The following is a 72,089-nucleotide window of genomic DNA, read 5'->3' as shown; positions in this document are numbered from 1 at the left end:
ATTTGGAAATAGATTTAGAATAGTAGGCCACTGGCCTCTCTCCATCCTCATATTGTTGACTCAATATGCCGCCAATACAATACAAGCTTGCATCGCTTGTAACCAGAAATGGCTTATCAAATTGTGGAAACGCTAAAACTGGTGGTGTGGTGAGTGCCTGCTTTAAGGACTGGAAAGCCTCTTGCTGCTGATCACCCCACTCAAACTTTTTATCTTTACGCGTTAAATCAGTTAGTGGTTTAGCTAATTTGGAAAATCCCCCAACAAAGCGTCTGTAAAATGAACAAAGTCCTATAAATGAGCGTACGTCCTTGACGTTGCGCGGAACGGGATAGTTCACTACGGCGCTAATCTTATCTGCTTCCGGTCTCACTCCATCGGAACCGATAACATGACCCAAGTAATGTACCTCCTTATGAGCAAATACGCATTTCTCTGGTTGGCAAACCAAGTTCGCCTCCCTCAACCGATTAAATACTTCCCTCAATCTACTGGCATGCTCCTCAATGGTTCGCCCATAAATTAGCACATCATCGAGGTACACGAGAGCACCTACACCTTTTAGGCCTGTTAATACCGAGTCCATAACTCGTTGAAAAGTTAGAGGGGCTGTACTTAATCCAAACGGTAACCGCTTAAACTGGTAAAGTCCCTCCTCTGTCACGAATGCGGTCTTGGGTCTATCCTCTTTTGCCACCTTTATCTGCCAATACCCGCTCATTAAGTCACACACGGAAAAGTATTTACAGCTGCCAAGGGAATCCAGTGTGGTTTGAATGTTAGGTAATGGATATCTATCCATGCGAGAAATGGAATTAAGACCACGATAATCTACACATAGCCTAAATTTAGGTTTATAATCAGGCCCAGCATCGACTGGACGCTTCTTGAGGCACAAAACAATTGTAAAACTCCAAGCACTATCGCTTGGTTCAATTATGTCCTTATCTAACATGTCTTGGATTTGTTCCCTAACAATTTCTTTCTGTACATGGGGTAGTCGATACGGTCGCCTCCTTATTGGTGGAGCGTCACCTGTATAGATATTGTGTTCGATTTTGCTAGTACATCCTAGAGCCCTCTTACCGTCATAGAATATATCTTTAAATTCGCACAAAACAGACTTAATTACCTCTTTTTCCTTACAGACTTAATTACCTCTTTTTCCTTCCCTTCCAAATGCGCCACTTTTCTTTCAATAAGTTCGTCTACATCAATTACAGCCTTACCTAAAACTGCAACTAGAGCATTTGACCTTTCGATCTCGGAGTTATCCACGGACTCCTGAATACTTCCGGTTACAGCCCATTGCGAGGTCGGACCGAGCTCCCGTGCTGAAGCGTCGACGCCTACCTCGTGGTAATTCGTATTTCGGCTGGGAAGGATGAGCTCTCTGCTCCATCCCTGCTCCCTAACTGTACAAATATTTGAAAAACCCTCCAAGTTTTCCACCGGGGTTGCTATGGCCACTTGCGTCCCCTTCTCTAGCGCTAATACTTCCTTACTGGAATTCAACATATGTATAGCCACACAATACGTCATGACATTGCCTTTAACACCTTGTTTCTCTATAACTTCACTAACCACATGCGCGCCCTGTATTCCTGAAACATCACTTTCAATCGGCTGAACATATACCATGTCCGGAATTACAGCTCCACGGCTGCTCGCAAAAGGCTTTAATACGGCCCTAATCTGAAACTCACTTTCCGGGTCCAAACTCAACCTCTCTGGTACTACCACTTGCCACACGACTCCATCTGGCAGGGGAGGGTTCGCGACGTCCTCCCGCACCATCACGTCATCCTCTTCACACCGTTCGTCCCCGAAAGTGATACAGTCTTTCTTAAGGTCTATAACTGCGCCAATTTGTCTTAAAATGTCTAATCCTAAAATACCTCCATAAGGAATCTCCATATTACAAACTCTAAACACAATTGGAAAGAACCTATCCCCCATGTTAATAACCATCTTTTGAATTCCTATTATATTTAGACTACTCCCTGTGACCCCTTTAGCTATGTCGTTACACGGCAGGATTGGTAATGTACTGACGCCCTCTTTTAACAACGACATCACAGCCCCAGTATCGATTAATAATGTTACCTTTTTACCATCAATTTCCCCTACTACAGTCAGGTCCCCACTGGTGGTGGAGAGGATACTAGGTACTATTATATCGTTGTTCGCTGGTCCGACAGTTGGACGCCATTTTAGGCTATCGGACCGCGCCTGTTTTCCGAATTAGTTCTCGGCTTAGTGCAGCGATTGGCAAAATGCCCTTTTTCTTTGCAATTAAAGCATTCAACCTCCGATAACGGACGTCTAGAAACCAAACCCTCATTGACCCCTTCACGCCCTCTACCTACATTGTGAGACACAGAACCATAAGTTCGTCCTCTGTTACCGCCCTGTCCTTGTGATGGACCCGTATGAGAATACTGGCCACGCCCCCGAAAACTCTGACCTGGCCCATAGTTCGTACTCCTGTCATATCTACCTCCATCAGCAGTATTACCCTGTCTGGGAGCCCTACAGTCACGAGCCATATGACCTGGTCGCTTGCAATTGAAACATGTTGCCAGGGTTGAAAACACTGGTCTCGGGTCGCGCGAAGGGTGGCTTCTTTCATCCGCGGCCACCATGACTGCGTATTGGACCGCTTCTTCCCATCGCTCAGGGAATTTGTGACGAGTTACCTGTCCCGTAACCCCAGTCAACCCATGCAGAAAAGCATGCAACATTCGTTTCTCAGCCTCCTCCCTCACAATACGCTGTTCCGCCATGTCCTCCCTCGGTGTTATAGTTAGTGTGCCCAACCGCCTAATCCTATCAGCGAAAGCCTCGACACTTTCATTTTTCATCTGAACTGCGTTAGTAAGGTTGGAGTAATGATAGTGTTGGGTATGCTTCCCTGTAAACCGTTCAACAATTTCCCTTTTAAGGACTTCATACTCAACCTCGGCCCCATACCGGTCTAACAATGTGGACAAAAATGTGGAGGCAGAACCCTTAACTTTAAGCTGTAAAATCCTCACCATATCCTCCTTCGCCCATCGCCCTGTGGCGGACGCGCTCTCAAACAAACGGAAAAATTCTTTCACGGTAGGGCCTGTTCCATCACCCCTAAATACTTCGATAAGGTTCGCTACCGACAGATCGTATAGTCTTGCCGGCACCAGTGGTGCTACTGCCGGTGCAGCGGCTTGATGTGCTGCCTGAGCTAACGGTTGCCCTAATTGGTTTGCATTGTCCTCCTCATTCGCTTGCTGATTGTTGCCCCTTCCTGGTGGAAGTGGTAACGGCGGGGGTGTTCGTACCATCTTTCTCTTACGGAAAATACTAATCTGTACAAGTATTTAGTAACGCGGTGCACTGGTAGTCGTCTCGTCACTGATAAAAATACGGTCTCCGAGATAACAGGACAACGCACAGCGATAACAACCCAAGCCCACTATAGACCAGATAACTAATATAATGGCTATGACTAGACCACCGACAAAACAAACAAGATTACAACACAGTCCCATCTGACACGACTAGTCTAAGAAATCTATCACGATCTGTGTGACTTTTACACGTGATACATTAGTTTCATTCGTATAATTGGTTCGCCCACCGTTTATGTATTTTTCGATGATACGTTGTACTAAGGATCGAAGTAAGGACTCACAACCTTCTAGAATCAGGTCCGGATTTTGAATAGGCAAATAATAGATTGGATCAGACATTGAAATAAGCTCTTATTTTGATCTTGTACAAAAGAAAATTAACAAAAATATGCAAATATGAATAATGGCAAGAGCTACCCAAAACTCAGAAACCCATGAACCCATTAAATCCTTATCACCGTCATGCAGATTATAATCCTAGAAAACGTTCAAATATTAAAATCGTCTTTACGTATTCCCGTATTATTTCCCAGAATCCCGGAATGCCAGTAACTAACATTAGAACATCTTCATACAAATAAACCCTAAGACAATCCAAGTCTATGTCCCCCAAAAGGGATGCTATTTGGAGTAAATCCTCCTCAGATACTAGTTCCGCAACTACCCAGAAATAACGTCACTTACATTAGGCAAATTCTCAAAAGGTGTCGACTCTACCTCTTGTACTATGCCGAGAAATTCGTCCAGGAAGTTGTCCGACATTGACTACAATTTTGTTATTTGCTTCGGCACGTCATATATCACTTCGTCTTTAGATTCAAAATCAAGCCCTGAAAAAGTAACGGACTTTACATTCCCACCTGAGGCATTACTCCCTGTCGGCTGGATATGCTCGTAGTGTGCCGTAATAACAGCCGATCTAGTTCCGATCTTTGTAAAAAGTTCTGATTTAATCTCGGTTACGCTCGTTGTTCCTAACCCCGAATTCGGCGGCCGACCAAACGACCTCTTTTCCATAAAAGTTTTTGATTCACTTTTTGAGCTTTTGTTCCCCAGCTTAGCAACTTACTACCTGTCGCCTGTAAACCTGGGCAACCCACGCGGCATTACCCTTACAATATGACCAAACCGAATCAGCCTTGGATCTTATCAACACCTTTCCAGAAATGTTCCTTACATCTACCTTTTTACGGGTACAACCAAAGCTTGATCTTACCCAACGGCTATTAGCAATTATACCATCCAAAGTTAACACCCAATAATAAAATCCCGAAGGTAATTTTACTCCCACCCAAAGGTCAATTTTTACGTCCTGTCCAATGTACTTATAAAAATACTCCCTTTGAACTGACTCTAAATGCACCAAGAGTGTAGGGGGAACCCCTGTTCTTAACAAATTTCTCGATACAGACTGACTAACACTCATTGACAATCATAATACTTAATTTAATATAAAAGACCAAAGAACATTGCTTAATAATACTGCTTTGATATCTGGAAATCAAATACTAATCCACCACTTCTGACACCAATTGTTATGCCTGACCAGCATGGTTAACTAAGTTAATAGGATAAAACCAAAGAAGAAATAAAACGTTAAAGTTTCACACAAGTTTAATTTTACATTTTAAATTGAATCAAGAAATTTACACTCAAGTAAGTTCATATGCTTAAATTAGATACGCAAGTTCATCTCTAAAAGGATTAATTATTATTTAATTTCCAGAATCTTAAATACTAACATAGAAATACTACATGATAGAGAATACCTAAGTGAACCAGAAAGTGAGAGAGAGACTAGAGGGGGGAGGAATTACTTACTAGTTCGAAAGTTGATGATGGAATGATTGTCTAAAAATTATAAAAAATAGTTCTGTGACAGTTATCCCCTCTACTGTTACTTATTAATTGTATTTACCATATAATTGTATTTACCATATATGGAGTATCCTTGAAAAGGAAAGCTCTCATTGGTTGTGGGTTTGCAGGACAGTGGGGGACATCGTCACAGGAAGTACACTTCCTCGAGACGAGCGCGTGTCAGCTGATAAAATGTTTATACAACTTTCAATAAATTTTGAAAATTAATAAAAGATTTATTTTGACTTATTATTGTTCCCTTAGACTGAATTTAATAAATATACATTGCTTAATAAATATACATTGCTCATCATCACAGATGAATAAAATTCAGAAAGAGAGTATTACGTTTTCACCTGAATTTAAACACGAAACGGTCCGTGATACTCGGTTAATTGCATTGCAGTGATCCCTCTGACGAGCTTATCAAACACTCACTCATTGCATAACACGTGGGCTTGTGTTTTTCTATCTTGCTTTCATTTTACCTTCATTTGTATTCCATTAAATAGTACTGTACCGATTTTAGGTACTGAATGTTCAAAAAGACAGCGACAGGATGCTAACGGTGATTGTAGTCACAAAAAGCTAGCATAAAATCTATGTTAATTGGATTACCAATTGCTATATTAACTCTTAACATACAAGGTTAAAATTAAAAAGGTTTTACTTCATCCCCTGAATAAATAAATAAATAATATCCGAGAAACAATCAATTTTTTTTATTTTTTATTGAGTAATACAGTATCTTGAGCTTAACTGATTCAAATGATCAATAGCTCAAAATAAAGCCTAAAATGTACTGATTATTTTGAGTCTAAAACATATAAAAAATATAAACAATACTGGAGCTATTGATTTTTTAATATATAAAAACCTTGTAAAAATAATTTCTATGTTGGTTTTTCACCTTGAGTTTGCTTGAAACTCGCCCGATTTGAATAACTAATAGCTTATAATACAGTTTGTATTTCACTGAAAGTTCTTAGACCAAAATATATAGGATTTTTATATTATAACTGGTGAAATACGTCTTTAATAAAAGTAAAAGAAAGATAAAATGTATGTTTTTGGTCGATTAACACAGTAGATAAATATATCCGATGCTTGATGTGAAATCTGTGCGTGCATACCTTCAATTTGAGACCCCAATCATGAATATCGGTCGGGTAGAAAAGCCAAACGAACTCGGTAAAGAAATTTTCTTTTTCATATAAGATTGGCACTTAAAATTACTGTCCATTGTTTTGAAAACCCGTGACAATCTGTCTAAGAGGGAAATGAATATTACTAGTATATTACTTGAATAACAATCCACTTTGGCTTTCTAAACTTCCCAGCCAAGCAGCTTTGAGAACTAAGCAACAAGAATAATTAATCTTAGAGAAACCAAAGTTACCCATGTTAAACTCTCGTAACATAGTTAGCTTACAAAGACATAATATGTTAAATTTTAATCGAGTTTTTGTTATTTTACGTAAGAATATAAGTGTAGCACATGTCATGATACTATATGATTTAAAGCTATATTGTAAACACACCCATATAGAAAATTTAAATTGAAAATATATTAAAAAGTTTATTTTAAATATAAAGCTATATATTTGCTAATATATATTTGAAATATATTTATAATATGCAAATTATGGGCCCAAGGAATATATTTAATTACATTTCATTTGTAGTATTTATATATTGTGGTAACTTATATATTTCAAATGTGTCCTTATGATATATTTTAAATAGTTGTAGGGAATGGCATATTAAAAATATAATTGCAAAATATTATTGTATATAAATAAAATATATAATTATAATAATAATATCACCTTTTTAAAATGTAGTAACCATATATTTGAGATGTAAATAATTTAAATTTGAGATATATTTATAGGCAATAATTAAATTTGCAATTTAAAAGTCAAATAGTATGTTTTAAAGTATATAATACAAATAATATATATTTATGTATTTTAAATATGTTTGTAATGTATTGTTATATATATTTTATATACTTAAGTACACATTTGAAATGTTTCCTGTAAACATTTCAAATGAGTGTTAGGAATCTATTTCATATAAATAAATAAATACTATAGACTAACTATAGACATTTAATTTTATAATATTTAAACTATATTCTGAATTGCAGCCTGTAAAATAAAAACTAAACTTACCACTCATTTTAAATGCATCAAACTGTATAACTTAATAAGTTACAATTTCGGTACGAATTATCTATAGGAAGGAAGAAACAAACATAATGTTGAGTATGTAGATATAGCACTGGATTAATTTCCCCCTGAAATAAGTTTTAGACTCATTAAGCTGTGCAATTTGCACACAAGGACCTTCATAACTATTTTTATGTTCTCATTGCTTAATCAATGCACGGTAAGCAACACCACAATCTGTATCATGATCAAGGCTCATGGGTTAAAAAATATATAGCTTTCCTTAGAATACCTACTTCTTATAATTTTCAGACGCTATAAAAACTATACATACATATATAAGGGTTTAAATTATATTTTTATATTTATTGATATATTAATTATATTACATATTATTATTATTTATGTATATTTTATTATATTTATTATACAGCAGCCTACTATTGTAAGCCAAACTAAAAGCCCCTGTATAAGTAAGGAATAAACCAATTCTAGAACGTACGTACAATATCATAAACCTTTATATAATGATACTCTAAAATAGACTAAGAACAAATTTACAATATGAGCATTTTTACTTGCAGCCACCGTGTTTGGTATTTAGATTTACATAAAGTCTTCCATATTCTAAAGTTCATTAGCTAACCAATTAAAATTTTCAAAATCGTAGCTTCAAAGTTAATAACAACGATAAAAATGCGATAGTATTGTAATATTTTACTAAATAGTAACAACAATTGCAATTGTCTAAAAGTTTTGGGAGATAATCGAAATAGAACTTGTGGAAGTTCACGGAGGTTAATCCCACAATGCGGAAGTGAACGGAAAAGTGATCCGTAAGAGTTTAATCAGTGACTGCGAAAGTTTCCGATGGTAGTTTCCCAAGTTTCCACAGCGCCGTAAAACCACACCAAGGGAAAGACTTGCAGTTTGTGCCAAAGAAATCAATACACTTTAATCCTAGAACCCAGAATTAATCTTGTTAGGCTCATTGAATTAGCCACATCAATAACTTATTACTTTACCTGCTTAGTTTTCTTGTTATAAAAAATTGACTAGAATATATATAAAAAAAAAGTTGTACACTGTTATAGTAGTTAAAGGAAAAGTTCAAAAACACAAGTCAAAACCAAGTTCAATAGTAAGTGATCAAGTACATTTCCTGCGGTTGCAGTTATGGCAGTTAACGACCAAACTACTTAGTAGTTATAACCTTGTTCCAGTTAGAAGCATGTAATCCATTATATGATGACGTTATTGTCAAAAACGTGTTGGTGAAACCTATATAATTACAATTTATTGTTACCTAACTCGTTATCTAGTAAACATGAAACTTAGAATTATTTATCCATTATGGCTGAAAGTAAATAAAGATATTTTAAAAATCACTTGCATTTGTAAAGAGGTTTTATTCCTAAAGTAGTATTCCTCTATCGTCAAATATATACAAACCTGATCATATACATAAAATAATAATGTTAGTTAACTACAAAACTTTTATTGGCACATCTGACGTTCCAATTGAAAATGAGTAAACTCATTTTAATTCGTCAATACTTAAATAATTTCAATTAAATGGTGGCCATACAAAGTCGGTACGTTAAAAAGAAAGATAATTTTAAAGTTTAAATGTACAATTTCTTATTGTAAAGTATAATTATACTTTTTTTATTTCCCCACAACAGTACTACCTCAATTTAATGTGGACCGGGGGACAGGAAAAGGTAGAGTTGAGCGACCACAAACACACAAACAACAGATCAATAACAAAGGTTGGCCGCAGCGAGCCCGTGTGGGATATCAAATGATAAATTGACAAAGTGTGTTATCAATACACAGAGCACGGTATTGTATCATAGAGCATTTTATGTAGGTAATGTAAAATAAATTGTTTTTCTATAAGTTTTGTTGAAAACCATATAGCCTACTGTATTTTAACGTATAAGAACAAAGCTTGTGAAAACGGGTTCATGATTATTATAAGCTAAATAGGAATACAGTTCAACAAATATAAATTAAAACGCATTAGTATAGATACTGGCCATAAGGAATAAAATTAAAATGTAAATTTATTTGATGGGCATATGAGAAGTAACAATGAATATTTTCAGCTCCCTTTTGTTGAATAATAAATTACTATAATTAAGGGTCATTACATTTCAATAATACTATAGTCGACGTTTAAATATATCTGACGTCTATTAATCTGTTAAAATATATGTTGTTTTGTTCCTAGGTAGCAAATCATAAGTTAATTCGTATTTCCTATCTCCATCCAATACACCATAAAACTTGACGTTTTAAGTTTAATATGCTGATTTTATTTTAAAAGTTTAATTATATCGATTTAACCTTTCAAAGTAATAATACGTAATATGAAGGAAAGTTTGCATAATTTTTGTCAGATCAAGGACGTTACTTGGGCCCAGTATCAGCACTAGACTGTAGGATGTTATAAAACGACAATAATCTTATAAACAAAAGTCCATAAATGTATTAAAATAAAAGTAAAGTTTGAATAACTATGAACATTAAAAAATAACCCTTTTTCATAGTAGAAACTATTATTAAGTTCGGAGATCATAAATATTAATTTAGGTACATATTACGGTAAAAAATATACGAAAAAAATTAATTTATAATAGGTCTATACTTATAGAGTGAATTTAAATCTATAAAATAAAATAAATGTTAATATCTATATCTATAAAAGAGAAACTATGTATGTATATATATGTGCATATACGTTATGGACTCCGAAACCGCTCGACAGATTGTAATGAAACTTTCGGGCATTATTAAGCATCTTTCAAGGATGGTTTGAGTGAAGTTTGGTGCAGATCCGTCAAAAGGGCTCTGCCCCAGAGGGTTTTAAGTGGGCCAATGTCAGACTTTTTGATCTCGAATGTTTACAAATAAATATAATTTAAAAGGAGATGTTTATTTCGCCAACTGTTTTGTACGTTTGAATAACTACAACATTCTGTATTAGCATTAGTCATGATTTGAAATAGTGCCACAGTGTTTCTACAGATTGCACCACAGAAAACTATTTTACTTTTGAATAGGTCCAAATGTATTAAATCCCAATCGCAGCACACCTGTGTACTTAAGAACGTTTAAATTCTCAAATGTTAAATACTAATACATAAAAACCTTTATAAAAGTACTGTATTATAAACAATAAAAGGGATGACTTTTTTAAATGTATGACAACAGCTAATTTGCAACCAAAAGGTGAGTGAGCGTAGCGAACGAACATCAACCTGGAGGCGAGTAAGCGTAGCGAACGAGCTAACCTGAAAACAAATGAGCGCAGAGAAACGATTTCCAACCTGAAGGTGAGTGAGCGTAGCGAACGAACTTCAACCAGGACGTGATTGAGGCATGCGAAGCGAATACTTATAAAGTTAAGCGGGGCAAAGCCCGCGGGTACAGCTAGTAATAAAATAAAGTACGAAATGTGTTGTGATTGATGTCAAAGTTCACAGAAGCTTTGCACTAAAAGCTCATAAGTTACTGTAGACGTTAGTTCGAAAGTAATAGTGTTTAAACAACTCGTTAAAATCCAATTAGGATGAGGACAGGAAGTTTTAAGCTTTAAACTACCTCTACGTCCTGAACTGTTAAGACGATGCTTGCAGTTTTTTAATTTTCTTAAATGTATCAACGTAAATTCCAAAACTTGTTGCGTGAAACTTTGAAATATTTTTCTACATTTATGAAATATCGTACAGTACCACTAAATATATCACTAATTAAACTTTATTATTTATTCTGTTTCTAATAAATTATGGCTTTTCCACATGACATAAAAACTCGCCTGTGCCATATGCATTATCAAATAACGGAAAAATGTTTTCACTTTATATTTACAAAACAGTTAAATGTGGTTGTAAATAAAATAGTATTGCCTGGTCTGAGAGACGGAATTAAAATTTGGACTTCCGAAACTAGACTTATTCGGTGTATTCTTGACCAACAATAATTCTAAAATTTTTTCATATACATTTTAATTGAATAGTTAATATGTTAGACATTTATATAGTTATAGGCAAGATTTTTCTTTAAACCCTTTTTTCTCAGCTCATGTGCATCGCAGGGAAAATCTACTTATACGGTTAGAAAAATATTATCCTGTAGATGTGCAGAATTCCTTGACAAATTAAAATTGGCTCAAAAATAAGCACAAAAATGAATCTGAAATTTCAAAAGAATAACATGGGCTTTATGGGTTGCCATAATGGTGACGTAATAACAAAGAAATATAAAGAGAAAATCTTAACAAATTTAAAAAAAAATCAATCACATGTTTTATTTACATCGTGGGGTAAAAATAGAGAAGATAAGTCTGTATATTACATATTATTTTTGGTCGAGTTTTCGAGCAATGGACGTCCTCTAGTTTTAATTAAATAGTAAAACAGCTGATCACAGAAAAGGTAACTAAGAGTAGGAACCGTGGATACATTTAAGGGGACTTACAGCCTATAGAACTACTTTATGTACACAATTCTTTTTAACTATTTGTTAACTACTATTTACACTAATTTGAACACAAATACATAAATTTAACTAACAAACTTTCGTTATGTATCATAACTGATATATATTTGTATGTTATGTTGAAAAATATGTTGGTTGTATACACCCACTCTTTGAAGATTAAAATTTGAATAATGGTAAATAAGTCCGATACTACAAAACTAGTTGATAGTAGAGCAGTTTGTTATACTAATGACCAACCATACATCGGTGACATTCTAGTACAACCCAAAACCGCAATGAGGTGCAATATATCTCCCCACTCAATGTGAATTGCACTTAACAACAGCCTAACTGTCTAATCGTTTTAGTGCTCATTAGAACTCAGTAGTTCATAGAAAGTTTGCTGGGTTTTTTTTTTTACAAATATAGTATGTTTTGGCCGTTCTAGGTGTCATAATATTATACAAGTTTTATGATGAAGTAGTTAAAATCCATACACTTTTGTATCTTATTATTCTAAGAATTTTAAACACAAATTACATAAACATAGCACATAGGAAATCCAAAATTATATTTAATGTAGATAACATTGGCTCAAATATCTTACTGTAAGTACATAAAACCCGAAACATCTTAAGACTTTAATTTTTTGGCTTAATCATCCATACTTGAGTAAAAACATAATAGAGATCCAAATTTGACCTGAAAGTACCGTCACATACAAATCACAAGGGCAAGTCGGTGTAAGTGATGGTAATATGAAGGTAGCAGGATTTTAATCAGCGATGGGCTTAGCCCGAGCACTGCTAGTGAGATGCTGTGTTTCTAATGTTTTTTTCACCACACTATGATGTTTTTGGCTGTATTACATACGTTAATTTGTGGCTGAAGGTTACGTTTTGCTGGCCATGCCAGCTGTCATCGTAATTTGGGGACCGAGCAGGTTTTTACAGTCCGGGGCCGCAAAATCAGCTGTCCGCTTACTTACTTAAAACATGAATGCATTTTAAATACACAATCAAAATTCATAGCATTGCAATAGAATTGTGTTATTGTCACCGTTGCCTAGCAACTATTTATTTTTATTTTTGCTGATTCTTTAAATCATTTCTTCACATAACCTTAAAGTTGTAGTTGTGTTGACTATCAGTGTGTATTATTATAGTGGTGAATAGTGGTAATAGGGTATAGTGTGGTGAAAAATAGCGTTCGTACCACGGACCGAAATGGTTTTGCAGCTCTCGATCGATTTAAGTTCTCGACTTCGTCTCGAAACTTAAAAACTATCTCGAGCCGGCAAAACCTCATTTTCGGCCCTAGGTACGAAATATAATATTCTGCACTCTCTGTTATACTGTAAACAGGTGAATATCCATAAGATTAATATTTAAGTTAGTATTAAACAAAACTCATAAATACATATAATACAATGCCAAACAAATTATCTCAAGCAGAATTTTAATATGACTTATAATAAATAAACAAAGACGTAAATTACTGAAAACATTGCGTCATATTTAATTAAAATGTAGGCTAATTGTTATTTAGATTGAAATTAAACTCAAATCCATATTTGCGTATTCGTTTAAGCAAGCTACCAGTTACACTGCCACTCCAATACTTGAGTTGTCTGTTAGTGGATTATTGTTATGCTAATTTTAGTTATGTTTTTTTTAATTTAATTTAGTAGATTAGATTTCATCATACATAAAGAGGGCCTAGGAGCATTATTTAAAGATTCTTAATGTTTTTGTTCATAGTCTTGTGAACATCGCATCCTTACATGGAATCTGAGGGTACAAGCTCTGTAGTTTGAGTAATTACAGTTTTGTTCACACTACAGTAATCGTGATTCGATTAAACAAAGCTGCTGATTTTATTTCCAAAACATTATAGAACCTAACTACATCTGACAGATAGGTTATAGTGTGATACTAAACGTGGATAAAATTTAAAACCAGGGTCAAAATAAACACCTGCATCTTTGTCAACCACGCAGAACGATTACCATAGCTACAAATACGCAGTGTGATTTAATAAATTTAGTTAAAAACTCTGACTTATCTAACGTCAATGATTAAATGGTTTAAAATGAATAGTATTGGAAAAATATGGATTAATAAATCTTTTGATATGAACAATGAAGAAAAACACTTTAAACCTTTCGCGATGGTACACAATGTTTAGCAATAGGCACAACAAAACTAGTTTAAACGTGGTTTAGAGTCTAAATTGTATAATAATATTAGTTTTGTTTGTAACAGTAAATAGGGACTATACTCATTGAATTTAAATTTAATAAAAAAGCTTTTACTTTAAGTTTGGATAAAACAAAAAACAAGTTTTCGTAGGTCATAGTACGTGACGTTAATAAGTTAAACCTGTAACTATAAATTTATACAGCCTACGCATGTAATATCCTCAATTGTAATAGCCTAAGGTCAAAAGTTCACATTGGTCGTGTTTTTATTATTCTATCCACATGTTGAACACTCCAGTGGCCAACTCGGAAATTGAATGTGGAAACTTCTGACGGTAAATCGAACAAACTATTATGTAAAACCAATTACGGAGTTTGAAATATAATGCAATATGTCTGCATCATTTACCTAATTGATATTGTAGGTCTTAAATATTGCTTTACAAAGTAGCTATGCAAATAAATGTAATTACGTCTATAAGTATAAACCGCCACGTCATATAACATTTTGCAATCTGTTCAATGGTCGGATTGAAATAAGAATAATGATTATATTTATTTATACTAGAGGTCGTCCAATGGTCGAAAACTCGACCTACAATACGTAATGTACAGACTTCTTTTTTTCACCCTTCACTGTAAATAAAACATGTGATTGGAATTTCTTCCTATTGTTTTGATATTATTATGTTTTTATTGCATGATTAGGTTACCTAAATAAAATCTCAAAAAATATATATATAATAGGAATACCTGAGTTTGTCATACGTTTTTGCAAAGTTCTGCACATAACTCTTACTAGGTATCTTTAGCATTACAAAATATACGGAAACAAACTGAAAATTTGTTTATCCTCGCAAATTATGTTTGCTGAGTGTTCGATCGTTGTACTAAATTGAACTAGATCTAATTTTTTCTGTCGTCACTTTTCCCCATTTATAAACTCCTGACACATCGTACTGGCGACGCAAAGTCTCTGCAAAATGGATTTATAAGCCCGACGCAATCCATTTCCGTTTACATATTAAATCCGTCCAACATCTGAAATATTGAGAGCATCAGTAATACTATGCTTACAGGTTTTGAATGAAACAAAATAATAATCTGGATGTACAAGCTTTTTCCAAAAATGAATTTAGTTTTTATACAACGATAGTTGATGTGAAGCTTCCTACTTTGTTATTCTATTTGTAGATCCTGTTAAATGTTTTTATTACTTGTAAATTAATATGTATGTTTACTAATTTGACTAATTCAATAATGTAGACTTTCATACAACCACATACAACTGATTTCACTTATTTAGAAACAAGCTCTACGTCGTAACATAAATTCATAAGACGTAAAAATGACGCCTACGTAGTCATTTTACCTTTCTTATTTTATCTTAGTTTCTGCCAAACTCCTGGACTAGCAGGGCTTTTTATAAACGAGTAGCCTAGGTTTCCTTTGTTTGTGAAAAAGTAAGATGCCCGGTTGTACAAATTGATTTACTGGCCAGGGGGGGGGGGACATTCCGAGTCGGAAAACAGGTTTTCTGACCAGGGGCAAGATTTCAGAGGGGTATATTTTAGGGACGTACATTTTTAACTGAACTTATTAGGAGGATAAGATTCCGTGAGGTGGAATTTCTGACTGTGCACATGTTTTGTTCAAATTGAATATTTCAACAAAGTCCATAACCGTATTAAGATAAGTTTTATTTAACCATTATTTTTTTCTTATATTGTGCCTTATCTGTGGCACCAATTCAGGGGGTAAGATACCAGGGGGGTAAATTTCCGACTTCCCTAAAGCAAGTAAATAGTTTTACTGATACAAGACACGTGTAAAAGAAATCTCCATACAAAGCTGTTTGTTTTTTTATTGTGAAATAATCAACCGTAAACAATTATATTCCAGTGATTAGATTACCAAATAATAGAAAGCAGTATTTACATTGATAGTTTTACAGTGCAAAACCTCTAATCCGTTAATCTCGACATCTCCAGGTGGCGGAGGCGCTCTCACTAATCAAGTTGCCGATTTTATTGGCAATAAATTTCCATCCCCGATCCCCGCATCTGAGAACTCAATTATGGAGTGACGATGAAGGTGGGCCTCTAAACTGATAAGCGGCTAAAATGTTAAATTATACCCTAATACTGAGTAAAAACATCAAAAATACATTAATACGCAACATAGGTATAGTTGTTGCACGAATAAATATATACAGTACATGCAGATTATTGTGGAAATAAATCGTTATAATATGGTTGGATTTCACATTAATGAAAAATGTATATGCTAAAATTTATGTAAAATGTAAAATCTGTGGAAAATGTATTGAAAATGTATTTATATTTACTTTAAGTAGAAAATAAACCATACAGTACTAAAAATATTACAACCGATGTATACTTAAGAAACTAGTTAGTGTTGTCATGCCAAATTTAAGGAAATTAAACCTCCATAATAGTTAGTTTTAAGTAAATAAGCCTTACTCCACGACACTTGGGGTTTATCTATGGGTCGTATTGAACCTTAGTTGGTCTTCTTTCAAACGCATTTTATTATTATTTATAGTTAGACAAATGTATTTATAATAATGGTACGTTACTCAAATTTAATAAATTTTGGTGTTAATTTAAATAGTTTTTTGTTAAGAGGTGTTATTGCTTAAGATTCAGTCAAGAGCATTTGCATTTGCATTTGTTCAATTTACAGCACCTTGTTTACATTTAAATTGAGTAATCAATTCCGCTACATAATCTATAGATTTTACCAAAGAGAATCTATTGGATTAAATTTTGTATTATTAAATCACTGGAGTTTGCTCCATTATTTTATTTAGTACAGAGACGACAATAAATGTCAAAAAATCTATTAATGTCACCCTTCCACATAGTTGATAAAAGCGAATTAGGAGAAGAATGACAAACTAAAATCAGGTTTGAACAAGCAGAAAATTGTAGATTTTTTGTGTAAAGTCTCTCACGATTGTAAATGTACTCGATTAAGAATACTATTTGGTTACTTAAAATTGTATGAACAACTAAAATACTTTATAATTACAAGAAAAGATTTGTATAAACAAAAATTATTACAAAACCAAAATCTAAAAAACCAATTCAGTATTATTTTCTTACTCCAAACCATTTCAAGCCACACCTAAACAGTTTAGGACGTTGGAGGTTTAGTAGGCTAAAAGCATTCTTGTTTAAAGCCTATAACTTCCTGCCCTCGTCCTAATTGCAATTTAACGAGTTACTTTAACACTTCTTGCTTTCTAACAGTGGACTGAGGCAAGAAGCTTTCTTTTGTATGTCTCCTGGCATCTGGACAAGTATCAGTATTTATTAAACATATAATATTTATAATATATTAGAATAACCTTTATATTTTAACATGTCTTTATCAATATTTCAGATTTCCCTATGCCACATAATTCCAACTTCTTACCACCAAAATTTCCAGGATAATTGTATCGAAAGTTATGTAATAACTTTTTTTTTATTTGTCTCATCATCGTTGAACCGTACTATATGAAAGTTTAATCCAACGCCAAACCTCTATTTTACACTTTTACAACAATATTTTATTTTATTTTGATTTCAACGGTGTGACTAAGTGACAAATCGGAAAAGAACGTAAGTTAGCCTAAATTTGCCTTGAAATAACCATGTGACATAAGTCTCTAGATCCACACCATGTTGTTTGTATAAACAATGTGTCAGTTAATGTTAAATATTTATACAAGTCCTTTTTACTGTGGTTGCAAGCAAACTTAAATTTAAAGAATATGCCTAGTTATGTGTCTATTTTTGCAACGTGAAAGTACAATTTCAATGAAATGATTAAAAACATATTTTTGCATTATAGATCATGTTTGATCAGATTATAACATTATTTAATGGTATCACTTAGCGTATACGAATCGCAGAATGTCAAGGTTTGATAATAAAAAAGTAAATGGGTTACCCCAAGTTTAAAAATCCGTTTAGCAGAGAGTTTATCATCTCTGCAAGTAGTGGCATGTGTCATGAGTTGGAAGTAGTAAAATTTAGACGATAGTTTACCTAAATAATGAGTCTTGTCTTATTATTTCTAGTTAAATTAAACAATAAATAAATACAACTTATAGTATAGCCAACAATGGTTAACATACCATTTTCATACACAATTTCAGTAATAGGTACGCTATGTCTAGTAGTATTATTTATGCGCCAAACACCATACACAATCACATTGAGATTTTCTTTGACTAAAATATTTTCAACGAAATATTGATTTTGTAAATCTTGATTGCTTTTGTTCTGTATTTATTTATCTCTGAAATACAGTAGGAGTAAGTAATATTATACACTGTTGGCAAAAGGTAACTGATTGTCTAAAATAAGAAAACTCTATAAGTTTAAATGTATCCATGGATTTTTAATAAACACTTGATATTTTCTTAAAAATTTAAATATTTTACGAAAAAACGTAATGTGAATCTTTTACCTTCATTATTATCTTAAAACTACGCCAATATTAACAATAAAAAAACACGACAGAAGAAGGGAGAAAATTACATTTTTGTTAGTAGAGGATTTAGTTTTTTCCGTTCTTAACCCATCAATCAATGTCTCCCTGTGTAAAATTTGGAATTTAAACACGTCAGCTTTGTTCGTAAATAAATGTCGTTAGGTAACCTTATGGTAAACTATATATTTTTGGGGGATGAATATAGAATACATATTCTGCTTCCACAAAAATGGACCATGATAGTATAAAAGTACTAATAGTAGAGGTTTCAGTATTTTAAAGTTATTTAACAGCTAACTAAATACCAATACCGATAATTGCAGCTAACAAGCAATTACCCATAATGTTTACATACATTTTTATTATTAGAAAATTAGTTTCCTTTTTATTAAAAATAAACTTATTAGACATTTGTGCAAATTAACAGATTATATTCCAGAGATTCTAGAGACACCAACCATCTGATTGTATTTGGCAATGAGTGGTTATAAACAAAACATAACCTCTCTTAAAGGTACAATCTTAAAGTAGTGATTGTAAGTCCTTTAGTCGGTGGGTATATATAAGGATTTGTTATTGGTTGGCTTAGAGTAGTATGGCGTAAAATATCGTACGTCACTCGTCCAAAATGTGTTAACCGGACTCGTATGGCAATACCGTACTCGACTTCGTCTCGCTCCGGAACGGCCACACTCGTCCAGTAAACACCTATTTTTAGGAATAGTAACGTAATATACTATTACGGTTACATTTACAATAAATTTCAACCCCTTAATCCTTTTATACATTAATATACATCTAAATAATGTAAATAAAGGTACCTTTAAGTCATTCTATTAGAAGAAGGAACCTTGTTTCATCCTAAATTCTGAATTATTAATTGGATTTTCTGTCACGGAATCAGAAAAAATACACACGAAAAGGCATTGGTAGTTGGTGTGACTTACCGACTTCTAATAAGTTGACCAGCCACTTCATCCTCTAAAAACCATACCATTCCGACACAGGGATAAGTCTGTTAGTTGACTGGCAGTAATTAAATTAGTTAATACATCTACCTAATAATATTTCGTTATTCACATTAAAAATATGTTCTAATAATGCTTTTTCCAAACCTCAACCTTAAAATAGTTAGTTTTTTCATTTAGTTGAGCTATTTATGATACCTTATTACAGTTTTGCTTGGAAGCTCTGTGTGATCGATTTAACAGAATCCAAAAATAACATTTGGTTACATTGGTAAAATAATTTATTGAATCTATCATTACTACTGGTAACTATAGGGGAGATCTGAAGGGAGTTGGGGATTTAAACAGATTATTAGTCCAAGTGGTATGATACAACTCAAATACAGAGTATCCAATATTAACATCCCATTTACGTACTTGCCATGAAGAATGTTTGGATTTTTACTATTGACCATTTGTGTTATGGTATTTATTCAGTCACTCCAGATTATCACAAATGTACACATATCAGAGTATAATTCTGGATGAGTTATAAAAATAACAACATTATATTGTAAGGTGAAATCAAGCTTGAGTTTATATCAAACATATTATAAAACGTCACTTTGCATCAGCCATGAATGTTCTGGATGTATTAGACTATAAAGCTATACGTTATTACACACTAAGGCAGTGTTGTAAGCGATGGGACGTTATTACTTTGGCCGTTTAAGCTAAGTTATTCCATAATGTAACCTGCCACTAGCACTGATGACCAACCACTTAATACTCCAAACTCTGAGTAGCTACCACTACGGTGATTAATTTTATACTCGTGTACCTGTTGCTCGAAACACTAATAACAGTTATAGTTTTCTATGAGTTTAAAAGACTCAACGATAGCCACAAACCAGCTAGTAAACTATGGAAATACTCACGCTGTTAATAACAGTTTGATATAATAAACACTTCCTGTACATATTTCATAATTTTTCAATAGCTGGCTTTGTTTGTTAGTGTTTTCTACAAATGTTTCCGACTTACCTACAGCTGTTACCAGTTTACATTTCTTGGATGTATTCATTTGATCTGACATTAGGCAAATTTAATTTACCACTTTGACAACACGATGTGCATATTCTTCGTGTATTTCCTCACTTCCAAAATAAGTTACATAGCAGACCTTGCAAACAATATTTATCACACTAAGTGATTGTGTATTTGGATTCCTTACTGTTAGACAAGGCCTCTCTTCTTTACTCTTCTTATAAGCATAAGATCTGTTATTAATTGTCTCCTCCTCCTGTTTTCAATATTTCTTCTTTGAACATGAGACATTCTCAGTTCTTCCAACAAAACCTATTAACTGTTTACATTGGTCTATAACCTCTTGAATATTACAAATAATATTTTAATTTCCAAAAAAGCTGCTTATATTTTTTTTAATAAACATCTATTATTTTTATTTGTTCTATGTAATTCTTATGGGGGGAAATCGACATTTGAGAGAGCCTCCGTCCTTAAGGGTAACATTTTTAGATTATAAAACCAATTGGAAAACTGAGACGAATTTTATAACACCTCAAAAAAGGGGGAGTAGTGTTCACAAAAACTGGCTTTACGTATTGTAGATATAGATAGTGTTGACAATTAATTAACGTTGTTTAAGTATCAACTAGTCAAAATAAGCTTAGTAAACTGACATATAGCCTGAACTGACCGAATTAAACATTTTAGCGGCAAAACATAAAACGCGTGTTACGTAGAATATTAGCTACTCTAAACAGTTGCATCACTGGCTATTGGAATGTGTCGATTGCACTGGTTATGACTTGCATTTGTGAATAGGAGAAGATATATTGTCGATCTTTTTTGTAGAGCCACAGACCATGGATACAAATATCAAAGTTTTTGGGGAAAGCATTTTGGTTTAATGGGTTGCCTAAATAATTCCATTGAGGTTAATTGAAATTAAATTTAAAGAAATTTAAGCAATTGGTGTGTAAAAAATTAATCAGGATAACATTATACTTTCCTTATTGGTAATAAGAGGAATAAAAATATATATGTTACTATACAAATATAGTGCTAGTGACATTGTTGTAGACTATTTAATTTAAAATCTTCACTGATCTTTTAAACAAAATCTAATCTAAATGTTTAAAATGCCGTGGAAAAATCTGGCTCAGTTAGTAAACCTATGGTCAGATCCACAACCTAAACTTGAATTACGAAAATGGTTTACCACTGTAAACATAAAGTTATAACTATTACGTATCCCAATACCCCTTTTGACCTTAATAAAAAAAAACTAATGAAAACATATTAATATAATATAAGAAACCAAACTCGGTTTCGAACAAATACAACCTATCAAATAAATAACGTATTTGTTATTTACTTCTTTATCTAAGGAATCGCTAATTTACTTTTGAAGTGCACATCAAAGCCAAAGGTATTTAAGTTAATGATGTTGACTCTGAGTTAACAAGTTACTAATTGGATCTTACAAAGTGCAACTCAGATAATTAGTTAGGACAATATTCAATAAATCTATCTGTTTCCTCATATATCTTATTCCATTATTTCAGTTAACACTCTTGTGTTAACACTGTCTCAAATACTGCACTGCAGTCTCGTTCCAGACTATTTTCACATAATGTTTACAAGCATTGGTGATAAAATATCCAAATATTCGTGTACTGTATATATGTGGTTTAAACTGCAACATCTCAAAGTATCAGAATCAATTATAGAGTTCAAGAATTTTAACATTTATAGTGCTTGCTGGCCACACTAAATTTTTTAATAATGTTTGCCGAATGTATAACAAAATGTTATGTAAGTAACAAAATATTCCAACTAGCAAAAATGCTAAACTAATTTACTATTTTTGTGGGAGCGAGCTGGTGTAGTGGTTAGAGCACGGGACTTCGGTCCAGGGTTAAAATCCCGCCAAATCCCCAAAGTGATAATGCTGCAACTCCTTGGTCTAGCATGAGCTAATTTTGAAAACAATCTCGGGATCGTGTCTAGCATTTAAGAACCAAAAAATATATATATACTAACTATTCTGCAAGCAAAATTTTAGTGGCGTTCTTTAGGGAAATATACATATAGTCACTAAAAATCGCGCCACTCATCCTACACTCATCTCCGTTCCTACTTGGCTTAAAATACCTACTTGGTTGCCATTTTTTTGAAAAGTATTAAAGTATAATGGATGCTAGGGTAATATAAACAAACACTTATAGAAAACGTTTATTCGTTTTTGTACATTTGAAACAAAATTGACAAAGGTTAACAAAGGGTTTACCTAAAGTCCTCAACATTAAACATGAACAGAAGCTTATCAGCAGTCCTGTGGAATTTAGCACCTAGTCTAGCCTACCCTATTTAGCACCATCATGACTACAGTATGTCCACCACTTACAGGAAACATCACATGTAACATTTAATGTAAAAATAAATGTGCGCTTATGGACGAAGATTATGAGGAAACGAAGGTGAAAAATGTTTGAGCATGGTTAAAGGTGATGAAGAAATTACTGTATTTAATTAATTCTGCTCAGGCAATACTCAAAAGGATTAAAGTATTTTCGAATTTTCTCTGTCGACTTTTTAGTTTATAACTAGTGTAAAAAATCTTAAAAGGAAGTGTAAATTATTCATTTCTCCTTTTTTTGCTATTACAAAATTTTAACCTTATTATTATTAATAAACTTCATTTAGTTACCCAAATGTTTCTAAGCACATTTCATTATTATTAGTAGGCCGATTAATTACGTTCAATTAAATAACTTTAAAATTGTGTTTTGAACTGAAGTTTTAAGCAGTCTCAGTAATTTCATCATATTGGCCGTTAGGTTAGGAAAGGCCCATACTAGTTTACAATGAACCTATAAATATTACGAAGCGCTTGGTTGCTTTCAATGTCTATCTTCTCAACGCACACCTTCCACAGCCATTACGCTCAGGCAGAACACTGTCTTCCCCGATAACAATGTTTGACTATTCCACACCCCTTATCAAATCTTATAACACTATCTTATAACACTTTTCATTCAGCGCCTAAGCTCCAACAGTCTCTTGGAAAACACCACGATATGTTTTAAATCGTAGACCAATGCTTAGAAAATACATTATGTACAGTCTGGTAGAGGGAGGGTTCATCTTAGAGTCACACTGAGCACAAAGAGCGTTACGGTAGCCATGGTGACGCTTGGTGTCACGTAGAGGTGACGTGTCGCGCGTGACGCTGTCACGGGGACTGACACGACCGTGCGAGTGCTGGCTCGAGCCACCTGCGATCGCCATTTGATTTGGAACTCGGGCGGGATGGACGACATGGCAGTGAGTCTGAAATAACACAAATCTATAAATGTATTGTCTAAATGCAAATATATACTTCACGGTTAAAATCTGTTCAAACAGCTAGGCCTAAATTAGTATCGATCATAGTATTTTAAACATCTTCGTATGAGTGGTTTCGTGGTTGGTACAACAAATTCATAAACACACAACGGAAAAAAGTCTACTAGGATACAAAAGTATACATCTTTTGTGACATAACTAACACACATCTAATCGTCTGTAAAATTTCGTTAGTTTATTAGTATTTGATAGGTGTTTTGCAAATCATGGTTTTATGAACGGAAATTACATAGCTAAGGTTACTACGGTTCACTAATTTTGAGTACCCGGTAGTATAGAAAGTGTACAGTTACAATTAATGAATTATTATCTAGTGGACAAGAGCAAAACAACCTTTGAAAACGTTTTAAAGTGGATAATTGTCTGCTAATCACCTCCTCCTTGATCAATACCAGCAGAGCTGTCTTAGTGTTTATAAAATAAGTGTTTAAAACACTAAAACTTACATTGATAGAACAGTTCAACTGCTTTTCAGATTCTACAAAAAAGTTCCCACTGATGCTTGGTGTACTTACTTAATGACCACGATATTGAGTCCGTACTCGGTGGAAAAGTTGGCCACCTTGTGACGTGGACAGAAGTGCGTCAACATTTCTCCAGTTCGTTCTGAGTTCTCTTCGGCGTACTTGTGTACAGTCAGGTTCCAGGCCGAGCACGGGCCTGGGGAAATTGGAGGGTATCAAATACCTTATGAATAGTAGTAAACATTAATTGAGAATGTGAGGTATTTATATGTTATATTGGGAATTCACCATCCAAACAAGAGAACCCCCACATCGGATCAAGCACATTATAATAGTAAAATTGGTAAAAGGGTCATTCATAAAACTCGTTATCCCGTGGACAAATATTTTAACTTTTTGACAATTTTACGTAACCTATAACCTCTACCACAAAAAAAACAGCCTCATCCATTATTGATGTACAACGGGTCAATAACGTTGTAACGTTCTTTAATAGATAACATATACTTACGATTTTGATTGCTTGCAAACTGTATGGTCAGCTGTCTTTCTACGTAGGCGTCTAGCAGCCAAGTGCAGGTTTGGTGGAAGAAATGGTTTAATTGACCGGTCTCAGTTAAGTTTCCTGACTCTATGAAACCTGTTGATCATAAACATTGATAAGCTGGGAAAATAATCACCTTTAAACGTTGGAGACATGGTTTAGTAAATACTTTCAACCTAAACTAAACCAATAATCAAAATAAATCATTAAAACAACACGTAAGTTATTATATATATTAATTATACGAGCAGTTCGACTAAAGAGCGACACTCATCGAGAAAATACCTGATGCACTTGGAACAACCTACTAGTAGGTACCTTGAAGCCTCTAGGATACACGGCCAGATCCAAATTCACCAACATTTTTGGGGTCGTTTCTAATGTCCAAATTCACCAACTTTCTACCTTTAGCAGGTACGATATTTCTCCCGGCGGGCGGGGAAGGAATTCCCTCCGAATAGTTTGCCATCGCCTGCTCCGTCTCGTCTCGGCGAGAGTGTACTGTAACCTAACCTAACCTAACTTAACCTAACCTAACCTAACCTAACCTAACCTAACCTAAAGCTGCCTGAAACAATCACAGCTTAAACAGTACTATTAGGGCTAAGCAGTACACTCTCGCCGAGACGAGACGGAGCAGGCGAGGGCAAACTATTCGGAATTCCTTCCCCGCCCGCCGGGAGAAATATCGTACCTGCTCCAGATAGAAAGTTGGTGAATTTGGACATTAGAAACGACCCCAAAAATGTTGGTGAATTTGGACGTAGCCAGGATACACTTGTGAAATAGCTGTTTGTCTTTTTTGTCTTTAATCCATCATCTATAGCTGGTAAAAGCATAGATTTCAAGCAAACAATATAATGCATAATAGAAGCATAAGACAACTGCATAAGAACATTCGGAACTGCATAAGAGGCTGATGTGGATAGGCACTGGACACCCAAAAGTGTTTAGGGCATCGGCTCCGTTAATAATATCGCACTTGATGACATAATGAATATCCTACATATGAATATAATACCTGAATGTTGGGTAGTGGTGTGGTGGCCACAATAGGAGTCAGTTATGAACTTGTAGTCAGCAGAGTACTGGAACCCTTTCGTCTCCCAGCTGTAGTGGGCTACGTTGTACACAAGCTTAATGGGAGACCAGCTGCGTAGTCCTACAGGCAGCCATAACTGCTGTAAATACATACAGTTCCAGTTAGTTATAAACTTGTAGTCAGCAGAGTACTGGAACCCCTTCGTCTCCCAGCTGTAGTGGGCTACGTTGTACACAAGCTTAATGGGAGACCAGCTGCGTAGTCCTACAGGCAGCCATAACTGCTGTAAATACATACAGTTCCAGTTAGTTATAAACTTGTAGTCAGCAGAGTACTGGAACCCCTTCGTCTCCCAGCTGTAGTGGGCTACGTTGTACACAAGCTTAATGGGAGACCAGCTGCGTAGTCCTACAGGCAGCCATAACTGCTGTAAATACATACAGTTCCAGTTAGTTATAAACTTGTAGTCAGCAGAGTACTGGAACCCCTTCGTCTCCCAGCTGTAGTGGGCTACGTTGTACACAAGCTTAATGGGAGACCAGCTGCGTAGTCCTACAGGCAGCCATAACTGCTGTAAATACATACAGTTCCAGTTAGTTATAAACTTGTAGTCAGCAGAGTACTGGAACCCCTTCGTCTCCCAGCTGTAGTGGGCTACGTTGTACACAAGCTTAATGGGAGACCAGCTGCGTAGTCCTACAGGCAGCCATAACTGCTGTAAATACATACAGTTCCAGTTAGTTATAAACTTGTAGTCAGCAGAGTACTGGAACCCCTTCGTCTCCCAGCTGTAGTGGGCTACGTTGTACACAAGCTTAATGGGAGACCAGCTGCGTAGTCCTACAGGCAGCCATAACTGCTGTAAATACATACAGTTCCAGTTAGTTATAAACTTGTAGTCAGCAGAGTACTGGAACCCCTTCGTCTCCCAGCTGTAGTGGGCTACGTTGTACACAAGCTTAATGGGAGACCAGCTGCGTAGTCCTACAGGCAGCCATAACTGCTGTAAATACATACAGTTCCAGTTAGTTATAAACTTGTAGTCAGCAGAGTACTGGAACCCCTTCGTCTCCCAGCTGTAGTGGGCTACGTTGTATACAAGCTTAATGGGAGACCAGCTGCGTAGTCCTACAGGCAGCCATAACTGCTGTAAATACATACAGTTCCAGTTAGTTATAAACTTGTAGTCAGCAGAGTACTGGAACCCCTTCGTCTCCCAGCTGTAGTGGGCTACGTTGTATACAAGCTTAATGGGAGACCAGCTGCGTAGTCCTACAGGCAGCCATAACTGCTGTAAATACATACAGTTCCAGTTAGTTATAAACTTGTAGTCAGCAGAGTACTGGAACCCTTTCGTCTCCCAGCTGTAGTGGGCTACGTTGTATACAAGCTTAATGGGAGACCAGCTGCGTAGTCCTACAGGCAGCCATAACTGCTGTAAATACATACAGTTCCAGTTAGTTATAAACTTGTAGTCAGCAGAGTACTGGAACCCCTTCGTCTCCCAGCTGTAGTGGGCTACGTTGTACACAAGCTTAATGGGAGACCAGCTGCGTAGTCCTACAGGCAGCCATAACTGCTGTAAATACATACAGTTCCAGTTAGTTATAAACTTGTAGTCAGCAGAGTACTGGAACCCCTTCGTCTCCCAGCTGTAGTGGGCTACGTTGTACACAAGCTTAATGGGAGACCAGCTGCGTAGTCCTACAGGCAGCCATAACTGCTGTAAATACATACAGTTCTAGTCAGTTATAAACTTGTAGTCAGCAGAGTACTGGAACCCCTTCGTCTCCCAGCTGTAGTGGGCTACGTTGTACACAAGCTTAATGGGAGACCAGCTGCGTAGTCCTACAGGCAGCCATAACTGCTGTAAATACATACAGTTCCAGTTAGTTATAAACTTGTAGTCAGCAGAGTACTGGAACCCCTTCGTCTCCCAGCTGTAGTGGGCTACGTTGTACACAAGCTTAATGGGAGACCAGCTGCGTAGTCCTACAGGCAGCCATAACTGCTGTAAATACATACAGTTCCAGTTAGTTATAAACTTGTAGTCAGCAGAGTACTGGAACCCCTTCGTCTCCCAGCTGTAGTGGGCTACGTTGTACACAAGCTTAATGGGAGACCAGCTGCGTAGTCCTACAGGCAGCCATAACTGCTGTAAATACATACAGTTCCAGTTAGTTATAAACTTGTAGTCAGCAGAGTACTGGAACCCCTTCGTCTCCCAGCTGTAGTGGGCTACGTTGTATACAAGCTTAATGGGAGACCAGCTGCGTAGTCCTACAGGCAGCCATAACTGCTGTAAATACATACAGTTCCAGTTAGTTATAAACTTGTAGTCAGCAGAGTACTGGAACCCCTTCGTCTCCCAGCTGTAGTGGGCTACGTTGTATACAAGCTTAATGGGAGACCAGCTGCGTAGTCCTACAGGCAGCCATAACTGCTGTAAATACATACAGTTCCAGTTAGTTATAAACTTGTAGTCAGCAGAGTACTGGAACCCTTTCGTCTCCCAGCTGTAGTGGGCTACGTTGTATACAAGCTTAATGGGAGACCAGCTGCGTAGTCCTACAGGCAGCCATAACTGCTGTAAATACATACAGTTCCAGTTAGTTATAAACTTGTAGTCAGCAGAGTACTGGAACCCCTTCGTCTCCCAGCTGTAGTGGGCTACGTTGTACACAAGCTTAATGGGAGACCAGCTGCGTAGTCCTACAGGCAGCTATAACTGCTGTAAATACATACAGTTCCAGTTAGTTATAAACTTGTAGTCAGCAGAGTACTGGAACCCCTTCGTCTCCCAGCTGTAGTGGGCTACGTTGTACACAAGCTTAATGGGAGACCAGCTGCGTAGTCCTACAGGCAGCCATAACTGCTGTAAATACATACAGTTCCAGTTAGTTATAAACTTGTAGTCAGCAGAGTACTGGAACCCCTTCGTCTCCCAGCTGTAGTGGGCTACGTTGTACACAAGCTTAATGGGAGACCAGCTGCGTAGTCCTACAGGCAGCCATAACTGCTGTAAATACATACAGTTCCAGTTAGTTATAAACTTGTAGTCAGCAGAGTACTGGAACCCCTTCGTCTCCCAGCTGTAGTGGGCTACGTTGTACACAAGCTTAATGGGAGACCAGCTGCGTAGTCCTACAGGCAGCCATAACTGCTGTAAATACATACAGTTCCAGTTAGTTATAAACTTGTAGTCAGCAGAGTACTGGAACCCCTTCGTCTCCCAGCTGTAGTGGGCTACGTTGTATACAAGCTTAATGGGAGACCAGCTGCGTAGTCCTACAGGCAGCCATAACTGCTGTAAATACATACAGTTCCAGTTAGTTATAAACTTGTAGTCAGCAGAGTACTGGAACCCCTTCGTCTCCCAGCTGTAGTGGGCTACGTTGTATACAAGCTTAATGGGAGACCAGCTGCGTAGTCCTACAGGCAGCCATAACTGCTGTAAATACATACAGTTCCAGTTAGTTATAAACTTGTAGTCAGCAGAGTACTGGAACCCCTTCGTCTCCCAGCTGTAGTGGGCTACGTTGTACACAAGCTTAATGGGAGACCAGCTGCGTAGTCCTACAGGCAGCCATAACTGCTGTAAATACATACAGTTCCAGTTAGTTATAAACTTGTAGTCAGCAGAGTACTGGAACCCCTTCGTCTCCCAGCTGTAGTGGGCTACGTTGTACACAAGCTTAATGGGAGACCAGCTGCGTAGTCCTACAGGCAGCCATAACTGCTGTAAATACATACAGTTCTAGTCAGTTATAAACTTGTAGTCAGCAGAGTACTGGAACCCCTTCGTCTCCCAGCTGTAGTGGGCTACGTTGTACACAAGCTTAATGGGAGACCAGCTGCGTAGTCCTACAGGCAGCCATAACTGCTGTAAATGCATACAGTTCTAGTTAGTGTCGATACTGGAGTAAATATACATTGAAGGCACTCTGTTGTACGTGCAACAATCGTAAATGTAGGAATTGATTGGAAAACCCAAATCAAGGTTCTAGTATTTATAAACACTTATTGCCCAAGGAATAAACACGTCAGTAGCTATCAAAAACGGTTGAAATACGTAAGCTACTGAGGAACACGGATGAGTGACGTCATATTGTCAGCTGACTGGTGATTCTGCTGCCACTTTTGTTATTTAGTTTAACAAACATCTGATAACTGATTTTGTCCGAATATCCCCCCCTTTTTTTACATGATGCTACTTTTCATTTATGTTTGTATGTAAACAATTAATCCATGACTAAGCTTACATGTTTTGTGCAACTTTCCCAAATACCTAATGATTTTTTTAAATCTATTTCGTAGCCTATACTACTTTGAAGATAATGTGACAATTTAATATAAAAAAATGAAAATAGAACATACAAAAGTGAAGCTTACCTGGAAATCCCCACAAAGGCAGGCTACAACCAAGCCACCCTCGGCTTCCAATTTTAGATGATTTATCTCAGAAAGCTGCTTATTGGTAAAGACGCATCGACAGCTACTGTCACCGCATTCTGTATGACAGTTGGTGTCAGCTGACAAGCCGATCATTGTCACCTGACAAACCAAACATGACAATTAGACTGGTAGGCAAACACGGCACATATAATATATCAATTACGGGAATATTTATTTTTACTGAAGGCTAATCCATTATTTGTGATAATTTTACTAAGTGTTTTATATTTTTTTTACCTACACACACTTAATTAAGATAATAAATCATATCCCTAGGTGGGATTTAAATTAATTTGCATGTTGTATAGCAAAACTGTGATTGAGAATGTTATGAAGTATTCGATAAAGTCAGGCTAATTTCATATCCTTTGTTTTTTTTCTTGATTATCCTTTTAAAAACGTTACACTATGGTAAAATGTTTATTTTGTTACTTTAATATACGTATAGTTCTTACTTACAGAAAAAATATAAACGTTTTATTGATTTTCTAAAACTTACTAAAAATGTCACCATTTGTTCCTATGTGCATCCTTTTTTTTGTGAAACAAAAATATTTATATTTGGAGTCATTGTTAGGTGCTTGCACCGTTTATGTGAGAAAGTACGAATGTAGTTATAAAACGCCACACGTTGATATTGGTGCGACCTAACGTTTGAGTTACAGAACTTTAGTAGGTAATTATATTTTAATTTGTGTTGTGTGTGATATACAGACTGTCCCAAAAGTCCCGGACCGGTTTAATATTTTCCAAACGACAACAGATAAATCAATAAGATTTTGCATATCAACACCACACTTAAAAATCTACTTTTTTAAGGAACTATTAATTTTCTGTCATATCATGGGGACGTCCAGCAAGGAGTCAGAAGGAAATCTTAAATAGAAGCATAGGTTGACATGCACATCAAATTAAAGACCTTTACTAGTAGATTACAATGCCGTAAATTCAAGCTCAAAAGAACGCCTGAGTAAAAAATGGCAGCCGTTCAAAGATTTCTTGAACCTGCCATTTTGAATCTTTGAACGACTGTCATTTTTTACTCAGGCGTTCTTTTGAGCTTGAATTTACGGCATTGTATCTACTAGTGAAGACCTTTAATTTGATGTGCATAAAATCGACCTATGCTTACGTCAACAATTTTTTTCCGATTCCTAGGGCTGACGCATCTTGGGGCTGTGCCCCCAAATGCAAATTAAATTAATCTTTGAACCACTGCCATTCTTGACTTGGTTGTCCGTTTGAGTTCAAATTTGCAGCATTATATTCTGCTAGGAAAGACCTTTAATTTGATGTACATGTCAACCTATGCTTCTATTTAAGATTTCCTTCTGACTCCTTGCGGGACGTCCCCATGATGTGACAAAAAATTTATATTTCCTCAAAAAAGTAGATTTTTAGGTGTGGTGTTGATGTACCAAATCTTATTGTTTTATCTGTTGTCGTTTAGAAAATATTAAACCGGTCCGGGACTTTTGGGACAGTCTGTATACTGTAATGACATTAACTGGGTTCTCCTTATTTCAAAAAGGTGAGTTACACCCAAAAATATTCATCTATTAAGAACAATATATTTTGCAAAGAAAAAGTCACAAAAGACTCATTACGAAGGCATTTTAAGAAATATTGTTTGTACTTAACCGAAGTTTGATACAAATATAAAATATATTGAATGATAGACCAACCAATGCACATCACGCAGGCATTGCTGACATGTGATCTGTCATCAAACGTCATGCAACGCTATCATCAAACCGAGGTCCCCCTAATTAATAACCCTTGGAGCATTGATGACACAGAATTGACGGATGCTATGTCAGTGTTGACAGAGCCTGTTTAATTACACGGTTGGAATGTGGGATTGCTAGTTTTGCCCATCAAATACATATATAGAGTAGAGCGTTGGCGGTTCAGAGTGGATGGCAGATGCGTCACCCTTCAAAGGATTAGTATTTAACTCGATTTGGATATTTGCATTGGTCTTAGTCAAGTATATCGTTTAGGGTAAATTTTCGCATGGCTATATGTTCGTACAATACCTTTTACAGTATGGATTTTAACAATATACTCGTAATAATGGTTTTCTGTTAGCCAATAAAATGGCAACTATATGAGGAACATATGCATTTCAAATTTGTTCTACCTAATTCATTGTTTAGTATTCAATTCATTGATTAAAATTGTTACGTGGTTTTTTTATATTTCTATTAAGTTGCGTTAATTAACCAGGAGGATTGGCATAATGCAATGCTTGTATGACAGTAATATGTTTAGGGGTGTATTGAAAGTTTTAAAATATTGACCAGTCCTAATCAAGAAAAAGTGATTCGTAAATTGAATTAAATAATTATTTCTTTTGTAGGCTATGTTTACGAAATCATTTTAAATTTACGGAAAACATAATATTGGCATTTATGTATTTTAGAATACATTTAAGAAATCGTAATTTTAAGATAAATTTAAGCTGCAATATTGTAAACAAACCGTGTGTGACTAGGGATGATTTTAAGCCCCATGATGGACTATTCCTTTTTTACCTCAAAATCAACATGCTCTAAAATTGTTCATCTTGGACTGTAAAATATATGGTAAATTCAGGTCTCAACATCAGTTATAAATTAAAATAAAATTACATAATGAGCTGCAATATCCCTTATTTTATATGTCTGGTGAATACCAATAACTATAATGTTCATTAGCATCTAGTAAAAAAAATTCAAAAACTATGTGGTTTTCCTCAAAATGCTCTTGCACAAACTCCTATTCAGCTATCCTATAGATTTGGTCGAGAAGAGATTCAGAAACACGTCCTGGACCACTTGACCATTGATCGGATTTTATGGTCTGGAACTAAGAACATCGTTCAACCAAAAGCCTTCATCACTAGACTCATAGGTTACCAAGTGTCAAGTATAGCTATCAGCAGTTCGGTTGAGTTATAGGTGCATAGAGCTCTGAAAGAAGTTTAAAAGGATATACAGTAGTTTAACTGTTGCGACAGATGTAGGCATGAGCTTAAAAGGTTGAACGCAAAATTTTACTTTAAATAAAAAGGAACTTACATTGCCACTAGTGTTTTTTTTTTCTGGAAACAAGTTAATTAACTAAAAATTCGCTATTTCAACTATTAATGTACCATCAAAAGCTGGTACTCATCAATTAATTCACATTACCTACCTAAGAACTCCCACACAAATAATATATACTCTACAGTCCACATTAAATTTAACTATAGACTACAGAATCCACTTTTCAACCGGCGTTGCTTGTCAATATAGCAATAATTAATTGAATCGTCAGCTGCGGCTTGTCAGTACGACATGGCCACATTTCACCGACCAGCTGTGCCTCCCTCTGACTGACAGACCATTACCACCTTCACCAGGTGTCGTGTAGGCAACGTCAATGGTAATTAGTGTGTGTATTGTCGACTAGAATGAATTAACAAGAGGGAATAGTTCAATTGTTTAATGTGTTCATTTATGTACCAGGCTTCAATGTTTTGTGGGAATGTTAAAGTATATTTAAGTGGATTTCTTTTACTTTAAAAAATGCATATTAAAATTATAGTTACATTGAATTAACAAATATTTATATATAATTAATTTTTACAGTGAATAGTTTCGGCCGTCAATCCAAAACTAGCTATATCATAACAAATAAATGAATTATTAACACACTGTGAAAATATAAATTCTTAATTTCGGCTTAAGCCTTCTTCAGAAACAAAAATAAATTGTGCCTGGAGATGATGTCTTAAGCCGAACTATATAATTTTTTTGTTAAATAGTGTGTTTACATTTCATTTATTTGTTATACTGAAAAAACCGTTTAGTAAAATGAAGAACCAATAAATTATATCATAATTTTGTAAAAATATTTTTAACATATACCCAGCTATTTCTTAGTGATCTAAGCCTTCTATGACCTTCTATGACAGCAAGTCATCGTTGGTAGTTATTCAAATGTTATGTTACAATCAACCTTTAGAACATTTGGAAGTATGCTAATATGCACACGCGGTCTTTATTTATTTTCGTAAATTAAAATTTCATTAATATAGAAACGTTGAAATAGAGCTAAAAATATATAAATTTCAATCCAAATTATTTGGTGCATATAATATGACTGTTAACATTTTGTCGTTGAATACCATCCGAATATACAATAGAATTCCCAATAACAAAAAGTCCTTGGCAACACGTTTTTCGAGATGGTAATCAACTCTTATATTCAAAATGCTAATGACGTAAACACTAAAACCTCTGGCCTTAGAGGCAGAATATGTGTAATAAAATCGTACATCTCCAACACTCAATATGAAAATAATACGAATGTAATCCTAGGTGAACCGAGTAATCGATGTACCGGTGAGGAACCTCACAGCCGAGTGGTTATTAGAAGACCGGAAGACTTAAACAAACAAAGCATCAATTTTAATTATTACGATCCAGTATGGTAAACGTTCCTCAGGAAATCATTTTTTGTTTTTATTAACATTATTTTATAACTAATATGGTTCTAGCTATACAAATAAGCTTCTTAGGCCCTCAAGAAGGTTTTATTCAGAAAGGGAGACAAATCTCTGAATAGAGACTAAACTACCAAGTTGTTGACTCTGTAATATCTAACCACTGGGGAGTGAACTGGCCTCGTAGAGTGAGGTTTTGGGTTCAAATCCGGCCATTCAAGGACATTCAGCTATGTGCAAATGTACGTGTTCCTCTAGAGCTAGTTTGAATGGTAAAACGGTTCCAGGCTAGAGTTAAGAATTCTATTATGTAAATGTAAGGCATTTAAAACCCAAGCATTTCTGAATCTGATTCTGACCTGTAGAGACACACTTTGGTTGACTGCAGGGATGAACCTCTGGGAACACTGTAGGCGGCCGTCCACGTTCCAGAAGATGTGTTCCTGACCAGGACCTGTCACGTGACCACGTGGACTGCTGCTGAGCCCGTAGTAGTCAGTTGTGCAGAGGGTGTCCGGCTGGAGGGTGCCTTGGACATGTTCTGTAGGAAACAGTTTCCAAATTTGTAAAAACTTGAAACTTTAAAACTAATGGGTTCTACATGAAGATGGTCATTTGTGTTTAAAAAATTATGTTGAGGCTTTCATACACACTAGAATGGTATTTGGGTGTTAACGAACACGTAATCAGGTACATTTTTGAGTTTTTATGTTAATGATAAGTAAATTGGATCATCGTATCACTGGGTTAAAATAGGATACGTTTAAAATGTTTAAAACCAAAATTACTTGCTCTAATTCATAAACAAATTTAATAAAGGGTGTGCTAAAATTTTATAATGAATATGTTCCCACTATTTACTCAAACACTTTATATATGAATATTGTTATACATAAATATAAATACACCGCCAGGCCATAACCGTAAAATAATTTGATTTAAGTTAATTGACCCAACAATAAGTCCCAATTAGATTGACCAAAACTATCTATTACTAACTACTACTGAACACTGGCATCATACAGTATGATGAACACAGGATGATAGTTTTTGTAAGAAACTACATATGGGAAGTTGAGGTTTCCCGGGTTACAGTACTTTTGACGGTAGATATGAAACAAATCTTCTCAGTGCTAAGCTGTTAATTTATTTGGTAAAATAGTTCACAAAACCTGACGCGTATGATAACCATATTAAATAGGTCCCACCCAGAGATTAGTTGCTTAGCAACCGAAGCCTCAAAGCACAAACCGACTTTTATGTTGTGTTCACATGGTTTGTTGATCATTAGCAAAAAATCAGCTTTGGCTAATCTTTATTTTTAGTTTTGAGGTATTTCTGATTTATCGTTCCGTTTCCTCCTAAACTGGTATAAAATAGCGTGTATCCTATAAAATAAAATATTTTTTTAAATATTTTTATGTTAGTTAGGTATTCTTAAAACAGATTAAAAAAAAAACTAAAGCCATATTACGTATGGTATCGTAAATAATTCTCATCATCACTATTTATTATATGAACCATTACTATGTTTCTATTAGAATGGCTACTAAGGTAGTGTAAAATATTCCTAACCATTGTGAAAGTGGAAGGCCCCATCCAGGAACTCTTCAGAAGCGCCAGATTGCGGCGGCATTCTCCTCAGCAACAGCAATAAAGAGTTGCCAGTGGAAACGAACATCTGTTGGGACTGGAACCTGTTGACCAAAATTTAGTTTGATCAAGGATTTATTCCTATTTAAAACTCAAAACCTGGATTACAAGCAACCACTACCACTTAAATAAAATTTTGATACAGGTATACTATTGTTTGTGGCATAACTTACTTTCCTGTAGGGTCCCTAGCATGTCTCGTAAGGGGACTGCAGATTCTCGACGTTGGTTTTAGATCCGTCGACACTCCATCGTAGCTTTCAATCCACGACTGGCAGGATAGTGATCTGCACAACAGAAATCGTACTTATCGTAAGGGATTTTTTACTTCGGAAAGGATAAGTATATCATCAACTTTGATTAAAACTCTCGTAAGGGGACTGCAGATTCTCGACGTTGGTTTTAGATCCGTCGACACTCCGTCGTAGCTTTCAATCCACGACTGGCAGGATAGTGATCTGCATAACAGAGATCGTACTTATCGTAAGGGATTTTTTACTTCGGAAAGGATAAGTATATCATCAACTTTGATTAAAACTATTTTTGTCGTGGTTTAGAAACAAGTTAGAACATAATCCCTGCATTGACAATATTATCTGCATTTGGTGTACTAATTTTGTAACCTGTTACTGTATAATAAAAATACCAACCGATGACATAATGAATTGCTCAAATTATCTTCCGATGACATAATGAATTGCTCAAATTATCTTAAGGACTCATTCTAAGTTATAGGTTTATCTAGTGGTTCTGTGAAAGCCAATGTTACATGAAGATCAAAAGCAACGGGTCAAGCTATACAAGATTAAAATGAATGAATGATAAAACTTTCCAACTTATGATACTTATCACAGCAATTGCTCACTTGAGTTTGTAGTTGAACAGTGACACGTGAACTACCTCATCCCGATCGCCCAGGAACAGGAATGAGCAGTTGGGATGAAAGTCCTTGGACAAGGTCCTGGAGTCGAAATGTCCTGACTTGGAGGAGTTGCTGTAAAACACCGTCTGGCAGACAGGCTTCTCCCCGGCTTGTTGAGAACCATCACCTGGAATTCATAATAGAGAAACGTGTTTGAGTATAACTACACTGTCTTTCAGCAATTCCTTTATATACTCATCATCATTCTCCTCCTCTACCTGTTCCTCATACTCCCCATGCTGTGTAAAACTCCATTTTCAATACATAAGAGGGTGAAAATGGTATACTCGAAACACGGTACTGAATTAAGAAGCCAACAGAAAATAATTCTGGCCGAAACGTTCTAAAGGAGAATTTTCCTGAATTGGAGGAGATGCTATTAAATACAGATAGACAAAAGTAAATTCTCAACTTCTATATTACTCTACGACTACTATACTTACTCATTATCGTTTGTTCAGTGGTTTTGACAGACACACCTATGGCTGGAGCCTCTGTAGAAGTAGTAGTTGGAACTTTGTCCCAAAACTCTAGAGAGGCCAGGAAGCCGTTATAATCATATGGAGGTGAAGAAGGTCCTGACCTAAAAAATCATGTTGATAATGGACAAATACTTTATTTAAAACTAATCGAACTAGAAAGATAAGTTGTAAAATACTAAAATGTATTATTGATCTTTATCGTAAAATTATACCTTATGGGCTATATCAAATAAAAACGATTTTTCACTGCTTCTGCTTATCGTATAATATCTTTCACTCACAGCTTTGTTCACTATGATAGCAAGTTCACTACGACGACTTCAAACTGATTTTAAATTAAATCTAACTATTTTAAAGCTTATTTTACTACTTGACCTGGATCATGAGCATCTTAAAATTTACAATAAAATAAATGTTGTTTGAACCATTGAGAAAACATTTTTACAGAATATACCAGTATAACAATGTGTAATTTTAATTTATTTGATATTTATTGGTACCTATCTATATCAGTGTTTCATTATGGAATCAGCAATTGGATAAAGTGGCATAATGCAGTGCGTATTTAATGCTAGTTAAAAAAAATAATGATGCTAGCAAAAAATAATTGTCAAAAAAGAGAAAGTACCATCTCACTCATACTTTTACTTATAATGGCAATGTTTTTCCATAAATATATAGTAAATAAATTGTCACATTGTTTCTTCAAAGGGTATTATAGTGTGACTACGTTTGGATCAAAAGTACACTAAACAACATATTTTTTTAAGGATAGGATTTATTGTCCACACAAAAACTTACTTCAAACAAAGTTTGATAAGTAAAATAACCAAACCTAAACCCTCTAAGTCAATTCCAAAAATTACAATTACTTACTTAAAAGCTATTAGAAGGCTAGGTCCGGAGAAAACAAGCTCCTGTTTCTTGTTGCCACAGATGGTGTTGAGTAAAGTGCTGGTTGTCGTCGACCCCTGATAGATGCTGACGTTGTCAGTGTTACATTGACTGTAAACATAAATAAAACATTCCTTAGCTTTTCAGAACAGAAGAGACAGGAAACTGTATTGGTTCACTTTGGTACAGATGTCGATACGTAATATTTATGGATGGAGAAAGTGTACAAGAGAAAAGAAGAAAAATTTTTAAAGTTTTTTTGTGTTTTAATTGTTGCGGTTGCTGAAATACCGGTACCTTAATGGCTGTTCCAGAGTTCTTAGAGAAGACCTTCTTTCGAGAACACTGTTATTTTACGCATTGTATAACCTGTTAAAGTTCATGTGACTCTGAATGTATTTGGAACCACGATCATAAATTGTGTAAATTAACTGATTTTAAAATAGGGCACCAAAATAGACTAGTATCGTAATTTTTTGTGTTGGGATATTTAGTTGTTTTTATATTATAAGTTTGAATTATAAATAAACCTTTATATTTATTTTTTCATAAAATATAGGGCATTCACATATTTATCATGAAAACCATTAGTGGTGATAAGATATTTGTTTATTATTTTTTTTTTTTGTTTAAGAGTGCTAAACGCAGCACACTTCTTATTTTATAGCATAAAAGATCTACGTTTTCTTTTACATCAAGTGTTTTGTTTCTAAATTTTATTTTAAAAGCACCATGTAGGCCTATTTGGTTGTACAAACAGAGAGAACAGCTCGAACAAGGACTGGCGAAGGAGAAACGACAACTCCCTGGCGACTAAAGTTTCAGTTCTAGTAAAAGAGTTTATTCCAGCAACATGTACTGTAGTGTGGGATTTAATATTAGTTATCGTGTCTCCTCAAGAGCAAAGTTATAAAACGGTACATTTTTTATTAAAACAGTTATTAAGTTTGGTTTATTTACTTTATTATTTTATTTATTTTCGAGCTTTTATGAACGTTTTCACACATCAAAAATTTTTACCTACAAAAATATCTTCATAAACACATCGCAAGGTATTTCCAATTTTGTATCTTCGATTTTCCGTCTTTTGCACAATTTGATCAATATTCCTGCTCCCTCCAGTCTCGCCTGCGGAAACCACGTCGTGAGTTATAAAACTCACTTATGTCCCTGTTACTAAAATCTAAGATCATTAATTTTTTATATGTATTCTAGTAATTTTAACGTAATCCAATAAATCATAAATCATAAATAAATCATAAATCTTTATTGGTCATTAAATAACATATGTTACAATAGACCTCGTTAACAAAAAAAGGGCCATAGATTCTAGATAGTATAACATGGTCTATAACATGGAATCTTCACTAAACTTAAATATAACAATGACAACAAGAAAATAAAAGCTAAAATAAGAAAAACACAGAACTATATATATGAAACAAAAGTGAGGTACTCAAACAAAGTGTTTGAAAGACTAGGTAACAGTTGACTAGGGTCTAAGTAAGAACTAGATAACAATTTTACCATTGCAATTGTGTTCTGCAAAAAATTCATCCAAATTGTAAAAAAGGTGGCCAGCAAGCTAAACCATTAACTTTTGTTTTAGCCGAGTACAAGGAATGTCAAGTATTTCACTTGCAAAACAATTTACTATTTTTACTGATATACTAGCAAAACTTTGCTGTGCTGTTGTTAGTCTGGTGTAGGGCCTATCCAAAGCAGATCTTCCCCTTGCGTAATATGAGTGAAAATTATTTCTTGAGCTAAAGAAATGTGAATTTTGTTTTACAAAAATAACACACTCTAATATATACAAATGTACAGTTGTCAGGATACCTTTTGCTTTAAAAAGAGGTTTACAATGGTCCCTCAACCCTGAATTGGTCAACAGTCTTACAGCCTTTTTTTGAAGCTTTAAAATTATTAGAATGTGGGTGGAGTTACCCCACAGTAACAGACCATACTTTAACAGACTGAAAAAAAAGCAAAATACGCAGATCTAACATACAAAGGAGGAACAAAATCTCTTAGACGTCTAATTAAAAATAAAACTCTTGACAATTTCTTACTTAAGTTATATAAATGGGTTGACCAGCTTAAATCACTATCCAAATCTATGCCTAATAAATTTACACTTGACGAAAAATTCTTTTCTTCCTCAGGTGTGCGACCTAACCTAAAAACAATAGTTTGAGTCTTTTCAGTATTCATAAAAAACCCATTGACACTTAACCAGTTCCTAGCTTCATTGAGGGAAAGTTTGGACAGCACCATGAGTTCACTAAAGGTACCTTGACTATTTAAGAAAGTGGAGTCATCCACATAAATCACAGAAGTACAGGACATACATTTATCGAAATCATTAATCATTATAAGGAAAAGAACAGGGCCTAACACCGAGCCCTGGGGCACTCCGCAAAAAACCTCACTCTCATCTGACAATATACCCGCAACATCAACCTGCTGCCTGCGGTCTGATAAGTAAGACTTAAAAAGATTGAGTTCTGTGCCACGGATACCGTAGTACTCAAGTTTATTCAAAAGTAAACCATGGGGAACACAATCAAACGCTTTACTCAGGTCAACTAGAGTTGCCTGGGTAAGAGAGGCGTTTTTATAAGAATTTAGCACATGCTGCACCAAGCGCCTTACCGCATCCGTGGCACATCTACCCGTTCGAAACCCAAATTGCCAATCAGATATTAGGCCATGGTATTCAAAAAATTTCATTAATTGTGATTTTATTATGGTTTCGAACACTTTGCCAATCACAGGAACTAACGAAAGATAATAACTAAATAATAAATAAATAATAATTACTAAATATAACTAATAATATTAATATTATAATATTAATAATATTAATATTAATAATTAAATAATAATAACTAAATAATAACTAAACTAGTTCAACTATTTGGGTATATAATCAATGGTTCCTATGATCTGAATTGTGCTACTGATATAAGTTCGGTACGGTATTAAGGATTTTGCCAAAATATTTAACTAATTCAAGCAAAATAATTCTGTTCCACCATTATTTTCTCACATATCATTCTATTATATTGTCTTAAGCTATTACCATGAGGTTTCTGATAGGCGAAACATTACTGAAGAATAATATTTTTATTGTATGTGCATTGTGCAATACCGTTCAAAAGTCAATTGTAATTTAAAGCCATCATGGTCCAGAATTAACAACCCAAATAATCGAGCTCCCGACATTTAAACTTGAAGGTGACTCCATAACCACTCGGCTACGTAAACAGTTTTTGTTTAATTTTGTTGTTAATTTAGCCTCGACATACCTATGAGGCAGGTTCATCACGGTGAACTTGATCTTGACGTTCGTATGTATAGAGCTGGTAGTGATGAGGAATTTGCAGACTCTATTGGGACTGTAGACTCCAGGATATCCTGGACTAGCGAGACGGCAAGAGTCAGGCTCCTTACAGGAGAAATCCTGGTACAACCAATCACATTCTGAAACAACAAAAACATCGAAAAACATAAAAATGCGCTGATGCTGTTGGGCTGGATAACAATATAAAGTGGTTTATGATCAAGTGATTGTTATTAGTCGATATTGTGTTCAAGTAAGCATAAAGAATGGTGGTTAAGAGTCCTTGGAGACTAGCGGCCATCTTGGATAATTTCAACAGCCAATGATGGGTTAGTTACCATTTACAGAACTGCGGCTGTCTTGGTTTGGAACAAATCTACTTCTTAAACTGCTATGCTATACTCCAATATAGTATATTAATTATAGTTTGTTCAAATATCAATGGCAGTCAGGGATGAGACCTACCTGCGGCAAATGAAACAAGTGTTATTCATTGGCCGCATGTAGAACCCATACCCAACCGTCTTCATTATTTGATCAAACTAAAGGTTTACCGACCTGTGTTTTCAACTCTGCGACCTCCGCGAGGGTGGAAGCCGACTCCCTGGGTGTTGTTGGCTGCGGTGAAGCTGTAGTAGGCCAAAAACTGCGACCTTACTGTAGGCTCACTGATGCTGAAACAGATGATTACCTTGAACAATGTCTCATTGTCTTATATCATTACTGTACTTGATTATAGAATACTTCTGACTTTTTAACATTAAAAGTGCAATTGGTATCTTTAGATTCTATTTAAAGTGTTATAACTATAATTTTGTAAAATATGTTTGTTTTGAACATAGAATAAACTGTAACATTTGTCACTTTCTTTATTTAACATTTTATTTAAATAATAGAAAATAGGCTTTGTATTAAAAATTTTATATCAGAATTAAAATATGCAATAACGTTTTATTTCACCCCATCAAACGTGTTCAAAATCAGCAATAAGTTTATTAGCACTCACTTTCTTAATATGAAATCTTTAAATATATTTTATATTATAATTGCCAGTGCATTTTTGTTTATTATTTAATCCAATTTTCATTATTACTTTTTGCTGTATATTATTTTCTTTATCTATGCCAGTGGCAAAAGTGTTTATAAGGAATGGTCCAAGCCCTGGTCTCGTTCCCGTTTTAGGTCAACCTTGGATATCATAATTAATTAGTAGTCCAATATTAAATCACTATTTATAACATTTTCTATTTCATATTACAATTTTCTGATCCACTATTTCATTATATGACCGATGTTTTTATACTCAAGGTACAACGATGTTGAAAACTCCAAGGCTTGAGCAAGAAATATTACCAGCTTTAGTGGGATATTGAATTAATGAAGATTAGATCTTGATCCTTTTCAACGAGGAAAGCAGGCTTGTCCGTAGTTTATACGAGAGGTCCGTCGGTCCCATCGAGATTATAGGATAAAGTGGACGACCGTTAGACTGATGCGTTGCATTATGGAGCAGCTTAGCGTCCAACGTCATTGTCATCAGCCTTTAACTGTCAAACCGTACTTAAGGTCCAATTATTATTGGATTACCCTTTACTTACCGTTCTAGAAGGTGTCTGGTGACGATCTTTGTTTGTTTTAGGGACGGGCATGCGGCGATGAACATATTGCATGGGTGAGTATTCTTTTTTTTTGCATATTTTCATTGGTTATATTTTTCATATGCGTTAAGGAATCTTATACTTGATATTTACATGATTTTTGCTTAAACAATTTTAACTAAGCAATTAAAGTCACATGACCTCTAAGCTAAACTAAGTGCACACGACCGGTTTGTATATATTGTAAATTTCTGTTATACTATTAGACTACTATTTAAATCGTGAATTTAGCCTCAAAGGCTAAAGAGTGATGATCAGCAAAACTATTTGAACCTCAATGGGCTTAAAAGTTATTTGAAAACCGTGTTTTGAGCTTGGACACTAACGTCAACATCACACTTTTCAAGTAATACATCTCTAGAAACTTGGGGATTGGTAATATTTGGTTAATGTTCTTTTTTACCAACGGGCCACCAAAAACCATTTCCTTACTACAAAATAGATGTCATTATGGTTAATTGGGCTATTTTCGTTTTGGGATTATTTATAATCTGTTAATTCTTTTACGCTAAAGCAGGACAGCATAAAATCCATAAAAAACAAGAATAAGTCCATCTACAGTGAATTACATTTTATTATCATCACATCAATTCAGTTGCGAGATTTTGATAATAACTACAACCAAATCAATAGATAATCTAACTTCTTAGAAAAATCTTGTTTTGCCACTTCACTAACTTTTTTAAAAATTTTACATCAGACCTTGGCATACAATTTCTATTATATTAATGTTTTATCATATAATGCATTATAGTAAAATGTGTAATGGTAATTTAACCAACAGTCCGTGAAGTATAAAAATACCAAGTCCATTAGAAGCAAATAATTCAGGATTTTTTTTTTATTTCACAAAGATATTTAAACCACTCTAAATATTTTTGGAAAACAGAAAGCACTTACTAGAACACGAGAGAGGCCGGTCCTTTGTCGCCAAACAGCACGACTGGTGGGGAATAGCGATCATTGCCTCCACAAATCTGCGTCTCAGTCAATCTTGGTATTGATTCTGTTCCGTCCACTAGCTGTAGGAAGCCGGACTCACAACTGAAAAAAACTCTGTTTCAGTTATTTCAATTGGTAAACGAGTTGTTGTTGGTTACAGCTTTAGCTAGGAATTCATAGCCATAATTTCTTTATTAATATGCTATGAATCTGTTTAATTAAATAATCAACACCATTGTAGATAATACTTGAAAAATATAAAGTAAAACGTACTTAACCATAAAAGGAAATTAAATGCATTTTTAAATTTTAAATGTTTTTTTTTTACAGTATCAGCAAAAGAAACTATGTATCATTAACTTGTATTCCTCAGTTATCTTATGGGAAACGTCAACTAAACTGCGTCAACTATATAAGAACTGAAATGCGATTTTTTATTATTATTATGATAGTGAAAGTATTTTGCTGCTTATTTGTGAATGTATAACAATCTAATTTCCTTTCTCTTGCTAATGAAATACCGGAGTTTTTTATTATATGTTGAAGACGAATAATTACCCAGTTCCGTTGAACCTGCCGGTGTTGACGAGTCTGTATATCTGTATCTCAACTCTCTGTCCAGAGTCTGGTAACAGTCTGTACCAACAGAAGGCCGGACCTTCCACACTGGGCGACTTTATCTGACCGTACGTCTTGCCGGACTTGGCCAAAAGGATTCTAGCATCTAGAGTTATGTTGCACACTGTAACAATACAAGTTTTGTTAAACATTAAAATCTGTACATAATAATAAACATAAGTGAAATACTTTGAGTAATATATCACTATTATATTAGGTGTCGGTTAAAACCTGGTTTAGCGTACTTTTCTACTGTGTTACTTTCATTTCTAAACCTGTTGCCTTTCTGATATAAATCCAATATTTTTTCACCCAATGAGACCAATAACCGAAAAAGCCTCACAAACAACAGTTGGTTGCATCTTCTGAGGTTGCAAACAAATAATGTTATTACTTATTAAATACTAAAACACATTCTAAAGTACATGTTCGCCAGTTCATTAATTCATGAGGAGAATTCATAGATTTGAGTTGATTTATTTACACAAATTACTCCAAATTCCAAGTAAGTTTTCCTGTGGTATTGTAAGAAATTGGAAATATGACATTTGTTGACACTGCAAATATACATTAAAAATCTTAAACTCTAATCGGTGAGTCGTTTGCTCAAAAGTGGGGCGTACTATGAATCTGTCACAGTGATGTCGTTGGTTGAGTCCTAGGTCCTAGGACCTACATTAAACATTAATCAATACAGTTTATCGTTGCACTATAACGGCTCATATCTTGCTCCGCTTAATACGTTATACTGGTTATACGTACTGTCAAGACCAATGTGAACGAGTTAGTGCAAGGACAAGTAAGGGGTGTCAACGTTAAACAAATATTTAAGAAAAATACCTTAAAATCGGACGTAACGTTAACAAATGGTACCCTGAAAAAACATTGCTGCAGCTTCAAGACTTATTTTACTACGTGCGAATGAATTCCTGTGTTACGACTCCGAGGGGACGAGAGAGTTATGGAGAAGTAAAATAATCCACAAAGCAATCTCCGCCGAAGGGAAACGCCACCGTTATTCAAGTCATAAATTGTGACCTTCTACCTGTGTTTAATAACGGCGGTATTTTCACATCTGTTATTGCGTTCGGCCTTTGACTTATTGCGGTTCGATGAAAGGCTGGTCTGTTATCAAACATAATACATTGTATTGGCTTAGTTGTCTTGGCGAAACGCATATTAATGAGTAGGACTTTATTTATTATCACTTGTGTTATGTTTGGGGGAAAAATAGAAGATCGGCTGTTTCTTCTGTTCGCGTCTATTGCGTCCAACATCAATTTCTCCATTATTAATAATAAAATAGATGCACAGTTATATTATACAACATTTTAGATGAGGCTAATATTTTGACTTATGTATACCTTCTAGATTATATAAAGCCCCCCTCCCAAAAAAATTGTATTTAATAGAACCAAAGGAAATATGATACGTAATTAATATGACTTCTCATCAATGTCTTCGGGATATGAAAGAAAATTTGATTGAAACATCTTTTTGTAACAATCTCAAAGCTTTGCACATTTTACACCTAACAAGGCTAAGAGTTAACTAATTTATCTATTGTGTGTTCAAATACTATGTATCACTAAATCAATTGTATATTTTTTTTAATATTGCTTTCCACATTTTCAAAACTATAAAGTGTATTTAATTATGTTTATTAGAATGATTAGAATGATTAAAGAGGTTTAAGACCTCCAATATTTTATAAAAATTCCTGCAAGAGTTTTACCATGGTATATTTTCAGTGCGGGGAGGTAGGAGAAAAAGAAAAAGATTAATAAAACATATTCAGTCTAGTCCTCCTTGCTTACAAGTCTTATCATTTCCAAACAGAGAAGTTTAACTAGCAAAAGAGGGATCACGAGGCAAACTGTATATCATCACGTAATGAACTCCCATTTCTGTTTGGTTATACTTACACAAAGATCTCTAATACAGGAGTCCCAAAGTTTAACCACAAAATCAGGCCTGCAATCTACGTAAACCGTAGAGAAACTACACTACTACTACTGCAATTAAAAACGTACTGCTAGTGCAATGGTCTTGCAGACCACACTGTCCGCAGCGGTTAGGGGAGTCGGCACCGCATTGGCAACCTCCGTCCTTGACACAGCACGCGCAGTCTTGACGAGAAGAGTCAAAACCGCATCTGCAGCCCTTGGTCTTGGCTGTCCACATGTCCACTTGGTCTGCAATAAGGCGTAGATCGTTATACATTGCAAAGTGCAGTGTTGGTAATGGTTATTTGTGTAACTAGTGGTGAAAGTGGCACTTTGCTGCACACGAGAGCAATGTTTACGCACGAGCCGCAGGCGAGTGCGGAATGATCTCGAGTGCAGCAAAGGCCTTTTTCACTCGTGTTACACATTATATTTTTCCTACAGTCACTATAAAGCATATAAATAATTAGTCTTTCAAACACTATACAACACGTTTTTAGGTTCAGCTGGCAACACAAATGGTGTCCTAGAGAAAGTAGTACCCGCGGTCCGTATCACTCCGCTATTTTTCCTCTGCAAGAAATGTGCTCCGCGTTTTGAGAATATAGTTCCGTATGTTTTTGTAATTTGAAGTGGTTTCCGCGCCTAAAAAAAATGCTATAAAGGTATTTCCTTGTTTATTAAGATCGTAGGAATGTTTTAAAAACGTTTAAAAGAAAAATCCAGAAAGTTTAGAAATACCGAAACTATAAACACGAAATGACAGGTTAAATCGTAGTTATAATAGCCAATCAGCTGCTCATAGTATAATTATCTTTAAGTGTTGCCAACCTATTTCCAAGCGTACACGGATTATGTGCATAATAGAACCACGCTGTTTTGTGTTGTTTCGTTGGAATCCTGATGTGCGGCAAAGTATAAACCGTGCGACAAAGTATAAACCGTACGGCAAAGTATAAATATGCAGCAATTAGCAGCTTTCTGTACTATAAACAGTACAAGGAAGCCAACTTTGTCGGGTGACTGTAGGAAAAATGTTTTTCATCACTCCTTAACGAAAGTAACTATGTTCGATAACAGCTGATATCAATGAAAGTAGTCGTTTCCCAAGCTCTAATTTAGGGCGAGGGAAAATCGATCAGCTGATTTTCCCTCGCTCTAAATTTACTTTCCCTCGCTCTCAATTAGTTCTCCATTTATTCACTACGCGCGCCAGTGTTTAGTTACGGTTTAATTTAATGATTTTAATCAGTTGTATGTATTTTTAAAAGTTGTGTTATTCTTTTATTTTGATGTTTAAACAAAATTTATTGAGAAATATACGTAGGTTTCTTTTTAAAAGATTTTATTTTATTTTGATGTTCAATCAAATTTATTGAGAAATCAAATTGTTTTAATATACTGAGGTCTGCTATTCTGTGTTTGTGTATTTTTGCGTCGTGATGAAAAGTATCGTTCATAACTCGTACAGAAAGTTATTATCCGGCACTTGCTCCATTATTCCCGTCCTCGGCTTCGCCTCGTACGTGAAAATAGCTCTCACATACTCGGCTTCGCCTCGCACGTGAAATTGGGGTTCCCTGTGTTCGGCTTCGCCTCACACAAAAACTTGGGCGCGCGACGGAAAATGCCACTTTCGGTCCTAGTAATGAAATATACTATTACTGTATTGGCTAATTTCGTATATTTTTCTTCGTGGGACAATCAAACTAAACTATGAAAACAGCTGAGCTAGGAAAAAACTTTGTGACATCTTAGATAATAAGAAGAATAAGAATATTTATTGCTTTTGGGCCAATTAGGAATAGGCACTGTCAAGCTACAATCTCATTGTATAAAAGCGTCGTTCTAACTTTTTGCAAGTCAGTTGATGCATCAGTCGCCCCTTGAAGACCAAGAATATGTTTTAAAAACAGACAATTTAAATCAATTATAAACCAATGTTAATATGTTAGGCTATTGCTACTTAACTAGTCCACTGTACTATTAGCCTATGATGACAGGTAATTAAAGGCTTAAAATATTTAGCCCTCTACACAGTTCCAAACATAGTAGGAACAGCCTAACTTAATGTTTGGAATTTGTTCGAATAGGAATACATTCTTCTCACCTGTGTCTGAATGTTGTCGTAGACTGTTGAATACTACCATAGACTAGTAAGTACCACTACGGCAGTCTTATTGGCAAGTCAATGGTTGCTGCACTAATGAGGTATTGCAAGTAACTAGCTTCGATCCATGCATGGCTGAGTTAAAGTCCTTACCACTGAGCTGAACTATGCAGTATGTGCAAAACATAACATCTCAATCATTTGCCAGATATTTTTGAAGACGAGTAGGAGTTATTGTTGGACATGAGTTACAGAAATCGTATTTGGTGATAACTTACTTTTGCCATCAACGTATATAGGTGTCCAGTTAACTTGGGCGTGGACGAAATGCACCAAGATAAGTGCGGTCACAATAAGCATCGCCATCGTTCTGTGGTTGGTTACTTCAAGCTGAGTCCATCTTCAGCTATAGCCTTTCCAGCCAGTTCTGCAACCTGCGAGTAATGTATTAGATGATTATAGAAGAAGGACTACACAAAATAGTTTCAGAATTTAAGCCTGCATAGAGTTTTAACACAAATTCTGAATGTGTTCAGTTTAACTTAATGCTTAAACTTAACATTAGCCATAGAGTTCTTTTTATTTTCAGTAAATCCATTGTGATTGTTTCTACCTAAATGAATTATGCAAACCTAAGGTATAATCACGTCAAGAATCTGGAATTCAAGTAGCCCATGAAGTCAACCAAATATATTCACTTATCAAATGCAATAAACTGTAACTTTATTTTTTACCCTTACAACTAATTAAACCTATTAATGTCCATTGCCAACCGTCACACTTTTTATGTGAGGAATGAGTATAGTTGGTAGCTAATGTGTTAAGTCTGCTTCGTTATTTTGTCAACGGCATATTATAATAAAAGCCCCATTTGTTTTGCCGTATACCTCTTATAAACCATAAGTAATATTAGCTGACATAAACAGTTTTGTAACACCAAGCCAAGAATGAACAAATGTTAAATGGTCTAACCACTTTGGAGAATGGACAAAGTAAACAAGCAAAGTTTAAACTGTGAGCGTAGCTAAATCAAGCTCATCCGGTCAAACTAGTTCATGCCTAAATACAAACAATACACCACACAATATTGTGTATAGAAAACATTTTTTTATAAAACGTGGATATTTTAGTTCAATAGCTTTACAACAAGAATTTACGTTTTCGAAAGTTTTAGAAACAGGATAACGTTATATTCATGAACCAGGACCAATTGCACAAACGTATCGTTCTGTTGGGATTTTTAAAGATCTTTACACACTAGTTTTGAGGATTTTTCCTCGATGTTTTTGGGAGGGAGGGGGGGGGGCTCCTGGTAGTTAGTGTTTGGTGAGAACATATTGTTCCTACAGTTATATGACAGAGTGGGCTTCCTTGCACTGATTATAGCACGCAAAGTAGCTCATTGCTGTGTTTAATTACTTTTGTGTAACGCAAGTGCAAAGTGCCTTTGCTGCACATGAGAAACTTTCCACACTCGCCTGCGGAAACGTAAACATTTCTCTCATGTTAAACAATGTGCCACTTCGCACACTAGTTACAAAAATAACTGTTCCGTCACGTGTGTTCAATAAGGTTTTCTCCATTGGCCATCTTTGTTGCATGGTAATACATGTTTCATAGTATAAATCCACATTTCGTAAAACTGCTTAAGCACCTTCATTTAAGTATCTTTGGTTAGCATAATGGCAACCAACTTCCGTTCTGAAAAATCGTATCTATAACATAGTTATGCTACAATCGGTATGCCGCAATATCTCCAATTAACCTTTAAGACCTTAATTTTTTGTGATTGTTTAAATATCGGTTTTTGTATTAGGATTAGTACATGCAAATATTTAAACATTTCTCGTGTACGATCATTTCACGCTTACTAAATACAGAGGCAAAAACACTAAAAAAAATCTATTGTTATTTATTTTACGAATATGAAAATTATTCATATGCGTCATCTTTTATAAGAATAAAATTTAACCTACATATGTTTCCACAGACTAATTTATCTACTTTTGCATTTAGCACAATTCACATTGCACCAAATCGTGTTCCAAATCTACAAAGAATCTAGATCAGAGGTATACAAATGGAATCAGGTCACAGGGACTTTATTTTTCTCGTTTCACCAACATTAATTCCCCTGAGGCAGTATTACTCTTTCTTATCAGCCCTTTTCAAAACCCTCTTTTCATATTAAGGTGAATTAAGCTTCATACAACAACTAATAGTAGTAATCGAGGTACATAATTGATTGAAGGATAAAGTAGTCAGAATATATCAGAATATTGCTGTGCAATACTTATTTTTCAATATTATAATTAACATAATGTAAGCTACCTAATAGCATTCAATTCAACGTGTCTGTGTTTCAATGATTTATCAAACTAGATGGTTCCCATTATTTAGATCACAATCAATTTTACATTTGCATTTATCAGTATATTTGATCGTTTACATTAAACCACGTATGGTAACCACCCATAACTAGTTGAAGCGTATATAGCTGTTAATTAGTTAATTGATCACCTAGCGTTTCTGTAAACTGCTTGTTAGAAAATATAAAACCAATCGCTCATAAAGGAACCAATATCAGTATATTCGTCGTTGGTATTTACCTATTGAATCATTAACGATCATAATTAGTTTATTATTCGGAAAATTTTATTTACAGTTAGTAGTAATACATATATGTAATACATAACTTATAAAGCTGAGCAATATGAGAATAGGTGGGTTAATAGTTAAAACCAATTTTAACTCTACTCAGGACAATGTGACCTCATTTTACGTAGGTGACGAGTCAAATTAATTTAAATTGTACAAACTTCCCATTGTTTATTAGCACATTACATTAGTCTATGTCATCGATTAGCGGGGAGCAAGCGAGTGGTTAGAGCGCGGGACTTCGGTTCCAAAGGTCCTGGGTTCAAATACCGCCAAATCACAAATGGATTTTATCCAAGTAATAAAGCTACAACCCCTAGGTCAAGCCTGAAGTAATGTGAAAAACAATTCCGGATTCATGCCTAATTTCCTAGGACAAAAAAGTCATCAATTAGGATCAAGACATCTATAGACATCTTTCTAATACAAGATGGCCATGTTATATAAAAGATTGATACTTAGTTCGAATTTGGAGTATGCAATGCATTTTCCTCTTCCTGTTTCTTTGTTACGGTGAGCGTGAAGTTTAAGACCCCAGGGTCCCCAAAGTACTCTTACGCATGAGTTATTTAGTTTGCTACTTTATGGTCGGTGAGGGAAACTTTCTTCCGCGTAGGGGAGAAATAGCTTGGTAACTTTTGTAGTTGGAAGACAAAGGTGTATTTGTGATAATTGTAAACAAAATAATTCCCGTTAGGAGTGTAATGATGTTTATTAAATAGGTTCACAAATATAATTGCATATATAATTGCTACTGATAACAATTACAAAACGGCAAATTTAAATACCATATTTAATCTGGAAATTAATTTTGAACAGTCCAGCTTCTTAGTCATTAGCCAAATCATAGACTACATTTTTCATGACGATGTTTATTGTATAAACTACGGCTGGATCTGTTTGACTAGCATTGCATATTTCAGAGAGTCAGGAAAGTTCCTAATGATAACTGGTGTCATAAAATTTAATCTATTTAACTATATAACGAGGTTTGGGTAGCATAAGCATTGTTAAACCATAGTTTAAACATATCAAGAGAAAATAATAACAAAAATCTTATTCCTGTTTTATGTTTACAACTAATAACATCGTGTGATGATACAAATTTGTCAATGATGCTTTATTAATACTCTGTCATATCACTGTTAATAAATGTTAAATTGAATATTTTAGTTAAATGTAAACAACGAAGATTTTAGGAACATTTTCCCATCTAAGTCTTTACTTAAGTTCTCTCATCCTAAAACAACAGACGATAAAGTTTTCTTGTTTGTCTTGTCATTTGCTTGTTGTTTGAAAGTTTCCATGGAATTTCGGCTAAAATAAATTAAGCTCCAGGTATACTGTAGTGTGTAAATATGTACTGTAATTCTAATAATTACAATCAGTGAATGTATTGCATTAAAAGAATTGTCAAAGTGGTACTTTAAATCACATACCTCGTAACATCTTTAGCTGGTTTTAAATAGAAACATAATAGATATTTAGAACCTTTAGGGTGGATGGAGATTTATAGGAGCATAGCATGATTAATGAAGCATTATTAACTTAACGTTATAAGCTATTGAACTCAGTTCTAGGTTTTATAAAATCTTTAAGCCCTAGACAGTTTAAGAAATCATTTCTAAACAAATGCTCAGTAATCATAACTGTTCAATACTGTTTATAACAAGGATAGATCTTTCGCATCTTTTAAGACTTCCCTTCTTCAAGCGTATTCCTTGTACGTTCAGTAGTCTCAATCTTTGTTTCAGAGATGTATAACGTGTAACTTTGAAGACGAGGGGTTAACCAATTTAGTCGGGGGCTCCCATAAACAAATACTATTAGGAAGCTGACGCTAGGAAAACGTTTAATCTTAGTTTTCAAAACTACAAGTTTTTGAGGCGAAGGAGTTTTTCAATTTGTTGAAGCATTCCAAAATTTGTTGTTAAAGTATTAAGAGTTAAGATCTTTTACCCTCACGAGGGAAGTTTTGCTCTCAGCTGAATCCCAAGGTTCCTATTACACGTGGAATATTCAACGTTCTACTCTACTATCGACTGAGCCCAGCTGAACTGAATATTCTTGTATTTTTTACCAAGGAGAGTTATACTTGAGAAGCCAATTTGAAATCTGTACACACATTAAAATCGTTTAACAAACAGTAACAGTTGCCGTTGAAGTAAATATAACAAACGCATTTTATAGTGATTCAACACATTGTAATCTTACTTAAGAATCTAGAAAAATATATGATGAATCTTAGAGGAGGATGGGCCTGAGGGTGTGGCAGTTGCCACGAAACGTGTAGTTCATTGACGAAAAACAAGGATATTGTAAGGTAACAAAACATTATTCTATAAATTCCATTAGATCTTTCGTTTTGGGATTGTTTTCAGTCACAAGGTGTGTTAAATTTAATTTTTCAAGTTGAGTAATCTAAAGATATTAAAGAAACTATTCGCTTTGTTAACAATTACGATTCCAAACGTAAATAGAGATCCAAGGAAAACATTTTACCATAAAGTGCACTAAAGCGTATTCCGTGATAAAGAGTGGTTTTAGTAAATTTCCCATAGGTAATAAGCAGTTTCCTAGGCATAATACTAAGATCCAGACCCGGGACGGCGATCGGACAAGGACGGGATTTTATGAGGTAAAAATTCCCATTTTTGACCTCCGAAATATAAACTATCTTGTAAAGCTTACAAAGCTCAATGATTTGGTAACATAAAGCGTTGCTGTGCGCTTTTTGGTTTTGGAGAACATAAAAAACCGCAACTTAATAATTCCCATATAATTTTTGTGGAGTACAATGTTGAATTTTACACGTTTAGGGGTATATTTTGATCAAATTTGTCAAAATAGTTTATTCGTACTTGGCTATACATTTTTTTTATAACTAACTTCCCTGTAGCAGCAAACTTAAGTACTCAGTTAAAATACAGTTTTTAAAAAGAAAAAACCCGACAATTTTAAGGGACTATTTTCTTTAATATCCAACCGGATAAACAAATATTCGCTTGTTTGAAGGTTTGCCGCAGTGTAGGTTATTTAGTTGCTATAGGCCAATTTCAAACCGATAAAACCGCACTTTGTCAAATGAAGATACAATGATAAATATTTCCTCTAATATTATTCATATAAAATTAACCTTACAGAAAGATTAAGGCTAATTTTTACTACGTGAGGCTCTCTGAAATGCATTGCAAGTCTTCAATGTTATCTTTCTTCTAAGATTATGTAAAGCAAACCTATATAAGCAGAAAATAATTGATCCTAATTCTAAAATAAAACAGGTCGGTCACAATTGTATCACTGGAGGGTATTTTGCACAATGAAGGAGTCTCGAATGAATGCGCTCTAAGGTACGCCATCAACTTAATGGGTTTTGAAGACGATATTAAAGCGCGCCAAGTTATGAAAGCATTATGTAATATTTGCGGTTCTTTCATGTTTCGTTGCTTTGATCTTATCCTTTGCATCTTATAATCTACTTAATTTACTTTGGGTACGTCTCTGACTTATCTTATTCTCATACATTGTATAAGAAAAGCTATAAAATGTTACATCTTATTGTTGTCTGATTGTCTGTATAAAAACAAGGGACATTAAATTTAATTAGTTTGAATACAAGTTTCAGCTTGTCAAAATGTTCTGACAGTCTTGACTCTATATTTATCAAATCGTGGCATATCTTTCTTAGTGCCATTTTCACGGTTTTTGTTAGTTTATGTACCATTTTATCATTCCAATGTATGTGCTTGTGTTTTTATTGTTCATGTGCGTGTGTGTGTGTGTGCTTTACCTATGTTCCGTATGTGATTCAATGACCTGATGAAGCGGTTATGACATCGTTTGACGCTTGAAAATAATTTCTTGACAAGTTGAAACAAGTTGTGACACAAGCAACATTTGGATTACGAAGATGCAATCCATTGGTATCCAAACCAACTCTGATACTCTACATAATACGGAGGTAAAAGAAAATTGAACTATGTTTGATTGAAGCTGGGTGATATATATTTACAATAAATAACATTTTAAGTGTAAAATGATAACATTTTGTATGCTAAAATTATTTGCACTTAGTATTTAACCTGTATTTTTCAACACTATTATCAAATGAACAATTAAAATTAACTATTATTATTAATGATTCGGCAAATATCTAAATTAAAACAAAATTACACATTATTTTATACTTAATAGTATAAAAATTATTCAATATAATTTATATTTATTTCATATTAATATATTTTAAAAATAAATATTATTAATCTAAAGTTAAACTGGAAAACCAACAGGTCAGTGAGGTTATTGCAAAAGTTAAGGTAATCAATTATCTGTAGAATAATGACTCGGCCTTTAGCTAACACTTCTTACCTCTTTGATCGGCTTAATGCCTTAGGCAAAAATGTAATACATTTATACGTATGGAATTTAAAACAAATTATTGTAGCACCATATTTTTATATATATCTAGTGCCATAGTGTATAATTAGTGCAAGAAGTTTTATCTTCTAATTATATTTCGTTATAATTGGGAAAACCTAATAACACTTACGAAATTTGTTGAAAATATTTTTTTTACAAATACTTGCTCTAAGTAAAATCCGATACAAAAAAGAAAAGAAATATATAGACAAGCCTTATATACATTAAAAATCTTATTAGCGATGGCCAAAATATACTAAAGAAACCTGTCAAAAGTTTCACCAGGTCGGATATTATAAATTTTTGTCATTTATCGCTGAATATAGGGGTTGGTGGGAGCCTTTTGATCTTCCCCCAGTGACAATTTACCCCAAATTTATTCGGTTTCAGCCCTAACCGCTGACGTCAACTCGCGTGATCAACGTTGAAGGATTGGGGTGGGGAAATCGCCGATACGTTTCCCAAAAACAGTTTTACTGGTAAAAAAAGGAAAAAACAAATACTTTATCCAATTTTTATTTTTCTTAACAACCTGTGTTGATCATCGGGAGTAAGTATGATATTCTTTAATTAGCATGAATTTATATGAACACTTATATAAGGACAAAACAACTAACATAATAATGTTTTTGCTTCTAATCAATTCACATTTTATGTTCATGTATCATAGTTTAGGCTACTGTAAATACTGGAAAATATAAAGATACACCTATGTTTTATCAATATTTTTCAAAACAAAATTGTTATTGATAATTGGTGGACCTATTTAGGTTCTTCATTTTCCTTACTGAAATAACTTTTTATAAAAAAATACACTGTTTTGTAACATTTATACTGATGACTTCAGCACATAAAATATTTATAGTTTTCAATATATTTATTTATTAGTTACATTTATCCCTCTTCGATTACATTTTGATAACTTATTTCCTTCAATTTTGTTATACATTATTGCACAATTTTAACCTTCAATAAATGAAACATTATTAAATGTAACGTATACTTGAATGTCCGTAAAAAAATTACAATTATACTTTCATTTAGCAAACCCTAAGCAACAAACATTAATTTACTCACACTCTGTAGCTATATAATTTCAAAGGTTTTATTTAAAATTTATTTACTGTGGTATTTGAGAGTAACTAACGTTATACTTCCACTATTTATATTTTTCTGCTCAAACTACCTCATAGTAACTTTACTGTAGAAAATATATACAATTAAGACGTAAAAATCTGAACCTCGACCAATAGTGTGTAAGGCAATTATTCCTCCATGAGACAGGTTCTCAAACACTCTAACCGGTTACGCCCTTCTCATACCCCCCTCTATTTACCACCCCTATAACTTTTCCAACAACAATAACTAAGCTATTTAACTTAACCCACCTTCCATCATATCCTACAGTAAGATCCAATGGGCAATGGTGGCACTCACAGATGGTTAAGGGTGCGACCGGGTTAAAGATCGCGACACGACTGGAGGGTGGTGTGGGTGGAAGGGCGGGTTTTGCCGCGCAAACTCACCTCCCCTGCATTACCCCATAAATATCAGGCATATTGGGCGCGAATCTGTGCATATCTCGACATACGCTCGCTCAGCGGGGTTGTTACAGTCAGCCCTGGTACAGTCTCGCGCCGATTACATTTTGTTAATTACCTTCTGTAATAGAGCCAGTTTTCATCTAAGGGTTTTCCACTTTTTCAATTCAATTGTTTAGGGTTTTTTTTATTAAATATGTAACATATTTATAAATAAAATATAAAAGCACATTACTACAACATTACTAAAGAGGTTACATTTTATTTTACGCTGATCTATGTCGTTGGTATTTTAAAATCTTTTGGGGAACGGTCCAAACACTTGTCTTATCTTACATCAATTTTTAGTATGATAAATTAATGATAGTCCAATTAAAAATGGCTTCTGGGCCTTCAATTTTTAATATAACATTTTACAAATTATGTAACCAACCGAAATACACAATAATGCCTATGTAGCCGTTTGCTCCAACCACAGTGCTACACAGGCATTGTTATGTAAGTTGTGTTGGTTACATATATTTTGATTACACAATAAGCTCGAAAACGGATCAAAAATGCGTTCTTAAATCCACTCAATTAACAAGGTAAGTATTTAAGTCATTGGCTGGGTAGGAATGGCTATAGTGCTCACCTAACAATCAATAGGTGGCTGGTTCAATCCGGAGAAAAGTCAGTAGTTTTTTGATCGTTTGAAACTGGGCCCAGCTGTTCCTGATCATTAAGCTTTAAATAAATGTTCCTTGCTAATGCAACAGCTGATCTTGGTCAGTAAAAAGCAACACAGATCATCTCACTCCATTCTACACTCATTGTTAACTAGTATTTAAGTCAAAATACTTACCATCTCAATGATAGATAATGATAAAACACAAAGGCCATAAAAGTCAAGTTGCGGTTATATTCAATCAATTTTTTTAATATTTCTACTCACGTAAATTTACATATCATGTTAATTGATATGGATTTACAATTACTTAATACTACTTAATAAACTTTACTAAATAAACAATGTATACATGGTTTAAGTTCAAACTGATTGAATCAAAGATTGGCAGGGATAAAAACCAATGTAATATGAATAATGAAATACAGACAGAACGCTCTAAGCTGCACATATTTGAAACGATGCAAACATTTCCATGAATTAAATATCAAATACTTCTATGTTAAAACCAACAGAATACTGTCCTTCAACAGTATTTATATGTTGATATGGGATCTGATATTCATGTGAAATTCGTGTTATATATAAATGAATTAAGATTGTATATTTTCATAAGTTTTATCCCCACGTAATTTTTATTCTAGGAAATGATTCATAATTTTAACTTCCTCATACTCATTTCTACTCGTGAGAAATAAAACATTTTTAATTGTGTTAAATCTTTAAATAGTTTGGAAGCACTTTATAGCATCTTAGAAAAATAATTAAAATACTCATGTTTGATTTGCCACCTAACGTTATCCACTATACAGTAAACAGTATTGCAGTTTGCAGTTTTTAGACAGCTTTACAATACTTCTCGAGGTAGAAACATTCCAGTCGATAGTTGAGTTTCACTCCCCAACCTGGAAGCAGTAGAGAGGGCAGTATATCAATGTAATAGGCAATTAGGGCTTTCCAAGACCACTAGGGTAGTGTTGGTTGTAATATTTGTAATCACGACCCACCTTAATAATGTTTATTGCTAATTGTGTGACTTAATGCCCTCACTGTTTCCATCTGGTGTTCATTCAAAATACATTTTGATTGTTGGTAGACCATATAGTCATCTTACGTGGGCAAAATTAATATCATGATTTACGAAGATCCACTCTACTAATGATTATAAGAAATTGTGGTATACAAACGGTTATATTTATTGAGGAAATGTTCTGAATGCCCATACCATTATCACTGTTAATTATACGCTATTATGATTTAATCTTACATGATTTCTATTAATTTCAATTTGAAATTTGGATGAGCTTTCTAACTGCTCTAGACATTGATAATTGCTAAATAAGCATTTAATATTGTTCTAGAGGGCAGGGGTATATTTAGAAGAAAATACTACTACATTATAAAACATACTATGTAACTAATTATTATTATTATTATTGGTTAAAACATACAACGTAAGTTTCATTATGCTAAAAACTGTTGAATATTTTTTTTTTTTTATTCTTTGTTGGTATGTCAAAGTTGGGTTAAGTATATGTCGAGATTCTTTTATGAGAACACAACTAAAACAATAGTCGATAAATGGCATTAACTCCTTAAACAAGAAAATTAAATTGGCAGCTCTAAGGACATAATATTAGCGTAAAGAAAAATCTATCTAACGTTTTGCAGAATTGTAGCTCTTCATCACCGTTGGAATTATTAAATGTTTAATAATATAAAAATTATATTTTAAAAAAAAACATTGTCCTCACCTAATCTCTCTGTTTGTTATGAGATAGAGCTAGTAATAACGTTTAGGAATGATACACTGAAGTTTATTTTATTGCTATGAGAAAATGTGAATAATAGACTAACTGTGTAAGTTGCAATGCATGCAACTTTTGTTCTCAATAATAACATAAAAAAAAACTAAAAAAGGTTAAATAATTCAGTGCAAAGATATAACTCTTTATGTATTTAAATTAACTTCTTGGTATAGGAAAATCTACTTTGATATTAATGAAGTATGCCTATAGAACCAAAAAAAGTTTACGTATTTTCAAATGTTTGCTAACTTATTAAAAAATTAACAATATTAAAGGTTTAAAAATATAATTATTTTACAAGTTCACTTAGATTGACAGTCATATTATATTTTACGTAAGCTTCTCTACTAAATCAAAAATTCAGTCACAGCTTTTCCTATAAAATTTTGACTTTGTTCTTTTACTTTGCTGAATTTGATTGGCCAATGGCCTTTTAATAAAGTTTCATCCCGTAATGGTAAAATAATATAATAATCCATAAACATAAGTTAGACGATACATATAATAGGTACACATAATTTAGCTACAAATAAAATATTTATGACCAAAATTCCGTTTGCATGCATGTTTTCTGTAATGTGCTTTATAACTTATTCACAAGTAAACATAATCTATCAGCTGTGCTCCCTACCACTAATACTAATTAATTAACTTCTTCTATATTAAACCATCAACATTAAAGCATCTTGTTGCAGCTCTCTCTACTCGTTATTAATGGAGTCTCAAGTTATGGTTAAGTGTCAGCAGTAGTGATTGAGTATTGCCATAAAGGAGATTTTGTAAATTGCTAACAAATAGGTCTATTAATTTTTTTATGCGAGATAAGGTTTTTACAAAACAAATGAGTTGTTTTTATCTGTAACTGTACAGCTGAACACATTGCATCTGTAGAGAATATAAACACTAATCAATCACACCAGACAGATAACATAACATGTAAACACATGAATCAAACACATTGCAAACCACTCTCGCCCCGTGTAGTGTTGTTGTTTTATGAGTAGAGAGTGTGGAATGAAAACAGATAGTTAAGTATCATATATTTCCTTTACCTCAGGATTTTAATAGTAATAGTTTTTGCTCATGGATTAAAGGATTACCGGAGTAATAAAATTTATTCAGATTGTATTTAATACATTAAGTGTGTACAAGTACATAAGGAATTTAATAACAACGTAAACAGAATTTTAGTTTTGTATTTGGTTATTAATGAAGTAAAGGGATGAAATAAATAAAAATAATAATTCCGATTAGCTGAATAACTTTTTAATATATTGGGGGAACTTACTATTGGTGCAAATTGATGCTGGTTTAAACCCTTAAGTGGTTTAAGTGGGTTTACGTTGCAAAGTGCTTTCATTAGTATTATAATATGTTATATATAACTGTATCTTAACACTATGAGATTAATCTTATAATACAGTATAGTTACATTTAGTTATCTCGTGGTTTTAATATATTGTCTTTTCCTACGTGAAACCTTTCCTCTAACAAGTGTAAGTGACTCTTATATTTTGTTTTGTAATTGACTTTTCTCATAAATAGCGGAAAGGTATATTTTATGAATTCATTATTTCAACGATGGAAGCAAAACAATTAATTATAAATACAAATCTTATCGTAAAAATTATAATAAGATTATGTCAGTTTTAAATATTTTAGAATTCAATCAATTTTTGCATCACTGTATACCTTATGCATTGGATAAGTGAGGGATTTATCAAAATATCAAAAATCCGCTTAATACAGTCTGAATAAAAAAGAATGCATTCAAATAGTGTAGCGTATTCATAAGTGGTCGCCAGGGAATTCAATTGAATATTGAACGAAGCAGGAACGTCGCTGAACCAAGGGCCAAGAAGTTTGTAGTCCCTTGGGGAAACTACCTTAGAACGGAAAACCATGTTATACTGTATAAACGTGTTTGTACAAAATAAACAGGATAGTTATATAAACATCTTTATAACCATATAATTATAGTTGTTAGAAAACTGTTTGCTCAGACTTCGGCAAATTTCAAGAAAGGAAAACATAAATGCATGCGATAATAAGGACTACCCGTGTTTAACGATGAAAGATGTATCACAACATAATTTATATTTTCTCGTACATATTGTTGCCAAAGTGGAACCAAATCTCTATGCAATAGGTCATGTCTTATTAGGCTATGTACTATTATTCTGGTTTTAAAAACGTTTTGGGTAAAGATCACATTCTACACTCCAGGGGTTCATGATCGGCAGTTTGGCCAGAGTCCGAGAAGGTTTGCCAAACTTCAATGACAAGACTAAAAGCATTGCGGGTTTAATCAAGGCGTTGTGTGTGTGTGTGTTACGTTTTTGTTATTTTAATAAACTACAGGGTGTCCCGGAACTCTCTACCAATATTTTAGGGCATTGCTCATGGGTAAGAAACATACCTAAATATCATATTTAAATTGTCCGGAAGTCCTTAGTTACTCACACAGCCACGATTTTCTTTTAGTTATTAATTATTTTCTAAAGAATGGTTATACATACGAAATGGAAACTTTGCACAAACATTTATGACAACTAGACAAAGCTACAAAAAATTATAACGATTTTTGAAATTCATAAAACAAAATGGCGGCCATTAAAATTTTTTATAAAATCAACGGTTTTAGAGTTATCAAAGAAACAAAATTTTAAATGGCCGCCATTTTGTTTGATGTATTTGAAAAATCTTCATATTTTTTTTTAGCTTTGTCTAGTTGTCATAAATGTTTGTGCAAAGTTTCCATTTCGTACGTTTAACCATTCTTTAGAAAAAAATTAATGAAAATAACAAAATGGCGGCTGTGTGAGTAACTAAGGACTTCCGGACAATTTAAATATGATATTTAGGTATGTTTCTTACCCAGGAGCAATGCCCTAAAATATTGGTAGAGAGTTCCGGGACACCCTGTATATCTACTGCCAAACCTGCTATTCTTGAGACAATAAATGGTGAAACAAAATATTTTCAGTTATTTATCAAACCCATAGTTTAAAAACTTTACCTAGGTTTGATAAGTTTATGGACCATGGATACTGTTTTAATTGGTTTAGTTTCCATGTCATATTCGGGGCTGTCCTATTTAACTACAAACATTTAATTGTTTTGTACTGACCAACTAATAGTTTTATGTTACAATAATACAGTTTTTTGTCCAATAATGTTACAATGAAACATTAATTTTAACCCAAACCACTAATTTAAAGTTAGTTGAATAGAGAAAACAATTACAAAGTAATAAAAGCTTTGACTAAAGTTATGCCCCAGTTCAATTACTGCTTTAATGTTTAGAAGTAAACTAAGTTTCTCCAATTTAATTTGTGTGAATTAAGATATAAACAGACTTACATAAAATACGAATTATATGTTCAGCCTGAGCTAAAGTGTAATCTTCAGCTCCAAGAAAAGTTAAAGGAATAAATAAAAACTAGGAATACAAAAGGGTTGGTTGCCAAATTTATTTTTAGAACAAAAGGTGGAATGGAAAGTAGAGAAATTTAATTTCAATACTATTAAAGTAAAGTATTTCTCGGTTGTCGAACATATAACTATATCAACGCCATTAGTATGAAAGAGAATACGAAAACCAAAAAGGCTGGTTGGGTAATTTCACACATTTGATTGTGTACGATTGTATAAACTCAATAAAAAAAAACTATAAATAGAATTCATCTAATTTTTCAGTTATTTCCCAGATATATGAAGTAACCTCTCTGTGTATAGAATTTAGACTTGTTATCCAACCAAAATCATAATTTTAAACATTACATTCTAATTGACAGAAGATTAAATGTACACACCGATATTTATCTCTAAGGTATTGCTGTTGTTTTAGCTTGTTGAGTAACTAGGAGGGCTTCCATTAAGATAACGCCTCCAGCGTAGCAAGTTGTATTATTATTGTTATCGTTAGTCTGAAGTAAGGCATGCAGCAAATTTAAAGCTTATACATAAGTCCTTTAGAATATTTATCAATATACTTGTATTATTATATTTAATCTTACTATATAATAATATTACAAAGTAATGAATGTACGGTGTTTTATGCGGGGTTTTATAAAGTAAAAAGGTTTCCCCTTTTTTCACCCAAAAAAAAAATAGTAATAAAAAATTAAGCTTGGTAATCAAATAATCATATAAATTAAAGCGTTGTTGTTCGCCATATTGTTACGGGGAAAATTCTAAAATATAGTTATTTCAACATAGCCATGTTTCTCTTTTGGAGACTAAGTAAACTGTTGTAAATTGCTTGTTAATGGGTGTCATGATCAAATTTGGTAAATTGATCTATTTCATGATAAGCAATTAAAATGTCAATAACAAAACCCACTTTATTACCTTTCCCTGTAACACCAAACCTAAAAACTCATTAAAATTGATTTAAATAAAGTCATAGATCTGACAATTTTAAGGGAATATCTTAGTAATAATCCAAGATGAATGGACATTCGCTTCTGCAGGTTTGTTGCGGTGGGGGTATTTTTAAGCAGATCACCATTTTCCGGATTTGGTCGTTTACTTACGGGACACTCTGTAAAACAAAGTGCACACTAATACGGTAGCAACTAACATGGTATTCATCAGCCTTGATGAACACCAGTGAACACTCATGTTTGTTTTCGAGACTGAATACTAACAAGCTGTCTATAAGGAGATGGATTCGGAGAAGTTCATTAACCAACTAGCGTTTGAAAGCAAAGAGAAACTAAAACTTGTGAAAAATCAGTTTAAACCAATTTCAACAATATTTGCAAAATTAGTGCGGCTGAACACAGTTTGTTTTCTTGTGAAAACATTTTATCGAACGTAATTACATTCTAGTAAAATTAATAAACAAATATATCAGGCAGTTGTATGTTTAGTTTTTCTAGCTATCCAATATTTGACGGCTTGAAACTATCAAACGGTGAATAGATGTTATTTATATTAATCAAATCATTTCGAAATTTCAGTTTATTTTTTGCATTTTATTTAACTTAATAGTGGATTCCCACATAACATAAATATGTTAGTAGTTAGGACTTCTGTCTTCAATGTGAGTTGGATGGGTTAGTTTCAATTTGTTTATAGGTACTCTGGTAGCACTATGTAATAAAAAATAAAAATAAAACGACAATATTCTGTACGAGTATTTCTTATACACCCAGTATAATTAAATAATTAAACATTTGCGCTAATTGTATTTTATCTACCAATGATAAAGAAAATATAAGGTCGGATAGAAGATACGTTTGGAAAGTAATAATACGGAATACCAATTGCTGTAAGATGTTATAATTTTATTCACTGCTTTGGTTATGATCGTGAACACATTAAATTATGAAATATGAACTGTTGTGTCATTGTTAACAATCCCATAAGCATAAAAATCTGACCAAGCGTGTGGTAAAAAGAATTTAGGTCTTTTAAACTTTATAGAATTGTTAAAAAATAAAATATCATAAAACAAACAGAAATGCAAAGTACTTCTATTAGTAAAGTGTATAGTATAAAAAAGTGATAGTATTTGCTGTATAAATATTTCTTGGTTTTTTGAAAACATTATATTTATTTTATTTATTTTTTACAAACAACAAAATATGGGCTGGGTAGAAGTGTTCTTTAATATTAAATATTACCTTGGGATGAAAAGTAATGATTGTGCATAAGGACGTTTCAGAGGAGAGAGTTTACAAACTTTGGCCATAACTCAACAAAACATCCGTGTGACGCTGTAGCCATTAGATTATACGATGGTTTTTTGTTCCAAATATGTAACTATCATTGCTACTGGTTAATACTTCTTTAGCTACAATTGAAAAATGTTATTTTAGCGTAGTACACATGTATGGACTATATATAGCATGCTTTCTTCTTGTTCAATGTTCACGTCTATTCTTTTATACCAGCTAAAAAAAATTTAATCTAAATGTATTTTTTACAGATCACACTGTCTTATTTCTTTGCTAAATGATATACATTCTTTGAAGTAGACTAAAAGTAGCAATTAACCAAGAAAATAAGTTTAAAAAACATTAATATATTCAAAAATTATTAACATGCAATATTGTTAAAAAATAGTATCGTCATGTCAACAATAGGTACAAATCAAAAGTGGAGTTTGTTTTATTGCTTATTTAAACATTGAAAAAATACGATTCGTTTGCAAATATAAGGTGACGTTAATTGTAAATTAGTCAACCACATCAAATTATAACTTATACAGGGTGTCACAAAAATCCGTAGCGGGCAGAATCCAGAACAGTAAACTACGTAGGCCTGCAAAAATCAGATGAAAACAAGAATAAGATTTTTCACAGAATCATTTTGTTAACCAGGTATCTAGCATTTTGTATTTAATACATAAACTTTTTTATCCATGGATTGATCCAACCAATCTTTATGAAACTTTGTTAGTGGGCTGAGGTTTAATCGTAACATGTTAGGAAAGAAAAATATTTTAATCCAATAAAAAATTAAAAATTGGCGAAAATTTTTATTATTTAAAATTGCATTACTAAAACTTGTCTGATTAAATTAGAAAATTTCGAGTGCACTTTTATTTAGCATTTACACATTTCTTTTAATTGGCATTAATTTTAAGATATAATTTTTAAAAACCTGTAATATCACAATTTTAGTATCGGAATATCTCTAACAGTAGAAAATGGAGCTTATAATAATTATATTTAAGTGCAGTAAATTAATGAAAAAAATAACTTACATATTAAAATACGTTGCAAACCTTATATGATGGAAACAGTTAGTAATATTAAATTGTTGAATTAAATTCATCAATTTTAGTTACAAATGTGTGTAATTTTTTATGACCGCCTATTACTATTTTTATTTGGCTAATAAATAAAATTATTCAATGTGTGCCGATTATGAGTATTTAACTTATCAAATCAAATCAAATCATTTATTGCCAAAACAAATAATACATTCTATAGCAACGTCAAGGTAAAAGTTTAAAAACTATTTTAAGGAACTAAGATGATCTAAAAATTCATCAACATTGTATACAGCTAAACTACATAACATTGATACTATGGTGTTCTTGAAAGACTTAGAATTCAGACATTTGACATTACTCAGCAACAAGTTAAAAGCTTTTTTTTTTTTTTTTAACTACCATGTAATACAAAAACCATTAATTAATTAGATTAGTTTCTTCGATTAAGAAGCCAATCATTTATGAATTCTCCAAAAATATCCTATGCTACTTTAAAGGACGTTTTATCTAATTCTAGAAACACTAACGATATGAAAAGGTCATAGCATAAATTTAGATAGCTCTCAGCAAATAGTGCTGTACCCGTGAACTCATTAAATGGAAGTCTATTAGTTACCCCTAAATATAGCTCGCTTTGGAGGAAGTAATACACGTGCAACTTGCCTGACTGAGAGTCTAGGTATGTAATGTTAGGTCTGTTTTAATCATCAACCTCATAAATTAAGACTCGATGGTACAGAATAAAAACAATATTAGTTCTTAGATTTATTTAATTTAATATACATGTGCAATAACTCCTAAAGCATTATTCTTGATTAAATCGGTTTTAGCGAATTTCCCATATAGGGAATAAGCTATTACCTTAGTACTCATGGTAAGACCTGGACGCGGGACCGATTTTTTTTTCGTTTTGAGGTCCCTAGAGGCCAAAAACACCATCCGTTCAAATTCATATATATATATATATATTTATATATTTATATATATATATATGTGTCCGTTAGCACGATAACTCGAGCAAAAATGATCCGATTTTGATGAAATTTGGTACAAACGTGTAAACCTACGTTTATTCGAACGAGTTCGCAATCCAGCATGATCGGACCATGGGAACGGGGGTTTACGGGGGGTTTTATGGGGTAAAAATAGGTTTTTCCTATTTTTTACCCAAAAAACATAAAATTTACTAATTTCTTTTCAAACCATTTTGTAGAGCTTAAAAAAACAAATAATTTAGTATATTGAAGCGTTATTATGCGCCTAATGGTTACGGAGAAAATTCCAAAAAATTGTAAATTTAAAATTCCAATGTTATTCTTATGGAGAATAAGTAAACTGTTGTAGTTTGCTTGTTTATAAACATATTTTGATCAAATTTGAAAAATATTTTTATTTCTTACTAACTATTAACATTTTACAAAAAAAGAACAGTTTTACCCTCCCTGATGCAGCAAACCTAAGTACTTGTTAAACTAATTCTATTTAAATAGGGAATAAATGTTATATTTTTAAGTAGACATTTCAGTGTAAATCCAATCAGTCAAATGGAAATTCGCTTAGTCTGCAGGTTTGCTGCGGCGGGGGTATTTAATGCATTTAGTTGTAATAAAAAACTGTGGATACAATGTCAGGACGATCAGTTGTTTAATTTTAACTCAATTAATTTCTGGGCATTTAGGGTTATATTGTTAAGAAAATGTCTGGTTTTCCACATTTTTGCACTATAGCCATTGCATCCTGATAGCGTTGAGTCATGTTACGTGGGCTCCCATCAAGAAGGGTTTTATTACAGTTAGTTTTTATTACGATTTGATTATAAAATGTGGTCACAACTTCTTTAAAGTGCCTTATATTATTACTATATGTAATACACTTTTAAATTGTTAATACATTACATAGAATATTAAAACGTATTAACCTTTTACAACACATATTAAATAAAGAAAATGTGTTCATCAAAATAATACATACAGTATATATATATACACCATAGTATAAGAAGATTTTTCAGGTATTTTGTATTGTTCATATAGTATACAACCCTTCAGTATGCAACCTAAGTACAACCTTTGACAATTAATACAACGGCAATGGCACAACATGCGAGTTACTCATATAACATTAGAAAACCGTTATTCATTTTATCAGTAATTAAAATGGTTTTTTACTAATTTTCATCATTTGTTAAAATACAATTTATATTCAATTATTTAATTTAATTTATACAGGGTGTCCCAGAACTCTCTACCAATATTTTAGGGCATTGATCCTGGGTAAGAAACTTACCTAAATATCATATTTAAATTGTCCGGAAGTCCTTATTTACTCACACAGCCGCCATTTTGTTTTTTTCAGTTATTAATTTTTTTCTAAAGAATGGTTAAACATACGAAATTGAAACTTTGCACAAACATTAACGACAACTAGATTAAGCTACAAAAAAATTATGACGAATTTTCAAATTCATAAAACAAAATGGCGGCTATTTAAAATTGTTATAAAATCAACTGTTTTTTAGCTATAAAAGAAACAAGATTATAAATGGTCGCAATTTTGTTTTATGAATTTGAAAAATCTTCATAATTTTTTTGTAGCTTTGTCTAGTTGCCATAAATGTTTGTGCAAAGTTTCCATTTCGTATTTTTAACCATTCTTTAGAAAACATTTAATAACTGAAAAAAACAAAATGGCGGCTGTGTGAGTAACTAATGACTTCCGGAAAATTTAAATATGATATTTAGGTATGTTTCTTACCCAGGAGCAATGCCCTAAAATATTGGTAGAGAGTTCCGGGACACCCTGTATATTTATATACAATTTATGCCTCTAAGGCTATAATAAACAGTTGTTTTTATAAACCGAGATTCCTCTAAATAATGACACCACTGTCTACTCTGTAATACAAGTCCTCTTTCACAACAATGTATCTGAAACATACGATTACTGATAACATACAACTTGTGTACCGCTGCAGGCGGATCTTAATTAAACCTCTACTTCTTCTTATTACGATAACATCGTGTTGCACGGTAAACACTGCATTTGGTAATAGAACAATGTTTTTCGTTTTTAATATACTCGCAATAAGGTTAATCAGTTACACCGTTTCGTTAAAGGCTTACTCGCCTTACTTTGCTTGTTAAACCGATTCCTTGCAATATCTCTGTCTTAAACAACTTAAACAGTACAGGTAAGCTTTATAAACACATTAAAAGTACGAGTTTCAGTTTTTATATACACGTTAAGAAATTAACACGGATTTAGTGGCAAATTTGCATAAAAACTCCAGAGAAGCGTTAAAATACTAAGCGTTATGAAAAGATCCAATGTTTACCCTTTATTTGATACAATTAATTTGATGGGCAAGATCAAAATATGTATTCTTCTACCTATTGAAGTGGCTACTTCCACTTTGATTTTTTTACAAGTAGTTTAAATAAAATTTCTAAAAGTATACTACTCAACATTACTTGCTTAACTTACGCGCCTGGATTTAGACAGTTATGGCTTTAATAACACAATTAATTAGCAATAACCCTATTAAGGTGAACCTCAATTACAAATATTACAACCAACAGTATCCTAGTGGTCTTGGCAAGCCTTAATTTCCAGTTTTACACTAAAATACTGCCTTATCATCTGGTACAAGGTCGCGAGTTCTTACCAAGTTGCTAGAAAATGGAAATAGTCCATGTAAAATTCAGATACTTAATGAAGCACACTATTTTTAAATAACAATGTTCAATAATTATTTTTAATATATAAAACCATGTAATAGAAATCTCTTTCCACCTACCATGTTACCCTATTGTTGGTAAACGTTATATTGTAAACAAGTTTTGTTTTGACAAAATAAGATCACATTGTATACTTTTAAACCCTATGTTATATGACATTGTATGCTTTAAAAACAAAATTACAAGTTCACATTAAAAAAATATCGTCAATGAATAAAAACTACACTGTTTCACCGGCGTAGGTGGATGTAGAGGAAGTTCTCTCGAGTAAACATTGATGTTGCTGCTTGAGTCTACTAACAACACGAAGGAGCTTCTCTTAAATCTCATTTGCACTTTAGGGGTTTGACGAAAGCCGATAATTCAATAAAATAATTGAAAAACTTTATACAAACCAAAATGTTTGACCTGCAAAAAAGAAATAAATAGAATCTAATTGAAGGGGACTTAAGGGATTTTCAGTAAAGCAAATTCACAGTCATGAAATATTCTAATTTTACTGTTTTAAATGTAAAGAACTGTAAAAGTGGCATTTTTTATTTTAGTACCTTTATACGGTTAAGCTTTAGATCACATCATAAATCAAAACAGGTTTTTTAGGTGTTGTGTTAAAAAGGAATTTTTCAGTCATCATCGTTTAATGTGATATCAATGTAGCATTTGTCCTGCGTTCTCTACGGAAAAAGTTAAATATACTTCTCTGTCCTTCTGTACTTGTCTACTGTCAAGAGATCCTGTCCTTCCCCGTTGACTTAGGTACGTTTTTGCATTGCCTTAGGTCTACTTACTCCACAAACAAATATGACAGGCAAATTGTATAATATTGAAACATATGTTGAGTCTTTAATGCACTGTATCAACAAAAAACAAATTACAATGCAGGAAGCTACAAGAAATTTAAAAGTATATCCAAGATCCAAAAGCATATTGCTGGCAGTTTCCATACAAACGAGGGGTTTAAGCAAATCAAGCCTTGGAACT

The 72,089-nt window shown here is 33.8% G+C and overlaps 1 protein-coding gene across 1 annotated transcript; it reads right to left on the bottom strand.

Moving 5' to 3' along the window:
- Window positions 1-22,832: 22,832 nt before the first annotated feature.
- LOC128996585 (uncharacterized) lies at window positions 22,833-58,095 on the bottom strand. The gene is made up of 18 exons (XM_054421981.1): window positions 58,014-58,095; window positions 49,827-49,982; window positions 47,526-47,687; window positions 45,433-45,616; window positions 44,833-44,976; window positions 42,833-42,948; window positions 42,240-42,414; window positions 38,911-39,039; window positions 37,996-38,135; window positions 37,496-37,679; window positions 36,804-36,917; window positions 36,553-36,674; window positions 35,337-35,518; window positions 30,444-30,605; window positions 26,031-26,190; window positions 24,977-25,105; window positions 24,517-24,661; window positions 22,833-23,926 (listed from the first exon to the last, which is right to left on the bottom strand). The coding sequence occupies exons 2-18, from the start codon at window positions 49,912-49,914 to the stop codon at window positions 23,737-23,739; spliced, it is 2,526 nt and encodes an 841-aa protein (XP_054277956.1). The 5' UTR covers window positions 49,915-49,982; window positions 58,014-58,095; the 3' UTR covers window positions 22,833-23,736.
- Window positions 58,096-72,089: the final 13,994 nt, after the last annotated feature.

Source organism: Macrosteles quadrilineatus, unplaced genomic scaffold (genome assembly GCF_028750875.1).
Source record: "Macrosteles quadrilineatus isolate MER2022 unplaced genomic scaffold, UCM_ALF_1.0 Scaffold_6__1_contigs__length_79288215, whole genome shotgun sequence".
Taxonomy (NCBI): Eukaryota; Metazoa; Arthropoda; class Insecta; order Hemiptera; family Cicadellidae; genus Macrosteles; species Macrosteles quadrilineatus.
This window is presented reverse-complemented; position numbering and strand designations above follow the sequence as displayed.

Excerpts from the sequence above, each read along its gene's own strand:
- LOC128996585 (XM_054421981.1), bottom strand. The coding sequence starts at position 49,914 with ATGGCGATGCTTATTGTGACCGCACTTATCTTGGTGCATTTCGTCCAC. Across the intron at positions 45,617-47,525 it reads GCAAGACCATTGCACTAGCA|TGTGCAACATAACTCTAGAT; the intron begins GTACGTTTTTAA and ends GTATTGTTACAG. Across the intron at positions 24,662-24,976 it reads GTTTGCAAGCAATCAAAATC|GCCCGTGCTCGGCCTGGAAC; the intron begins GTAAGTATATGT and ends CAATTTCCCCAG.